This window comes from Triticum urartu, chromosome 2A, assembly GCF_056163025.1.
Source record: "Triticum urartu cultivar PI428250 chromosome 2A, HENAU_Tu73, whole genome shotgun sequence".
Taxonomy (NCBI): Eukaryota; Viridiplantae; Streptophyta; class Magnoliopsida; order Poales; family Poaceae; genus Triticum; species Triticum urartu.
This window is the reverse complement of record NC_141874.1, coordinates 710,453,051-710,525,139: the sequence shown is the minus strand read 5'-3', so window position 1 is coordinate 710,525,139 and position 72,089 is coordinate 710,453,051. Positions and strand designations below refer to the sequence as shown.

The following is a 72,089-nucleotide window of genomic DNA, read 5'->3' as shown; positions in this document are numbered from 1 at the left end:
GAATTGGATACAAGAGATGAACTAGGGTTTTGAGATGAGATGGTGCTGATGAAGATGTTGATGGAGATTGCCCTCTCCCGATGAGAGGAGCGTTGGTGATCATGATGTCGATGATTTCCCCCTCCGGGAGGGAAGTTTCCCTGGCAGAACAACCCCGCCAGAACCCTAGATTGGCTCCGCCAAGGTTCCGTCTCGTGGTGGCGGAGTTTCGTCCGAGAAGATGGCTTATGATTTTTTCCCATCGAAAGAGTCCATATAGCAGAAGATGGTCACCGGAGGCCACTAGGGGGCCCACGAGGTAGGGGGGCGCGCCCCCCACCCTCGTGGGTAGGGGGTGGCCCCTGGTGAAGTTCTTGCGCTCAATGTTTTTTATATATTTGGAAAACATCATCCGTGAAGTTTCAGGACTTTTGGAGCTGTGCAGAATAGGTCTGTAATATTTGCTCCTTTTCCAGCCAGAATCCCAGCTGCAGGCATTCTCCCTCTTTATGTAAACCTTGTAAAATAAGAGAGAATAGGCATAAGTATTGTGACATAATGTGTAATAACAGCCTATAATGCAATAAATATTGATATAAAAGCATGATGCAAAATGGACATATCAGGAGTTCATTAAATAATTTGATTAGATGAACTTAATTATCATGAACATAGTCTAAAAATCTTTGCAATATGTCTTGTAGATCAAATGGCCCACGCTAATGTTGCCCTCAACTTCAACGCATTCCTAGAGAAAACCTAGCTGAAAGACGATGGTAGCAACTACACGGGATGGGTCCGTAACTTGAGGATTATCCTCATAGCTGCCAAGAAAGCATATGTCTTTGAAACACCGCTAGGTGAAGCACCTGTTTTCCTAGCAACTCAAGACGTTATGAACACCTGGCAGTCGCGTAGTGATGATTACTCCCTGGTTCAGTGCGGCATGCTTTACAGCTTAGAACCGGGGCTCCAAAAGCGTTTTGAGCAGCACAGAGCATATGAGATGTTCCAAGAGCTGAAAATGGTTTTCCAAGCTCATGCCTGGGTCGAGAGATATGAAGTCTCCAACAAGTTCTACATTTGTAAGATGGAGGAGAATAGTTCTGTCAGCGAGCACATACTCAAAATGTCTGGGTTGCACAACCGCTTGTCTCAGCTGGGAGTTAATCTCCCGGATGACGTGGTCGTTGACAGAATCCTTCAGTCGCTCCCACCTAGCTACAAGAGCTTTGTGATGAATTTCAATATGCAGGGGATGGAGAAACCATTCCTGAGGTATATTCAATGCTGAAATCAGCGGAGGTGGAGATCAAAAAGGAACATCAAGTGTTGATGGTCAATAAAACCACTAGTTTCAAGAAAGGCAAGGGTAAGAAGAACTTCAAGAAGGACAGAAGGGAGTTGCCACGCCCGGTAAGCCAGTTGCTGGGAAGAATCCAAAGCATGGACCCAAGCCTGAGACTGAGTGCTTTTATTGCAAGGGAAACAATCACTGGAAGCGGAACTGCCCCAAGTACTTAGCGGATAAGAAGGCCGGCAATACCAAAGGTATATATAATATACATGTTATTGATGTGTACCTTAACAACACTCATAGTAGCTCCTGGGTATTTGATACCGGTGCGGTTGCTCATATTTGTAACTCAAAACAGGAGCTGCGGAATAAGCAGAGACTGGTAAAGGACGAGGTGACGGTGCGCGTCGGGAATGGTTCCAAGGTTGATGTGATCGCCGTCGGCACGCTACCTCTACATTTACCTACGGGATTAGTTTTAAACCTCAATAATTGTTATTTAGTGCCAGCTTTGAGCATGAACATTGTATCTGGATCTCGCTTAATGCGAGATGGCTACTCATTTAAATCTGAGAATAATGGTTGTTCTATCTATATGAGAGACATGTTTTATGGTCATGCCCCGCTGGTCAATGGTTTATTCTTATTTAATCTCAAACGTGATGTTACACATATTCACAGTGTGAATGCCAAAAGATGTAAGGTTGATAATGATAGTCCCACATACTTGTGGAACTGCCGCCTTGGTCACATTGGTGTCAAACGCATGAAAAAACTCCATGCAGATGGACTTTTGGAGTCTCTAGATTATGAATCATTTGACACATGCGAACCATGCCTCATGGGCAAAATGACCAATACTCCGTTCTCCAGAACAATGGAGCGAGCAACCAAATTATTGGAAATCATACATACTGATGTGTGCGGTCCAATGAGCGTTGAGGCTCGCGGTGGTTATCATTATGTTCTCACCCTCACTGATAACTTAAGTAGATATGGGTATGTCTACTTAATGAAACACAAGTCTGAGGCCTTTGAAAAGTTCAAGGAATTTCAGAGTGAGGTTGAGAATCAACGTGGCAGGAAAATAAAGTTCTTACGATCAGATCGTGGAGGGGAATATTTGAGTCACGAATTTGGCACGCACTTAAGGAAATTTGGAATTATTTCACAACTCACGCCGCCTGGAACACCTCAGCGTAATGGTGTGTCCGAACGTCGTAATCGCACTCTATTAGATATGGTGTGATCTATGATTTCTCTTACCGACCTACCGCTATCATTTTGGGGTTATGCTTTAGAGACTGCCGCATTCACTTTAAATAGGGCTCCGTCGAAATCCGTTGAGACGACACCGTATGAATTATGGTTTGGGAAGAAACCTAAGCTGTCATTTCTAAAAGTTTGGGGATGAGATGCTTATGTCAAGAAACTTCAACCTGAAAAGCTCGAACCCAAGTCGGAAAGATGTGTCTTCATAGGATACCCTAAGGAAACTATTGGGTATACCTTCTATCTCAGATCCGAAGGCAACATCTTTGTTGCCAAGAATGGATCCTTTCTGGAGAAAGAGTTTCTCTCGAAAGAAGTAAGTGGGAGGAAAGTAGAACTTGATGAAGTACTGCCTCTTGAACAGGAAAGTAGTGCAGCTCAAGAAAATGTTTCTGTGGTGCCTGCACCGACTAGAGAGGAAGTTAATGATGATGATCAAGGAACTTCGGATCAAGTTACTACTGAACTTCATAGGTCCACAAGGACACGTTCCACACTAGAATGGTATGGCAACCCTGTCCTAGAAATAATGTTGTTAGACAACGGTGAACCTTCGAACTATGAAGAAGTGATGGTGAGCCCAGATTCCAACAAATGGCTTGAAGCCATGAAATCCGAGATAGGATCCATGTATGAAAACAAAGTATGGACTTTGACAGACTTGCCCGATGATCGGCAAGCCATAGAAAATAAATGGATCTTTAAGAAGAAGACGGACACAGATGGCAATGTGACCATCTATAAAGCTCGACTTGTCGCTAAGGGTTATCGACAAGTTCAAGGGGTTGACTACGATGAGACCTTCTCACCCATAGCGAAGCTGAAGTCCGTCCGAATCATGTTAGCAATTGCCGCATTCTATGATTATGAGATATGGCAAATGGACGTCAAAACGGCATTCCTTAATGGTTTCCTTGAGGAAGAATTGTATAAGATGCAGCCGGAAGGTTTTGTCGACCCTAAGAATGCTGACAAGGTATGCAAGCTCCAACGCTCAATCTATGGGCTGGTGCAAGCATCTCGGAGTTGGAACATTCGCTTTGATGAGATGATCAAAGCGTTTGGGTTTACGCAGATTTATGGAGAAGCCTATGTTTACAAGAAAGTGAGTGGGAGCTCTGTAGCATTTCTCATATTGTATGTGGATGACATACTATTGATGGGAAATGATATAGAACTCTTGGAAAGCATAAAGGCCTACTTGAATAAGTGTTTTTCAATGAAGGACCTTGGAGAAGCTGCTTATATATTAGGCATCAAGATCTATAGAGATAGATCGACACACCTCATTGGTCTTTCACAAAGCACATACCTTGACAAGATATTGAAGAAGTTCAATATGGATCAGTCCAAGAAGGGGTTCTTGCCTGTATTGCAAGGTGTGAGATTGAGCACGGCTCAATGCCCGATCATGACAGAAGATAGAGAAAAGATGAGTGTCATCCCCTATGCCTCGGCCATAGGGTCTATTATGTATGCCATGTTGTGTACCAGACCTGATGTAAACCTTGCCGTAAGTTTGGTAGGAAGGTACCAAAGTAATCCCAGCATGGAACACTGGACAACGGTCAAGAATATCCCGAAGTACCTGAAAAGGACTAAGGATATGTTTCTCGTTTATGGAGGTGATGAAGAGCTCGTCGTAAAGGGTTACGTCGATGCTAGCTTCGACACAGATCTGGATGAATCCATGTCACAAACCGGATACGTGTATATTTTGAATGGTGGGGCAGTCAGCTGGTGCAGTTGCAAGCAAAGCGTCGTGGCGGGATCTACATGTGAAGCGGAGTACATGGCAGCCTCGGAGGCATCACATGAAGTAATCTGGATGAAGGAGTTCATTACCGACCTAGGAGTTATTCAAAATGCGTCGGGCTCGATGGATCTCCTCTGTGACAACACTGGAGCTATTGCCCTGGCCAAGGAGCCCAGGTTTCACAAGAAGACCAAGCATATCAAGCATCGCTGCAACTCCATTCGTGAAAATGTTCAAGATGGAGACATAGATATTTGTAAAGTGCATACAGACCTGAATGTCGCAGATCCGTTGACTAATCCTCTTCCGCGAGCAAAACATGATCAACACCAGAACTCTATGGGTGTTTGATTCATCACAATGTAACTAGATTATTGACTCTAGTGCAAGTGGGAGACTGTTGGAAATATGCCCTAGAGGCAATAATAAAATGGTTATTATTATATTTCCTTGTTCATGATAATTGTCTATTGTTCATGCTGTAATTGTGTTATCTGGAAATCGTAATACATGTGTGAATACATAGACCACAACATGTCCCTAGTGAGCCTCTAGTTGACTAGCTCGTTGATCAATAGATGGTTACATTATCCTGACCATGGACATTGGATGTCGTTGATAACGGGATCACATCATTAGGAGAATGATGTGATGGACAAGACCCAATCCTAAGCATAGCACAAGATCGTGTAGTTCGTCTGCTAAAGCTTTTCTAATGTCAAGTATCAATTCCTTAGACCATGATTGTGCAACTCCCGGATGCCGTAGGAATACTTTGGGTGTGCCAAACGTCACAAAGTAACTGGGTGGCTATAAAGGCACACTACGGGTATCTCCGAAAGTGTCTGTTGAGTTGGCACGAATCGAGACTGGGATTTGTCACTCCGTGTGACGGAGAGGTATCTCTGGGCCCACTCGATAAGACATCATCATAATGAGCTCAATGTGATCAAGGAGTTGATCACGGGATGATGTGTTATGGAACGAGTAAAGAGACTTGCCGGTAACGAGATTGAACAAGGTATAGGGATACCGACGATCGAATCTCGGGCAAGTATCATACCGGTAGACAAAGGGAATTGTATACGGGATTGATTGAATCCCCGACATCGTGGTTCATCCGATGAGATCACGGTGGAACATGTGGGAACCAACATGGGTATCCAGATCCTGCTGTTGGTTATTGGCCGGAGAGATGTCTCGGTCATGTCTGCATGATTCCCAAACCCATAGGGTCTACACACTTAAGGTTCGGTGATGCTAGAGTTGTTATGGGAAATAGTATGCAGTTACCGAATGTTGTTCGGAGTCCCGGATGAGATCCCGGACGCCACGGGGAGTTCCGGAATGGTCTGGAGGTGAAGATTTATATATGGGAAGTCATCATACGGTCACCGGAAGTGTTTGGGGGTTTATCGGTATTGTACCCGGACCACCGAAGGGGTTCCGGGGGTCCACCGGGAGGGTCCACCTGCCCCGGAGGGCCCTATGGGATGTATGTGGAAGGGAACCAGCCCCTAAGTGGGCTGGGCGCCATCCCCCCTCGGTCCCATGCGCCTAGGGTTGGGGGGGAACCCTAAAGGGGGCGCCCCCTTCGCTTTGGGGGCAAGCCCCCTCCCCTTGGCCGCCGCCCCCTCTAGATCTCATCTAGAGGGGTCGGCCCCTTCCCCCTTCGTCGTATAAATAGAGGGGTGGAGGGAGGGCAGCAGGACCACATCCAAGGTGCAGCCCTCCCCCTCTCCAACACCCCCTCCTCCCCCATTGAGCCTGGCGAAGCCCTGCCGGAGAACTGCAAGCTCCAGCACCACGCCGACGTGCTGCCGGAGCTCTTCCCCAACTTCTCCTTTCCTCTTGCTGGATCAAGAAGGAGGAGACGTCCCCGGGTTGTGCATGTGTTGAACGCGGAGGCGCCGTTGTTCGGCACTTAGATCGGAATCAACCGTGATCTGAATCGCTGCGAGTACGACTCCTTCATCCGCGTTCTTGTAACACTTCCGCATCACGATCTTCAAAGGTATGAAGATGCACTCCCCTCTCTCTCGTTGCTAGTCTCTCCATAGATTGATCTTGGTGATGCGTAGAAAATTTTAATTTCTGCAAGGATCCCCAACAAATATTACTGGCTAAAAATCTCGACTTGTTGCGAAAGGTTTTCGACAAGTTAAAGGAGTTGACTACGATGAGACTCTCTCACCCACAGCGATGCTTAAGTCCGTCCGAATCATGTTAGCAATTGTCGCATTTCATGATTATGAAATTTGGCAAATGGATGTCAAAATTGCATTCCTCAATGGATATCTTAAAGAAGAGTTGTATATGATGCAACCAAAAGGTTTTGTCGATCCAAAAGGTGCTAACAAAGTGTGCAAGCTCCAGCGATCCATTTATGGACTGGTGCAAGCCTCTCGGAGTTGGAATATATGCTTTGATAGTGTAGATGGAAAGAAAGCCATATTTTCCATCTTATTTATATATTCCATTCCAGCCATTGACAGCAACTCACTCTTTTCGAACTGCACTTTGAAAGCCAAACCCAAGAAAGACCATATCAACTACTCTCCAAATAGCAGGATAAATCACGGAATTCAAATGGAAGACAGAAAGAGAAGGCAATTCAAACCTAATGGCCAAACAAATCGATCAAAGCATATGGTTTTATACAGACTTTTGGAGAAGCCTGTATTTACAAGAAAGTGAGTGGGAGCTCTTTAGCATTTTTGATATTATATGTTGATGACATATTGTTGATTGGAAATGATATTGAATTTCTGAATAGCATAAAGGGATACTTGAATAAGAATTTTTCAATGAAAGACCTTGGTGAAGCTACTTATATATTGGGCATCAAGATCTATAGAGATAGATCGAGACGCTTAATTGGACTTTCACAAAGAAAAGATCTTGATAAAGTTTTGAAGAAGTTCCAAATGGATCAAGCAAAGAGAGGGTTCTTGCCTATGTTACAAGCTGTGAAGTTGAGTCAGACTCAATGCCCGACCACTGCAGAAGATAGAGAGAAAATGAAAGTCATTCCCTATGCTTCAGCCATAGGTTATATCATGTATGCAATGTTGTGTACCATACCTGATGTGTGCCTTGCTATTAATTTAGCAGGGAGGTACCAAAGTAATCCAGGAGTGGATCACTGGACAGCGTTCAAGAATATCCTGAAATGCCTGAAAAGGACTAAGGATATGTTTCTCGTTTATGGAGGTAACAAAGAGCTCATCGTAAACGGTTACGTTGATGCAAGCTTTGACACTGATCCGGATGACTCTAAGTCACAAACCGGATACATATTTTTATTAAATGGTGGAGCTGTCAGTTGGTGCAGTTCCAAGCAGAGCATTGTGGCGGGATCTACGTGTGAAGCGGAGTACATAGCTGCTTCAGATGCAACAAATGAAGGAGTCTGGATGAAGGAGTTCATCTATCCGGTCTAGGTGTCATACCTAGTGCATCGGGTCCAATGAAAATCTTTTGTGACAATACTGGTGCAATTGCCTTGGCAAAGGAATCCAGATTTCACAAGAGAACCAAGCACATCAAGAGACGCTTCAATTCCATCTGCGATCAAGTCAAGGAGGGAGACATAGAAATTTGCAAGATACATACAGATCTGAATGTTGCAGACCCGTTGACTAAGCCTCTCTCACGAGCAAAACATGATCAGCACCAAGACTCCATGGGTGTTAGAATCATTACTGTGTAATCTAGATTATTGACTCTAGTGCAAGTGGGAGACTAAAGAAAATATGCCCTAGAGGCAATAATAAAGTTTTTATTTATATTTCCTTATATCATGATAAATGTTTATTATTCATGCTAGAATTGTATTAACCGGAAACTTAGTACATGTGTGAATACATAGACAAACAGATTGTCACTAGTATGCCTCTACTTGACTAGCTCGTTAATCAAAGATGGTTAAGTTTCCTAGCCATAGACATGAGTTGTCATTTGACGAACGGGATCACATCATTAGAGAATGATGTGATTGACTTGACCCATCCGTTAGCTTAGCACTTTGATCGTTTAGTTTATTGCTATTGCTTTCTCCATAACTTATACATGTTCCTATGACTATGAGATTATGCAACTCCTTAACACCGGAGGAACACTTAGTGTGCTATCAAACGTCACAACGTAACTGGGTGATTATAAATATGCTCTACAGGTATCTCCGATGGTGTTTGTTGAGTTGGCATAGATTGAGATTAGATTTTTCACTCCGATTGTCGGAGAGGTATCTCTGGGCCCTCTCGGTAATGCACATCACTATAAGCCTTGAAAGCAATGTGACTAATGAGTTAGTTGCGGGATGAGGCATTACGGATTGAGTAAAGAGACTTGCCGGTAACGAGATTGAACTAGGTATTGAGATACCGACGATCGAATCTCGGGCAAGTAACATACCGATGACAAAGGGAACACCGTATGTTGTTATGTTGTTTGACTGATAAAGATCTTCGTAGAATATGTAGGAACCAATATGAGCATCCAGGTTCCGCTATTGGTTATTGACCGGAAATGAGTCTCGGTCATGTCTACATAGTTCTCGAACGCGTAGGGTCCGCACGCTTAACGTTTGATGACGATCGGTATTATGAGTTTATGTGTTTTGATGTACCGTAGGTAGTTCGGAGTCCCGGATGTGATCACAGACATGACGAGGAGTCTCGAAATGGTCGAGACATAAAGATCGATATATTAGAAGGCTATGTTTGGACATCGGAATGGTTCCGGATGAGTTCGGGCATTTACCGGAGTACCGGGGGGTTACCGGAACCCCCCGAGGAGTCAATGGGCCTTAGTGAGAGAGAGGAGGAGGCGGCCAGGTGGAGGGCGCCCCCCCAAGCCCAATCCGAATTGGGTGGGGGGGGGCGCCCCCCCTTTCCTTCCCTCTCTCTCCCTCTTCCTTCTTCTCCTACTCCAACTAGGGAAGGGGGGGGACCTACTCCTACTGGGAGTAGGACTCCCCCTTGGGCGCGCCATAGAGAGGGTCGGCCCTCCCCTCCTCCCCTCCTTTATATACGGGGGAGGGGGCATCCCATAGACACACAAGTTGACAATTTTCTTAGACGTGTGTGGTGCCCCCTCCACAGATTTCCACCTCGGTCATATCGTTGTAGTGCTTAGGCGAAGCCCTGCATCGGTAACTTAATCATCACCGTCATCACGCCGTCGTGCTGACGAAACTCTCCCTCGGCCTCAGCTGGATCAAGAGTACGAGGGACGTCGCCGAGCTGAAAATGTGCAGATCGCGGAGGTGCCGTGCGTTCGATACTTTATCGGTTGGATCACAAAGATGTTCGACTATATCAACCACGTTTCTTAATGCTTCCGCTTTCGGTCTACGAGGTACGTAGATACACTCTTCCCTCTCGTTGCTATGCATCTCCTAAATAGATCTTGCGTGATCGTAGGAAAGTTTTTGAAATACTGCGTACCCCAACACAACATTCACCTACCCTACAATTGATGAGTGGTGGGATGAGGCCTCCTTTGGTTCATAGGGTCAGAATATCATAGGAATAGGAAAATCATAGGAATTGAGGTGGCATGCATCTCACTTCCTATAGGGAAAGATATGTCACTTGATTCATAGGATAGGATTTTTTTCATTGAGTCTAGGCAAATGTTCTTTTTCCCTTTGAAATGTGAAGGATTGATTCCTATCCTATATAGGAATAGGAATCCATTCCTACAAACCAAAGGGCTCCATAGGAATTTTTCCGACAAAAGTCCTATCCTCTAGAAATCCTACAAGATTCCTCCAAACCAAAGGAGGCCTGAAATTTTGCGTATCAACGATAACCACAAATGAAGGTTTAGTGGGTTCAGTATCTACATCATGTGGAATGCTTGTAAAAGCGAGGAAGCCTCGAATATTCAATGACACAAAATTAACGTAATCGAGGTGGCACACCTGACAGTTGAGGATATCCGATATCATGCAGGGGGAGATGGCCTTTCGGCCAAGAGTTGACGCCCACCACGAAGTGTTGCTAACATGTTTGGCTGGCGGCTGGATGGGGTTCTACGGAAGTTTTGCATGTTTATTAGGTGAGGACATTAGTCTTGATTTGGTTGCTACGGATATGTAGAGATGATTTTGTTTTCAATGGTAAAAAATCCTCTTCAATGCATGTTATCTACCAATGTACGCACAAGTCCGTTTATGGTCTTCTCTGCGAAGACATGATGGACTTTCGGCCAAGAGTGGACACCCACCACAAAGTGTTGCCAACATGTTTGGTTGGTGGCTGGATGAGGTTCCACGCAATTTTTGCGTGTTTATTAGGTGAGAACGTTAGCCTTGATTTGGTTGCTATGGATATGTAGAGATGATTTTGCTTTCAATGGTAAAAATTCCTCTTCAATGTATGTTATCGCACGGCTCCGTTTATGGTCTTTTTCTGTGAAGACATGAACATCAATCGTTGTTTGTGGCGGTGCATATGCGGCTGTACTAGACAACACATGTCTTGTATCTCACATGGGTCGTGGCCTCGTCTTTGGATAGGTCTCCCACCCTCTATACATTTGGCTTAGTCTTGGTCTGCCACGACTTTGCTTGCGGGGCGTGTTTTTGGGTGTGTGCACATTTGAATTTAACCGTGCACATCTTAGTTATGCAGAAATCATATGTGTACGTATTATACATTGTATACTTTTGATTGAATTAATAAAATATGCTCTTTATAAAAAAAAAATCGCAACCATGAGTAGCTAGAATAAGAAGATTATTAAGAGTTCCTTCGTGTCCGTGTTTTAGAACATGTCCACTTTGTAAATATTCTATTTCTTCTTAATGAAAAGGAAACACTCGGGCCAATTGCTTGAAAGAAATATGTTATGCAGAAATATAAATACCTAGCTTTTGCTAATTTTCTTGTATACACTCTCCGTTGATTAACATGTTTAGTTATTCTGGACCATGACTACCATTTCAGACTGAAATTCTGTACTGAACATTCGGATCTTCTCCGTGAGCCAGCTTCATTGGCTCCGTGAAGAATCCACCCCGAACGCTCCATCTCCTGGAAGCCAGCTTCGCGGAGACACGTCCCCGGCCAGTGTATTTTCGTGGAGCACCGGAAGCCCAGCTCCTAGAAAAGCGGAAGGAGAAGTTGAGGCGAATTTACAGGGCATGCCATCCCGAAGTGAGGTTGCGTACCGATTCGATCTACAGAAACCCACCCGAGCTATAGAGCGACAGCAGAAACCACCCGCACGGGCTTTATTCTTGATTCCTGGGCTGCCAGCCCATGCAAATGGGAGCAGCCGCTGCTGCCGAACGCAGCGCCGGCTCCCCGAGAAGCTGGCTTGCGCTGGCTCCACAAAAAGCTGGCCACTTTGGGAAGCAAGCGAACTTCCGAACACGAACGGGCCCTTAATACTACTGGATACTCTTTCCTGAAGAAATATAAGAGCGTTTAGATCACACTTTTAAAGTAACTTCTATGGCTTCTCAACGGAAATGATGGAATGGATTTTTCTCTCTCCCAGTTTTCTCCCTTTGGAAGCATCCCACTATTGACAGTTGATTAATCCTACTCTGGACATTTGATAAATCATTTCTACAGTATCAGATCACGTCTTTGCACTGTAGTTTCTTGCTGCTACGAGGAGTTTTGGGTTCTTGGCGCCAAGTGACTTTTGTTTCAAGTTCAACTGGAATCGACATTATGCCGCAGAAGCAAAATCCATCTCCAATGGAGCATTTTCCATGGTTGTAATGTTATCTTGGTTTTATCTATAAAGCGGCTCCAAAGACTTTTCTCTGACAGCAGCAGGCGGATCCAAAGACTTTTTCTCTGAGAGCAGCAGGTCTGACAACAGTGTGACGAAAAACAAAGCCAAACTTAGGTGCGACCGGGAAGTTTGAGATGAGAGTCGGATGAGAGAGACAATACCATGCCTAGTGTGACTTTTAACATCCTAGATTTATTATTAAGAATGATAAATCACGTGGATCCAAAAATACCCTCCAAACTTGACTTCCTTGAGCGGTGGAAATAGGAGGAAGTGACGTGTTCACAATGTATACAGTACACAGCGAATACGATTTCTGCTTAGACACGTAGCATTCAACTTTTTGATCTGGCTTTCTATTGTTGGGTCGGTTAGGACATCTTCAACCCCTAAATGTACGAACAGTATTTGTCCGCAGACACGTGCGTGCATAGGATATAAGAGCACGCCATTCAACCATATCCTCTAAACGTTCACCCTAAGTCTTGTCTTCTTCATTTCAAATGCAAAATAATATGAGTAAATTAAAGTGCAATGTACTTTGTGTCAAAAAAGAAGCGAATGTTTATAGTTCTTACATGCATCCTATCACAAAAATTTCAATCTGATAATCCATGAAAAAAAGGACATTTTGCACTGCCAGACTGGTTGTCCGTGCCTCCTCGCTCCCTTTTTCAATGACTTCTCCGCATTAGCTGCCTCCTTCTCGGCGCCTCCCATCTCGGCCGTCAAATGCTTCAACATCCTAACACGGACGGCTTGCCCGATCATCGCTGCATCAGGATCCAACTTGTCCATATTCATGGCAACATTTTGGTATGCTCCAAAGCGGCCGCAGAACTCGACCCTCCTCTTTTCGAGCTTGGTCTTCTTTTCTTCAATGTTGATCTTTTTCCTGGATGCCGCCATCCAGATGTTAAATCTCCCCGTTTTCTTTTTCTCCTTCCAGTCATAGTGCTTGACACATGCCTCCTCCTCGCCAAGATGTCCTTGAACCTCTCCGTCATCTTGGCCGCCGCCCCTTCTCGCATCTCCTTCTCCTCCTCACACTTCTTTCCCCGGAACCCCCTTCTAACCTTGTTGGGCGGCTCTTTTGTTGGGTCGGTTGGAGCCTCCGCTTCATCCTCATTGGCGACGATGACAATCCTGATGGAATTGACAATGGATAGTTGTTACTTGGTTTGGCCATTCATCTTCAGCCAACAATGCATGAGGACGAAGCTCTTCTTATACACCTTCAAATACAATGTGCAAGCATGAGAGGGCTAGCAAAAAAGACATTGTCAATAAGGTGCATATCCGGCCAAATGACCAACACATAGAGCATATCCAGCCAACAAGTTGCATATCCGATCAAATGACCAACACATAGAACAACTTACTTTCTCGGCAATTTGCGCACCACTTGACCACCCGACCAATTAGTTGTTTGTAGTGGCCGCAATACTTGCTCACAAACTCTTCGATGATGTACCATTGATGGTTGATTGACTTTGTCCCATGATTTCGGATGACTTCTGTGCTGCAGGGCTTGAAATTCTTGTGCTTGTGGAACCAAGAATGAATATTGGACCAAAATGTTATGCCCTTTTGCTCCGTGCCATGGATCGGATCGATGCTAGTGGACAACCACGCATAGCACAACAATTTGCACGCATAGCACAACAATTTGTCCTCCCTCTTCTCTACCCCTCTTCTTTGGATCGGCCAACAAAACCTCCAGATCAAGGTTCGTCACGTCGGCGTACATGTCCTGCTCTGGCTGATGGGTATACACCTCCGACTGGGATTCATCCACTGGTATGTCCTCGAAGCCGCCTCCGCTTCCATCGTCTCTTTGTCCGCGTCATTAGACGCACTCGCACCCGGTTGAGACAAACCGGTGAAAAGAGAGTGGGCACCCAGTTGATTCACGCCCGCCGCCCGTGACCGGACAAGCTGCAACGATGACGAGTCAACATAATGGAGTGGCGCCGCGTTGAGGTCGACGCAATACATCACATACCCGACGGCGGAGGCCAGGTGTAATGTTGACGACCGAGCTACTTGGAGGCGTAGAAGTAGCGCAACGTGTGCGTGGACAGCGTCGGTGGCGTCCCCCATCCATGCCCAACACCCTTCTTTTTACTGGCTGCCGCCTCCTCTTGCTCTGTTTCCTTCCTTTTGAGGCCGCGGGTTTGCCGTGTCACCGAGTTGATCTTGTAGGCGGTCACCTTGGTGAATCCTTCGCCTCTGGCAGCTCTTCGTATGGGTCCTTGTGGCGGTGAAACGCGAAAAGCATGGAGTTGGGACGGAGGACGCTGGCGATCGGAATGGAGAGGGTGAAGAAAGCGCGGGCTTTGGCGCGAAAACAGTGCGGACCGTTCCAAATGTGTGGACTCTGCCTTGGTTTTGGGTGGGCAAGGGATGTTATAGTCCTATATGGCGGAGGTCCAGACTCCCGCAAAACCCCTTGATTTGCATCTGGTTTGTGAAAAAACAGATGCGTTCGTGAACAAATATAGATCCATGTTGAATAACAAAGTATGCCGTACAACTTGATCCACACACTTATGGACTATTTGAGGGTCCAGGTTGAAGATGCCTTTAACGTTGAACATATGTGAAGTTGGAGAACGCAAAATATCTGCCTGAAAGGAACCACCTAGCGGATTGGTTAACCTTGAGCATACGTGAGGTTGAAGAACACAAAATATCTGTAGTGCGCAATCCCCAATTGCCCATTGTTGGGTTTCATCACCTTAGCTTTCGTAGCACGCCGATGACACGTGACTATCACTACGCTGTTTTCGTACATGTACATGCGATCAAGCCCGTCCAATCAACTTGTGTCGAGGACAAAGAAAACTTTTCAATGCATCTATTTGTCCACCCCTACCCCTACCCCCTAGACACTAACTAAAGTAGGCATGAGTCATTTTCTTTGTACTTACGCCGTTTCAAAATAATTGAAATTCTAGGATTTTTCTAAGTTAAACTTTATTAAAGTCCATTTAAAAAAAATATCACCATAATTTATTTCATTATTAGATTTATTATATATTTGATATTGTATAGTTGTTTACAAATGTTCTATATAGATAAGATCAAAATTAAAAATGATTGACTTAGGAAAATCCTGAACTTAAATTATTTTGGAATGAAGGGAGTAATGTTTATCCCTTGATTGCATATTTGCTCGTGGGCTCTTCTCTGTCGTTGTTTTCAAGTTTTTGCTGGGACCGCTTGCAGTGTGAGATCAATCGAAAGCTGTGGGCATGGTTGAACAGCTTACATTTTCATGCGTGTGGACATCCGTCACTAACTTCGGCCTAGTTAACATGATTGGACCCTCAAAAAAAGTTACCATGTCTGGTTTGGCCTAAGCAACCCTCATTCAGTGCCGTAGTCAGGATTGTGCCAAGCCCCGAGCAAGTCCCAGGTCAAATACTAGCTACAGTGCTAAATAGTGTTCAAACCGCTACAGTAACCAAAGTAATAGTATAGCCTCACGACCCAGGCCATGGCCCTAGCTGCCTTGGGCTTGTCTACTCCCCTGCCCTCACTCACGGCAAGAGGGAAGATATTTTGTATACTGTCGTGAAAGTACCTTCAATAGCGAGCACAACAATCATGGACCTCACACGCACCGTCCATACCGTCCGTCAACCTTTCGGCCCAGAACACCACATATGAGTAATTAAGAGGTGTAGACTAAGATAATAGTAGTAAAAGATACTCCACTTACTCATTCATTTGACCCTTTAAAACACTAGGAGAGCCTTTAAAACAGCCACCCTTTAAAAGAAATTATACCAATATAAAGGGTAGGGAACGAAAACCACACTCTAACAAATTCCCTCTGCTAATCACCCCGTGCTCGTGTACACGGGAGCCGCACCGCCCGCTAGTTTGGCCTGACGGTGAACAAGAGTTCCTCTCTCATTCCTCAACCTGCCAATGTCATCCCACCTCGTCGTGCGCCCCGTCCCACCTCCCGCGAATCCAATGATGAATTGATTGGGACTATCCCATGGAGTCCTAGAGCTCTAGGGGTGTGTTTGGTTGCCTGCATATGGCTCAGCCTGGCCCGTGCGGGAAAGATTGAGCCCGTTTGGTAGCCTGCGTTCACTGTGCAGGCCCAGGGGAAACACCCGAATCGGCAGTAGCTCGCGAGTCTGGCTCAGGCGAGGCAGGGGAGGGTGACGCGCTTCTCCCCTCGTGCGAGCAGGGAGATGGCGCGAGCTCTCCCGCGTCGTCGAAAAATCGACGGGAGGATTACGGCTCATCTCCCGCCGAGTCCACCCCTATTTAGCCCCTCCCCACCGCCCCAACTCCCGCCACCATTCTCCCTCCGTGCGAGCTTTCCCGCCGACGCGCATCGGCACCGACGAGCAGGTAAGCGTCGCATCTTCTTCGGCCGGCGGTCCACGGTGCCGGGGCTCCTTCACCGGTCGGTGTTGATCTTCCACGACCGCCTCCTCGTCCTCGAGCTGCAACCATGGCCTTTGTGAGTTCAATCCCCATTTCTCTCTGTTTCTTCTAGCTAGATCTGAGCTGCAGCTAGGCTTAGACCTAGATGCATGGTTGATTAGTCGTCTGATCTGTGAGCTCATATGGTTGATTGCTATGCTGCGGTTGCAATTTATGGTAGGGCTAGATGTCCAGGCATGTGGTAGGCTAGATTAGTAGTAGAGTTTGAAGTTGAACCTTGTGCTTGTGTTGATTCGTGCTTAGATCTGTGATTTGTAGCTATTGATGGTCCATTTGTAGCAGGTTGTTTGTTGTAGATGTATGATAGCGATGAAGCATGTGCTTGCTATGATAGCGATGAACCATGTACATGTATGCTCCTGCATTCATGGATTGTCCGGTATGTTGTGTGTTATGCTTACTGTCAATGTGTGCTACGATTGTAGGACATGACCACACAGATGCAAGATCTTAGTCAGGCCCTTGTCCCGTCCGACAGCCAGTTTGCTCCATCGTTTGTCGAGGACTCACAACCTATGTCCGAGATGGCACCTGATTTAGAGGTGTTCGCGCCTGATTCCCTCGATGTGCCAGTAGTGCTCGTTGAGCCAACTCCTATTGCTTCTGCTGCTGCACTCAAGGTAGGAGCAGCAAAGGCAAAGAAGGATGGTAGGTCCAACAACATGAAGTGGCAGCAGTTCATGTCCACGTTCGTGCTGAACAAGATGTGTGAGCTCATCTCTAGTGGAGTTAGGACTGACTAGGGCTTCAAGGAGGTGCACTTGAACACCATTGCGAAGCAGGTGTTCGAGTTCTGTGGGCAGGAGGTGTCTGCCACCCAGGTGTACAACCACCTGAGGAAGTGGAGAGGTCGATGGATCCAAGTGTCCAAGCTGAGAGACCTTAGCGGCGCCTCATGGGATGAGAACACTTGCTCCATAGTTCTAGAGGCAGAGCACTACGCCGGCCATGTCGCGGCTAGCTCACAACCCTCTTCCTTTTCATACTATCCACCATTGCCTACTCCTAATTGCAACTAACAACACTTGTGTTTCATTCTTAGGACCACCCAAGGGACGCTGAGTTCCTCAACACACCCATACAGAACTACAGCCATATGCAACACATCTTCTCCTTCGGGCTAGCAACTGGTAAGCATGCCATGGGCTCGGGGAGCCTCTTGGTTCTCCCATGCTAGACTTCCCTGGGACCTCGGACGTCAAGGTCCTTGATGGCCCTGACAAGCCCTTCGCGTGAAGCCCTTCGACAAGCCATTTGACCCCGTCCATGATAGGAAGAGGAAGAGAGGAGGCCTGATGGAGGAGGAGATCAATGTCTTTTGCAGCATGACTGAGGTGGTGAAGGAGGTGGCAACAGCCATCAGGGAGTGCAAGCCCCTCGACGTCCACCCTGACCTGTATGGCGCTGTCATGACCCAGGGTGGCTTCAGCGACGAGGATCTCATGGCAGCTCTCAGCCACCTGCTTGACAACAAGGCCCAGGGTGTTGGGTTCATTGCCATGGCCGACGCTCATAGGGTGTTGTGGCTCCGGAGCTGGCTGGGAAAGCACTACTACTAGAGTTGTGCTGCCTATGAGCGTGCATGATCCCCGACAGCGACGGTGGTGGCGACGACGACGACGATGACGATGACGACGTATATTTTGTGTAGCTAGGGCTCAAAAACTATTTGATGGTCTGTATATTTTGGTGAGATGGTATATACCAACCCCTCATGCTGATGGTGAACTTGCGTGGTAGGGTGACACCCTCTTTTGGATGTGGTGGTAGGTTAACACCAAGGTAGTGCTAGGTAGAACTTGCTATGCCGTATGATCATGCATACTTTACTTCTTCTCTTCCGCTCCATTGTTGTTTGTGTGCTACTTTGCTTGCTGCTTGTGTGCTCCATTGATTTGCTGCTTCAACTCTTCCTCTTGTGCATTGCTAGGGCAAGTGGTATGCCGTGTTCATCGGTAAGGTTCCAGGGGTATATAGTTCATGGGAAGAAGCCAGTGCACAAGTGGCATCGTATAGCAACAGCAGCCATAGAGGGTTCAAGACTAGGCAGGCAGCAGAACAAGCTTACTCCGACTGGCTGCGAAAGCATGGAGGCAGCAGTGTTGATAGTGGCAAGGTTGGAGGTATCAAGGTGGATCGTCAGTTTGGGCTGAAGCTGAAGAACTTCGTCATCTTTGCCCAGTTCATCGCCATTGCTGTGCTATGACGTTGGTGTGCTAGGTGTGGGTAAGCTCACCAACTAGGATACAAGGTTATCACAACATGTTCGTCGTATGCAACCAAATGCCGTGTTCATGTGCCACTTGGGCCAATGCAGGCAACCAAAGAAAGTGCCCTTGCGTATTACCTAATGCAGGGACACTAGATGCAGGCAACCAAACAAGTTACATATGGCATATTAGGACCTGTTTTTGCTCACCCAGGCTAGGTTGGGAAGTATATGCGATGCAGGAACTGTAGCAAACGGCAACCAAACACGTCCTAGGAGAATGAGGCTATCCCCGCTAAAGTGGAGCGGATGAGCTAGTAAATAGTAGATGTTGTGGAGGCCAGAACCGTGACCGATGGCGTCACTCATGAGGAGTGCATGCTCAAAATGGACACATATGTTTCTGCCACCATGGCGGCGGGGGAGGAGCGGATGCTCAAGGCGGTGGAGGATGCTTCCGTCGCTAAGATCGCCGCCGGGGCTGAGAGTGGGGCCCGAAGGAGGGGTGCCGAGGAGTCTGGCATCGTCGTGATGGAGATATCTTCAAACAATGACAATGATCCTTGCTATGTCATGCAGTTGCATTATCTTTAAATTATGTTGTTGGTGTAGTCTCATTTGGACCGTTATTATCATTGTTTATGTTATAAACTAGTGGTTGGTGCGCCACCGTATGGCGCCGTTTAAGACGAAGTTGTGCGCACATTTTCATTTTTAAAAAGGCGGTACTAGGCGCCGGCATGCCGGCCTAATTTTTCGGCCGGACGCGTAGTAACCGTTTGATGCAAACTCCTTTAGCTGTCGGATCATGCCCTTTCCTCCCCACCACATCGTTTACTTTTTTGCTTTTCAACATGAATATCAAGCGGGGGCGCACAGGGGACGCGAGCGACATGACCGGCATCGAAGGTCGCTGGATCTCGGCCGCTCGCCGCCCTCGCTCTCGGGCAACCGCGGTGATCGTTGCGGCCAGCCGCGACCACAGGTTCCTCGTCGAGGGTTGCAGCACCGTCATCTGTGGTTGCAGCAAACCGTGCAGCAAGTCACCGCTCTCGCCGGATGTCCTCGTCGCCGAGCGCAATCGGTCGCTGCCCGCACTTCTCGCTAACTCCACGCCGTATGTCCTTGTCACCGAGCGCTCCCGGTCGCTGCCTGCATTTGTCGCTGACTCCATGCCGGATGTCCTTGTCGCCGAGCGCTGCCGGTCGCTGCCTGCACTTGTCGCTGACTCCATGCATGCAACAACTGTGGCCTGCGGTTGCAGCTCCAGTGGCAACGGCCCCCATCGCTCGCCATCGACGCTCACCACCGACACGCTTGCCATCGTCAAATCGCAATCAAAAAGGTGCTTTGGTTCCAGCAAAATGGAAGAACAGTTGTACTAAGAAAATACGCTGGTTCCAGCAAAAATCCAAGACGATGGTAACAAAAATAATGGATGTTTTTTCCAACAAAAATCAAAATGATGATAACAAAAGAAATTATGCTTGCAAAAAAAAAAATGGTTCCAGCCAAAGTACTTGTCATTTCGTGAAAAACTATGAATCATTGTTACTGGGTCGTATAAAAAAAGCGCCGCTTCCAGCAAAAAAAATTGCTGGTTCCAGCAATGATGTATCGCCGCCGTGGCCGTCGCGGCACGGCTGTCGCCGGTTCCAACATTTGTTTTGCTTGCTTTAACTCCACCGGCTTACGGTTGTAACTCCACTGAACTACGGTTGCAGCTCCGCCGTGCCGGGTAGCAGCATCTCTGCCGGTGTGGTCACCGTTGGAAGTTGTGGCTTCCAGCATCTCACGCCCATGGTTACAACATCTGCGCGCCATGGATCCAGCATCTGCACTCCACGGTTGCATCACCCCCGTCCCCTCGTGTGGGCGCCGTGGAAGCTCGCGCGCGACTCATGGTCGCAGCAACTGCCGGCCCTTGTGAGATGTAGCTGCGAATGGCCCCCGGCGACAACGATGGAGAAGGAGGGGGGAAAGGATACAGACGTGCTGCTGCGCTTGGGACCAACAATAACGTGGTGCGTGTGCTGCGCGTGGGACCAACAATAACGTGGGAACATATGACCAGTAAGAGCATCTCCAACAGGTTGTATGTTAGTCTTGTTGGTAAAATGTTCATGTCATCAACCAACAAGCTATCATACAACTACTCCAATGGGTTGTATGTAAGCTATCCAATAGATGGTGAGAAAATAAATGTGATTGCTCTCTATTTTACCTTGGAGTTTGTGCAAAGGTTGTTGGTTAAGGCTAGTCATAGTGGGAGTAACTTAGCTAGTAACATAACGCACTTCGAAAAAATTCTGCTTATGTGGCAAGTAATTAATGAGAGGTGGTAACATAATATGTTAATGTAACATAACGCTTTCCAAGACAAGATAAGTCTACGAGTTAATAAATGAAGCCATCTATGATACTACTAGTATGTTACTTTGCATTATGAAGGTAATAACTTAGACTAGTGTCATATGCATGACACTAGTCTAAGTTACTCCCCACTATGACCAGCCTAACCTACATATAACTTTGCTCTCTCTTCACATTTAGTACATGCCATATCATCGCTATGTTCTAGTTAGCAAATTTATCAACGTTTATCTTACAACTGTTGAAGATGCCCTAAACAGAGTTGTTGTTTCTACTTGCATGGAGGTGATCATACCCTCATTATTGACTCGGTGTAGTGTACGTGTCCGTCTCCCCAATATAAATAGCTTCAGCTGCTAGACCACCTCCAAGTCCTACAATACTGCAGTCGCTGAAACCTCGTGCGACTCACACTCTCAATATGGCCTTCGGGCAAGAGGCCATAGAACAACTATCTCAGGAGCTCGTCGGAGGGTATAATCTCAACGCGAGGCTCCTGGCATTGCTGCGCCGCAGCCCTCTCGACGGACGTGGACAGGAGAGGGCCGCAGCGATGAGCCAGGAACTCTCCCGGGTGTTCATGGTGTCTCTGTTCATGCTCAGTTCTCGAGAGAACAGCAGACCGGTGGTAGACAGGATGGCATCGCCAGCGGCAACGATCACTGAGGGTAGCATCGATGAGCGGGCTCCGGCGAAGGACATGCGTATCTGGTACGCCACTGATGACTCTTGTCATTTTTCCTGGCTATATGTACTCTTGTGATTTCTTCATTTACCAGATGTGTATTCCTGTGCTGTTGTCTCCATGGAACAATATAGTGGTGGAGAGGTTGCTCCCCCCAGGAAGGGCCGAGAAAACGAGGTTACCAAGAAGGAGATTACAGCCTCGCCTCACAGTGATGGTTACCAATGGAGAAAATACGGACAAAAGAACATTCACAAAAGAAAATTTGCAAGGTGAAGTGCTAAGACTTCCAGCGCTTCTATATATGTGGTACCATTCCTTATTTATGAAAAAGAGGGGCTATAAACTTTCTCTTTAGTCAAACGATACATAGTTTGACCAAGTTTATAGGAAAAACTATCAATAACTACAATCTAAAATTGATATAATATGAAATTTTATTTTAATGACTATCTAATGATATCAAATTTGGTAGCATAGGTCTTAATAATTTTTGCTACAAAATTGGTCAAATTTTACAATATTTGACTTCAGAAAGAAGTTATAGACCCTCTTTTCAGAGATGGGGGAGTATCTAATTAGACTCATATAGTCATCCATAGGTCTACTATAAGATACATCCATAGGTCAAATTTTAGAAGGTGCACACCTTTGATGATGAGTAGCCCAAACCCATGATTTTTATAAAAGGTGTGCACACTTTGAAATAAAAACCGAAGGGATGCTGGATAAATATGTTAGACTACAAAACTGGTTAGTCGAGTCAGGCAAACATTCCATTTAAGAAATTCAACTCCTGGTCAAACTGCACATTTTTGGTAACTTTTAGAAATTCCAGCACCAACTTTGTTCATGGTGTAACTTTCAAAGTTTGAAATTTTGAGAAACTCAATTTTTAGAAGTTAAACCTTTTCAAATATTTGAAATTCAGAAATTTAAGGGAACATTAAAAATTTTAAATTCAAACTTAAAAAATTCATACTTAATAAAATGTTAAAGATCTGGTGGTGCTACCGGAAGGCTTTTTTTTGTTGCGGGGAGTGCTACCCGAAAACTTAAATGAATAGCCATCGCAGGATTTCGCTCCACCCATGGTTGGAACTAGTAATTTGTTGGGTCTACACCAATTTGAATTTTCTTAAATGTCAAAAACTTTTTGTTTACTAGTTCATATAAAATTATCCAACTCTTATAAGACCATCTTTGCTTTGCAAAAAACAGAAATAAAATTATAAAAAACACATGGTCAGATTTTCTACTTTTTGAGGAGTCTCTAACTTGTTTCCTTTCTTCTAGTTGACCATAACTATTTTGTTTACTATTTCCAACATTCTAGTACCAACAATGTATTTATTTGTTTTTGGAATTGGACCAACTATGTATTTCTAGTGTCCACCCCGCCCCCAAGTTCCAAATTAAAAGGTGTATAAATTTCTGAGCTTTGTCGATCAAAATAAATGAATTAAACACAGGTGTATAAATTTGTTCAGAAGTCAACCTTCTTTCACCCCTGATCAAATTTATAGAAAAACTCAACATCTATAATACTTCAAATGTATTACCATTAGATCCACCATGAAATGTATTTTCGTATTTTATTTATTTTTAGTATTATAGATACTGATATTTGATCAAACTTTACAAATTAAAGTTAATAGACAGTAATCTAGACACGAACCTTTGTCTTACCCACAATCCAAAGAGGGCGTTCTGTTTCTGCTCTCGAGCTCAAATGCTCCCTCATAGATAGTAAGATTGAAATGACCGCAGCCTCTCTAACTGTATATGCATGCAGGTCCTACTACAAATGCATGTTTAGCCATGACCGCGGCTGCAGGGCGAAGAAGACGGTGCAACAGCACGATAGTAGCAGCGGCCATCGTCCTATGTTCCAGATCACCTACATGCACGAGCACAAGTGCCAGCAACAAACAGTGCCTCCCGGAGAAGCTACAAGGAGCGGCCACTTCGATCCTCAACCTCAACACGCCGAATTGGATGACGACACCATGGCCTCGTGCCTGGCCATGGTGATCGGAGGAGCTGCGCCTGCAGCTCCGTCGTCCTCGTCCTTGTCGCCGCCGCCCGTCGGAGCGAGCCCGAGTGACCCTGACGGCGGGCGTACGCCGAGCCCGCTGGACGTGAGCACGGGCCTGGACACGGGGATCTCGTGCGGCTTGCCATGTGCTCCCGTGAAGGCTCCATCGTCGTCGTCGTCGTCGTCCTTGCTGCTCGTGGAAGCGATCAGCTCGAGTGATCGCGCGGTGTACTTGCCGGCCGGCGGCGGACTCTCCCCGAGCACGGACGCTATAGCGATGGATGATACTTACTTCCCGTGCAGCCCGCTGTTTTCTCCCGTCGCTGCTCGGTCCATCAGTCGTTCGGACGATGTGCCCATGGCTGTTGCTGGGTTTACAGACACAACGTCAGCGTGGCCACACTACTCGTGAATACGTCGTCCGGCACCGTCATCACTCACCACCATTCAAAAAGCATGTGTACACGTGTGCACACAATGTCACTGACGAACATCTTGCGCACATGGTATTTCGTTATTTTATCTGTTCACTGGCACATGTGGGGATTTCAGTCTTATCAGGCACCCTGGCAAGAGCAATTCGCTGATTAACTTCCCTATGATGCATTGTTGTACGCATGGCGGACCTAGGATTGAAGAAACTAGATGATACTCTACACGTTATTGCGAGAATATTATTCAATATATTGTAAGGAGATTTTGTTGTATGAACATGAATATTTTGAGTAATAATATGATAGAAGGAAAATACACTGGGGTGCCTAAACTTGCGTTGGATAGGTACTTTGCTATCTGAACTTGCAAAATACATGAAATTGGTGCTCGAACTTGACTAAACATGTAAATATGGGAGGAAGCACCGTGTTTACACGCATAACCAAGTTTCATATATTTTACAGCTTTAGGAGCCAAAGTGACCGCCCAGTATAAGTTTAGGCACTCTGGTGTGTTTACCTCATATGATAACAAAAAGTGGAAATACATATGATTTATTGTGTTTGATCATTTTTACAATTGCAAAATATTTATTAAATACAAATAGCATAATAGAGCGGAAATGATCATGCATGTTTGCTATGTTGGTGGATTTGTTACTATATATGATATGCATGGTTGCATGTTAAGGTGGGTCTTTTTCACGCATGTTTCATGTTGCGATGGCACGTTTACATGTTAAGAAAAATAGATTAGTGGCTGGTAGCTGTTTAGATATAAAAGATTAAGGAGGCATCATCAGACACTCTTATCAACCTGCATCATCAGAGCCACCACATGCACTAGATTCGGCCCGCTCGGGCCTGGCTAGCTAGAAACAACCAATTCGAGCGTTCCTCCTAAGCCAGGCCGAGCGCTGTTTTAAGTTCCATGTTGTGCAGGTCCAACAGTGCTCACGGGCAACCAAATGGGCCAAACTGCATCCCCATGGCCTAGCTCGAGAGGATGCAGGCAACCAAACACATCCAACGTCTTCTCCCATCTTTCTTGTGTCATCTATTCCGTGGGATTTTACCTGCCATGGATGGTCTTCTCGAGCTCCTCCAAGCGAACCCCAAGGAGAATAAGGGGCACAACTGCCAGATGGGGGCACAACCACGTTGCCAAAAGCTAGCCACAAGTGCACACACATGAGGTGCTCCAAAGACCAACAACAGAGTGGCTGCTGCATACAAGGGTAGCCGCGCTGCAAGTTGATAAGATAGTGTTGCACTACGAGGCATGTTGCGACGGTGTCTTGTCTGCTTTGACGATGTTGGGACGGTGGCCTGGCTGCTCTGGTGATCATGCGATGGCATGCTTCAATGCATGCTGGGACAGTGTCTCGGCTGCTTTGATGATGTTGCTCCAGCACGCATCGACGGCAGTAGCGATGTTGCGATGGCATCCTAGCTGCTCGACGTGCTTTAATGTCAGCGGCGATGCACAATGGCATGCTTTGATGGTAAATGCAGTGTCGTGATGACGTGATTCGACGGTCAAGGTGATGGGTGTGAGGCATACTGCAATGCCAGCTCAGCTGCTTTGACGATGTTGTGATGACGTACTTTGATGGCAGCGGCGATGCTGCGATGGTGGGCTGGCTGCTCCAACGATGTTGCAACGGCATACTTAAAAGGTCATGACGATGTTGTGATGCATGCTACGGCTATGCCAAGGACGCGACTCCAAGCACTACTAGAGGGGGCTTTTTTGCACATGCGCTTCTTTGGGGAGGACGAGTGGTATGTGTTGTGGAGAGGAGAAGAGGAGAACAAGTGGGTGTGATCAGACACATTGAACAGCAGGGGAGGTGGCTGGTTATTTCTTCTATATATAGCCATTAGCGGCTAGCACTGTTAGAATAATTGTATAGGAGACAGGGGAGGCTGTTTAACTTGTATCTAAACTCTATCTCTTCTTCTCCTTTATCTCCCGTAACGACCTCCTGGTCGATCTCTCTCCTCCTGGTCAATCTCTCTCTCTCGATCTCTCTGTAACTTATGCATCAAGGCTTTGCCTAATAATGCGGCCCGAGACAAAGGGTTCTACGCTTCCCAAATTATTTTACATGGTATCAGAGCCTCTTCCTCATTAGATTGAAAGAGATCGCATCTAGCTACCTTCGCGACCGAGCCATGTCTACCACCTCTGCCGCCATGTCGCCCAGCACCATGGGCGCGATCACCACCACCTCCTCCGCCTCCACCTTTGCCTCCTCATCCACATCCACCAATACTTTCCTCGGATCGCCACCACATGAGAAGCTAACAAGGGGGAACTTCCTGCTATGGAAGGCCATCGTGCTCCCCCAGATCAAGGGTGCCCAGATGAAGCACCACCTCGACGCGACAAGCTCGCCACCGCCGGCCGCTCTCACCATCACCAAGGATGGCAAAGAAGAGCAAGTCGTCAACTTCGCACGCACTCTCTGGTATGCACATCAGCAACAACTTCAAGGGTTCTTGATGGGTTCCTTTTCCCGCGAGATCCTTTCCCAGGTGGCCACGCTCCAGACGCCGGCCAGGTGTGGCGCGCCATCAATGACATGTTCGCTGCCTAGAGCCAAGCGCAGGCGATCAACACCTGCATCGAGCTCACCAACCTTAAAAAAGGTAACATGTCCATGGTAGGGTACCTTGGCAAAATCAAGACCCTCACCGATGAAGTCGCGTGCACTTCTTCGGCGCTCTCCGATCCGGAGATCGTCTCCAAGATCCTTGCTGGACTTATCATGGAGTACAATCTCATCGTCTCCGCTCTTGCTACCCGGGTGGAACCCATCATGGTTCTGGAGCTGCACAGTCAGCTGCTCAGTTTTGATGCCCGCCTCACCCTCCTCCATGGCAGCGATCTCCGGCAATCCTCTACATACTCCACTTCACGGGGTCGCCGCCATGGTCGTGGTCACCAGGGCGCCAACCGTGGCGGTGGCCGCGGACGTGGTGCTTCTTCGGGCGATGGTGCCCGCTCTGGTGGCAACTATGGCCACAACAACGAGAGTGGCGGCCATGGCAACAACAATGGGGGTGGCGGCTTCAACTCCAACAGTGGCCGTCGCAACTCCACATCACGTGGCCGCCCTCGGTGTCAGCTCTGCAAGAAGGCCGGTCATGAGGTTATTGACTGTTGGCATCGGTTTGATGAAAACTTTGTCCTGGATGCTCGTTTGGTTGCAGCTGCTATGCGCAAGCAAGGCGGGGATGGCGTCTGGTATGTTGACTCCGGTGCTATGGACCACGTCACCAATGAGCTAGAGCAACTTGCTCTTCGCGAGACGTATCACGGCAATGACCAGATCCACACCGCCAGCGGTAAAGGTATGGATATTTGTCACATCGGTCAAGGTTCACTTAATTCCCTCATCTTCAACATGATCTAGTTCTTAAGGATGTTCTCCATGTTCCTCAAGCTAATAAAAATCTTGCCTCTATGTCTCGTTTAGCCACCGATAACAACGTTTTCTTTGAAACTCACCCTCGCTATTTTTTCATCAAGGATCGGGCAACGAGGGCACTTCTCTATCACGGTAGATGCATTGGAGGTCTCTACCCCATCTCATTCGGAGCACTTAGATGCAAGCATCATCGAGTCTACTCCGTCATCAAGCCCTCTTTGGCGAGGTGGCATCAAAGATTAGGACATCCCTCATCAGTCATAGTTAGGCAAGTAGTCAATAAAGACAATCTTCCTTTCTCACATAGTTCAAATAATGAGTCTATTTGTGAAGCCTGTCAATGTGCCAAGAGCCATCAGCTTCCTTATCCTAAGTCTACTAGTGTGTCTCATGCTCCCTTAGAACTGATTTTCAGTGATGTATGGGGTCATGCCACAGATTCTTTTGGTCGAAAAAAATATCATGTTAGTTTCATTTATGATTACAACAAGTTTACATGGATTTATTTGCTTAAGTATAAATCTGAAGTCTTCTCCATCTTCCAAGAATTTCAGAAACTTGTTGAGAGACACTTTGATAGGAAAATTATATTAGTCCAAAGTGACTGGGGAGGGGAGTATGAAAAACTTAACTCCTTTTTCTGTAGCATTGGGATTACTCACTATGTGTCTTGCCCTCATGCTCATCAGCAGAATGGCTCTGCTGAACGCAAACACCGTCATATCATTGAAGTTGGTCTCTCCATTTTAGCTCATGCGTCCATGCCCCTCAAGTATTTGGACGAGGCCTTTATCACAGCTACATATCTTATCAATCACCTTCCCAGTCAGGTGATTGGCAACTCCACTCCTTTAGAACAATTGTATCATCACAAGCCAGATTACAATTATCTCAAAAAATTTGGGTGTGCTTGTTATCCCAATTTATGTCCATACAATCATCACAAGCTCGAGTTTCGCTCAACACAATGTGTCTTTATTGGATACAGTAATCTTCATAAAGGATACAAGTGTCTTGAACTATCTACTGGACGCATCTATATCTCTCGTGATGTTATCTTTGATGAGACACTCTTTCCTTTTTCCAAACTTCATCCCAATGCGGGCGCTTTGCTTCGTGCAGAAATGGCACTTCTACCAGACTATGCCACACATCCTGATCACGGGGGTGAATTAACTGATCATGATCATGTGAAAAATCCGAAGAAAATTGTGTTTCTAATGACTTTTGTGCAGATTCCAGTCGTCAATTTATGTGCACACAGGACAAACCAGGCACAGCTCCCGGTGCTGATCATGCTGACGGCGCACGATCCCAGACGGATTCGTGACAGACTGCAGCGCTGGGCGGCGCACGATCCCGCACATATTCGCCCCTGCTGCGCCCCCTGGTGGCCGATAGCGCAGCAGACCGGGTGGGCCGCACCGGTCTAGGCGCGTCACGCCAACCCTCGCCCGCACGCCAGAGACGCCCATCGGGCGAGGCACGCGGGGGGGGGGGGAGCGAGTCTTTGGCCACCACGTCACCTGGGGACCCAACAACCGACCACACCACGACAACGCGGGACCCACCGGATGGTTCCGATTCGCCAGTCGATCCTGGCTGCGCGTCGGACGAGGAGCAGCACCAATCTTCCTCGGATCAGGAGCCCCATCAGCCTGGATCTTCTGTGGACAACGACGAAACAGCCGAATCTTCTGCGTCACAGTCAACTGCAGCTGTTCCTATGGCTCCTTCACCTCCTCATCGACACACAAGGTCTTGGTCAGGTATTGTCAAGGAAAAACAATACAGTGATGGTACAATAAAGTATAATCCAACTAAGCGTGCTTTTCTTGCCACTACTGGTGAAGCTATCAATCTGCATGATGCTCTTGCTAACAAGGATTGGAAGGAAGCAATGGATAATGAATATAATGCACTTATAAAAAAATTAGACTTGGCATTTAGTACCACTGCAACGTGGTGCTAATGTAATTGATTGTAAGTGGGTATACAAGATTAAAAGAAAATCTGATGGAAGTATAGACAGGTACAAGGCAAGGTTGGTTGCAAAGGGTTTTAAGCAGAGGTTTGGAATTGATTATGATGATACCTTTAGCCCCGTTGTTAAAGCAACTACTATTCATCTTGTTTTGTCCATTGCTATTTCCATAGGTTGGAGCTTAAAACAGCTAGATGTTCAGAACGCGTTTCTTCACGGTATTCTTGAGGAAGAAGTGTTCATGCGGCAACCACCAGGTTATGAAAATCACAGCACACCACATTATGTATGTAAGTTGGATAAAGCCTTATATGGTCTAAAGCAGGCTCCAAGAGAATGGTATTCTAGGTTGAGCATGCAGCTACAACATCTTGGGTTTACATCATCCAAGGCAGATACATCCTTGTTCTTTTATAGCAAAGGCAATATCTGATGCGGAGCATCCTATGGACATCACCATGTCAAGAGTTTATTCAGCAAGTGACACGTGCGACATCTACTTCACATACATAAAGGTGAATCCTCTCCTTTACATGTGCTCACTTGACCCCTTCGAGGATGGTATACTACTTGACCCTCCATCGTGCATGCATAGGTATTGTTGGAGCTTCACGGATGATGAGGAGGAGTGCAAGCGCCAAGGATCACCTACACCACCCGCGAGGGAAGCGTAGAAGAGAAGGAAGAAGAAGCCTGGACAAGCTTCTGGAAAGCCCGGAACTTCCAGCCGCTGCCCGGAACTTCCGGCCATCCCGGAGCTTCCGGCCCTGCTACACCGAAGCCGTCCGAGAGTGTGCCAACTCTCTAGATAGCCCGGACCCTGCCCGGACCTTCGCCCGGAACCTCCGGCACCCGGACCTTCCGGTCGTCCCCGAAACTTCCGGCCCTGCCTGCGCGCAGACACTCGGGCTGAAGCCCATGTACCCTTTCGCCCCTCACTTACCCCTTTGTGGACCTAGACTATATATACTCCTCCACCTCCTCCTTTCTAGGGTCAGCGTTGTGATAGCTCATTTGAGAGATAGAGCTACGCTCATCCATATCGGATCTCCTCCGTGCGAGAGACCGCGGCCTCTTCGGAGAAGATCCCTTTGGATTCAAGCCCCCTTTCTAAGGGAAGATCCCCCCGTGGATTCAAGACCTCCTCACAGAGAAGACCGGTTACCTCTTGTATCGTCCATTGTTGACTTTGGATCTTGTATCTCCCTTTGTGTTCATGGATCTAGCGCATGTGTGATCATTCTTGTTGGTTTGAGTGTTCTCTTGTGTTCCCCTCGTGATTTCCCCTCATTTCCCTCCTCGTGTTCTTCGTGTTCATCGCGGGATTCACTCCTTTCGTGAAAGATCGGGCCACTAGGGTTCTACCCTACATCATCTTGGTATCAGAGCCAGGTTGATCACGATTTTGGAGCCTCCCTCTTTGTTTTCTAGCCTTCTTTTGCTTGGTTTCGTCCTAAATTTGAAAATCCCCACAAAAATAGCCTCGGTTTTTTTTTGATTTGTTGGTTTGGATGATGTTTTGTTGATTTTGATCCATGGATTCGTTGTGTCTCAAGTGGATCTAGAATTCCCCATCTTTTCCCCCATTTATATCCATGAAATATCCTCAATTTTGACCCTGAAAATTGAGTTTTTCCGCCCCCATTCTTAGATCTGGAATTTAGGGTTTGTCCCGGAAGAAATTCCACGACCCCCGAAACTTCCGGACTCCCCCGAAACTTCCGTCCTAGCCCCGGAACTTTCGGGCTAAACAGAGAGTTTACCCAAAATCCCCCGGCTTCCCCGAGACTTTTTCCGCGACCCCTGGAACTTCCGGCCACCTCCCTTGTCGTGGAATTGTCACGGCAGATGTCCTAGAGAAAGGACTTAGTCGTGGAGCCATCGCGACGGGTTAGCTTGAAGGGGTTAAAGCGGACACAGGGACGCAAGAGAGTTTATACTAGTTCGGCCCCTTTGATGAAGGTAAAAGCCTACGTCTAGTTGTGATGGAATTGATGGGGTTTCGATGACTAGGGAGCAAACAAGCTTCGCCTATGTCTCGAGTTGTTGTCTGTTGTCCTTGAACCGCCGCCGGGTCGTCCCCTTATATACACGGGTGACGCCCGTCGGTTCACAGAGTCCCAATACCGGCACATAGATGTGTCCGGTTTGGTCTCTACTTATTCCTAACTTACAGTACAAGTTAAATACCAACGCCGGTTTACGGCTACAGGCCTTGAACCGACTATGGGCCTTGAGCCCTCATCTGCCTTCTTGGGCTTTAACATACTTAACTACTGACAAAGTTAACCCGGCCCAGATAGGCCGGTTTACGCCCAGTAGTGATATTCCCAACACCCCTGGAACTTCCGGAGCCCGGAACTTCCGGCCTAACCAGAAACTTTCCCTGAAATTTCAGCATCAACCTCTTTCACCGATTTCATCAAAACTTTTCACTTTAAACTCCGATTTGGGTGTTCTTTGGCTCGTTTTGAAGCTATCGACGTGCCCGAGGACCTCACTTTGGTTTCGCCACCTTTTGACCCCATCATTTTTTTGGATTTTTGGCATCTTTGCCTAGGCCTTCCACCATATCATGCACTACACCATCACCGACTTCTGCAACCTAACCAATTTTGTTCCCCATCGCATTAGTGGTTGCTTGAGGAGTGATTTGAGTCTCCTAAGGTGTCTAGGCTACTTAGGGATGATTGCTTCTTCATCAACCACCACCACCACTTCCGCATAGGCTTACCAACCATACACTTCTTCCACACCGACTTAACCCAATTTTGTTTGTGTTGTGAGTTGTGTCTCCTAAGGTGTTTCGGCTACTTAGGGACCGTGCTTCCAACTCCGACACCGTGTATAGTACACTATCATAACCTCCACTTCCGCATTGCCTACTCACAAAACCCATCGCAACCACGACCACATCCCGATACCACCATTTGACATTTGAGATTTTGAGTTCGCGGTTTTTCTGTTTCCTAAGGTGTTTCGCCTACTTAGGGACGAGTCTCCATCATCTTGGTATCTCCATCAAGATCACCGCCACTCATCATCACCGCGAATGGTAACCTCCATATCATCTATCGTGGTACCCCTCCATTGTATATTCCCTTGCCATTGCATTTATAACCCCTAGCCCATTTTGCGTTACTTGCCTATCGAGACTAGCCATTTGAGTATTGCCGGCAACGTTACTTGTGCACATTAGTGGTCTACACCTTCCATTACATACATACCATACCATATTGGTATCATATCATCTCGTGTGCCTCAAGTTTGTTCCCACATATATACAATTGCTATCTTGGTTTGTGCATTTCGCAAAGTGGCCATACATATAAAAAAAGAATAAGCTTTTAAGCAAAGAAAAAGAGAGAGCAAGAAGCTTGTAAGCAAGTGCCATAGCATCATACCACATTGCATAAGATTGTCATATCCGATCATCTTGGATCATACCACTGGGACATCATATACATAGCATACTTGGGATAGAAGTCGTTCCATTTTGCATCTTATAGGTTGTGCACAAGTGCCGTGTCCGCCTATTGAGCAATCGTGCTAGCGTCTCTCTTGAGTTGTGCAACACGAGCGTTTTCTATGGATTCCACATTTTGTGCTCATCCTTGGTTGCACGACCCCATTTATATATCCGTGTGTGTGTTTCCGTGTGCCATTCATTGCTATTGGTCTACTTGTTACACTTGTGAATTTGTGAATCTATTTCAACATTATTGACTCTTGCTAACATTTTGCACCAAATTTTTGTGCCACTATCCTCACCGAGCTGCACCATAAGCCTTATTTTTGTAGGTGTGAGAAACCGACAAGAATTGGTACCAATTGTGCTATTTCCTTGTCCACATTGGAGTGATCATTGATCCACTTTCAACTTCGGTCAAGGTACATTTGGTATTCGTTCTTCTCTTTTTACCACTCACATTTTTCTCTTGGAGTGATGGAAGGCAAGGCATTTCACCTTCGGTCTACAACAACAACGATGAGTTCGATGCCACGAACAACTCCAACAACGCCAACATGCAAGCTCAAATGGAGGAGATCAAGGCCCTCATCAAGTCCTACAAGCGGTCTTCCTCATCTTCGAGAAGACGCTCCAGAACACATGCCTCCGAGCTACCATCTCCGGCAAGATCACATCGGCATCGACACCATCACCAACAAGGACGTGAAGGTCAAGAGCTCAACACCAACAACCGCTCAATGACTTCACCATCCCCCTTGGCATCTTCACCAAGCGACTTCAAGGCATCTTCACCTACGGACAACGGCATCTTTTCCAACAAGCACCTCAAGACTATTCTCAAGAGAAGCTCCCCAAGCTCAAGTCTGTGACTTCCACAAGCTACTACGACCTCGACACCGACCACGAGATTCCTTTCTATGGAACTCAAGAACCCGAGGAGTATCTCGAGTGGGAGCACCTCATGGACGACTACCTCAAGCTACATCAAGTTCGTCCCGAAGATCAATTGAAGTGCGCCACAAGGAACTTCCACGACTATGCGTACACATGGTGGCTTCACACACCTTCGGAGAGCTACAACATGAGTTGGCCCAAGACGAAGAAAGCTTTGCGGTGAGAGTTCGTGCCTCCAACCTACACGGAACAACTTCTACACCAATTGGAGAACACCATCCAAGGATCCAAGTCCATCGACGAGTACTTCAAGTAGATGAAGATTGCCTTGCGACGAGCCGACGTGGAGGACCCCATTTCGATGAAGTTCCACTTCATGATGGGATTGCACAACGACATCTCCAAGACGATCTTCCTCACGAACTACAAGTCCCTCGACGACAACTACATTGGTGCTCTCAAGGCGGAAGAAGAACTCATGAAGGCCAATGCTTCTCCACCCCAAGCTCACTTCATGATGACCAAGCTCCATGAGAACAAGCATGAGGCTAGTACCACCATGATGTCCAAGCCCGACAAGCTCCAAGACGATGCTCCCAAGTTCGACTTCACCGCCATCCCTCTTTGTGGCATTGATGGTGCCAAGTCTACTTCGACTCTTTGTCAAGATGGTGCAGCGACGACTACAACTACGAAGCCATTTGAGGACCAAGCTTTGAAGGCGAGCGACAAGGTGGCGAGCAAGGATGATGCTTCCATCTTAGGAGGCGAGAGTGATGATGTGCCATCTTCGGCCTTCATCCATTGCGACGGCGATGAGATGGTTGAGCATGGGATTTTCCCTTCGACCACGGCGACATATGATGACTTAAGTGACTTTTGCCACCATATTGAGAGTGAGAGTGACTTCACCACTAGCCCCATATATGATGTGTTACCACAATTCCCATATGAGGAGAGTCACAACCCCCACCACTTGAGTGAGATGAGTGACTCCACCATATGTGAGTTTGAGTGCACCTATTTTGAGGGAGTGAGTGAACCACCACATAGAGAGAGTGAGATAGTTGATAGGTCATGTGAGGCCACTTTCAACACTAACGACTTGACCTCTACTTCTATTGTGTCTTCTCATTTGGTGCTAGGTCCCTTATATGATGACGCGCCGATTCTCGACGACATCGTCCTACCTTTGGACAAGACGATGGCCATGGTGGAATATGATGCACCCCCAACATGGTTCCATCAAGATGATGATATTGACCACCATTTGGTCTTTTCCACCTCACCTACACCACTTGAGTGGAATGAAAACGGTAACATAGGTGACGGTAATGCTCTAGTCCCACTAGTGGACATTCTTGACATTGATTGCTTGCATGATGTTGATCCACCTATTTACATGCTTCATGCTAGTGCGACTTCCTCATGTGATGATTTCTTGCCCATTTATGATGAGTATGATGATGGCCATGTGGAGTCTATTAGTTGTGATGCCATGTTACATAGGATTTCTTGTGATAATTCTCTCGGTCACATCATGTTTGCCCATTCGCTTGACTTGTCATATGCTATGCATGAGATCCATCATATGTCATATTTGCAATCTCATCGTAGTGACTATGCATATGCCATTAAAATGAACCCAATTTGCACATATGGCATATATGACAATCCCATGGTTATTGGCATTTGTTTTTCTTGTGATGATATTGATATGCTCCCTTTGCATTATTTATCTCATATGCCATGCCATGACCACCTAACATTGGATATGCGTTGTTTTGGATGTTGTCCATTTTTTCCATATGATGTTTCCAATATTTCTGATGAGGAGACCCCCATAGTTTCCTCATACATTTTAGGAGATTTTGATTCATCCCATTCATTGCATGATCCCGATACTTGTGTGCACAATATGCTCCACATGAATAAACATGCTATTGATGTGCCATATACTTGTATGCTAAATTTGCATCCCCATCGTGTCATACACAATAACTATTCTTTCATGATCGATGACATGTTCTTATACCATGCATCAAATTTCTTTGAGCGATGCTTATCTTGTGCTAACTTACACGTGCAAATACACATCATGATGGATGATGTGTACATTTACCATGCGCACAATTCCTTTGGTTTGTGTCTCTTTTGTGTAGGTACCCATGAATACTTGTCAACCTCGCAATCCCACGAGTTGACAAAACGAGCTCTAGATAGCAATGATGACTTGGGACCCCATGGATTGTCTTTCCCACCGCTCTCTTCGCGCATTTCTTCTACATGACCCTCACTTGGCTATGGGTTATTGTTCATTACATATTCTATGCCCATCTTGCCATGTTCACTTTGCATGATATACTCATTCTTATGCTTTTGCCATGCATTTGTGACCCATGCTTTGCATTACACATGATGATTGATTCTAATACTTGTATGTGTATTTGCAATCTTGGCGGAGATATCACTTGTTATTGCCATATTTGCTTTGTGCCCCATGCCTATGATTCTACTATGATCTTGCTTTGTGTTCATGCTTGCGATATGTCATGTATTATTATTGCTTCTTGTCATATATCTCCATATGTTGCCTCTCTCATGCTAGATGATTTGCCATGTATTGAGTGCAACTATGCCTTTAGTCTTGCTAATGAGATTGCCCCCATAGCATTCTCGCATATATTTGGAGATTTGGACATATTTTTTGTGAAGCATGCTTGTCTTACCTCCTTGCACCATATACCTAGTGCCATGAATATTGCCACTGTTGCATCATATTATTCACGCACTTGTGCTTCTAATGGTTATGTGCAAGAGAAGAACCATCATGATGGATGATGTGTTTATCTACCATGCGCATATGTTCTTTGTTTTGTTATGTGCATGTGTAGGATACTTGGACCTTGTGTCAACTTCCACGTCATGTGAGTTGACAATCCGAGCTCTTGAGAGCGAACCACCTCCTACCATGACGATTCTACATCGCACTTGCTTGTACTTCGGCATTGTGAAGGACGCACAAGACATGCTTTCAAGGTGATATCCTTCTCTTTTGAGAACCCCCAAACCATGAGACTTGGACCACTTGATTGCACACTTGTTAGAGATCTTGCTTCGACTTGTCATTTTCACCATTCCATGCATCATGATATATATGCCTTGTGTGTTGCATCCAATTCTTGGATTACTTGCTCCTCTCATATGTTTGGTTGCAACAATGTCATCACTTCACATATGCCATGTCCCATTGATTACTACATGCTTGCCTCGATTGCCTCAGACATGATGAACAATTGCTCTTTCCATTGTGTTGAGTGCCACACGATGTTCATTACACCCCATGCACATTATGCTTGGATTGTCTTGCACTTGACCCATGTGTTCAGACACTTCATTTTATTCGGTGTTGTGAATGATTCATATGCCTACCATAGACCTTTCATTGAGCAATTTGTGAATGCTTGCTATGAACTTGAGGTAGATGCTTCTTCTCTTGTTACACATATTTGCATCACTACCTCACATTTACATGCTTGTTTCCATGATGTCCTTCTTTGTGCTCAATTTATGTGCTTACATGCCATGTCACTATCCTTTGTCACACCATATGCTATGCTTGATGACAACACTTGTTCGGTGAATCACCTCTTGAATGCTTGGTTTTGCACTAACGCTAACCGCATTTGTTTTTCCAAGTGTTTGTTCTCCTTGCTCCTTTTGAAGGAATCACGAGACGGTGCGACATTGGAGAGTGCCCATTTAAAGCTTCAAGATGACGAGAACTTGGTGATCGACCACTACTACACGGCGACGCCATCTCTTTCCCATGGTGATTTGGATTTCGATCCGAGGTCGGATCTTTCCCAAGGGGGAGGGGATGATGCGGAGCATCCTATGGACATCACCATGTCAAGAGTTCATTCGGCAAGTGACACGTGCGACATCTACTTCACATACATAAAGGTGAATCCTCTCCTTTACACGTGCTCACTTGACCCCTTCGAGGATGGTATACTACTTGACCCTCCATCGTGCATGCATAGGTATTGTCAGAGCTGCACGGATGAAAAGAAGGAGTGCAAGCGCCAAGGATCACCTACACCATCCGCAAGGGAAGCATGGAAGAGAAGGAAGAAGAAGCCTGGACAAGCTTCTGGAAAGCCCGGAACTTTCGACCGCTGCCCGGAACTTCCGGCCACCGGAACCTCCGGCCATCCCGGAGCTTCCGGCCCTGCTGCACCGAAGCCGTCCGAGAGTGTGCCAACTCTCTAGATAGCCCAGACCCTGCCCGGACCTTCTGTTGGGGAACGTAGTAATTTCAAAAAATTTGCTACGCACACGCAAGATCATGGTGAGGCATAGCAACGAGAGGGGAGAGTGTTGTCCACGTACCCTCGTAGACCGAAAGCGGAAGCGTTAGCACAACGCGGTTGATGTAGTCGTACGTCTTCACGATCCGACCGATCCAAGTACCGAACGTACGGCACCTCTGAGTTCTGCACACGTTCAACTCGATGATGTCCCTCGAACTCCGATCCAGCCGAGTGTTGAGGGAGAGTTTCGTCAGCACGACGGCGTGGTGACGATGATGATGTTCTACCGACGCAGGGCTTCGCCTAAGCACCTGTAACATCCCAAATTTTCAATTTGGAATGTTATACATTAGGTCATCATGCATATCATATTTTATTTTGCTTTTGGTTTTGATCCTAGAAAATCCTAAGCAACTCAAGGACCCATGGAGAGAGTTGGGGATTTCGTTATTTACATATTTGAGTTTCCTCAAATTTTGTAAACAGGATCATTTGATTTTATTTATTTTATCATCAATTATTTCTATTACAAAAATATGAGAGAGGGAATAAAATGACTTTCCCAAAATATAGAAATATTGAGTATTTAATAAAAAAAATCAAATAAGATTTATTTCGGAGTTTTTCGGTATTTTTATTTGAATTTAGGAGAAATGCGCGTTTTTCAAAGTTGTAGTTTGGGCCCAGATAAATGTTCACTTTATCGGGCTTGATTTTTGGAACACGGGAAAATTTATTTCGTGATTTTTGGAGTCCGTTTAGTATTTCTTTTTATTTTTCTTCCGAGCGGATTTATAAAAAAAACGCGGAACCGACTTTGGGCCGTACTCGGCCAGGACACCGCCTGGCCGGGGCCTTTATAATGCGCGCCCGAGGCCCGAGCCGAGCTAGCCCACCCCCGCCGCCCTAACCCTAGCCGCCGCCAGCCGCCGCCGCCGACCCGCCGCCGACTCGCCGGAGCAGCGCGCCGCCCGAGGTTCGCCGCCGCCTCGTTTTCCGTGCCGTTTAAAAAAAATTCTGTTCGCCGTTTTTTTTCCGTCGGATTTTTCGCGGTTATTTTTCTGATCGCGATTTCTGATCCGATTTTCGTTTTAGTATAACTTTTCGCTCGTTTATCGGAATCAGGCGATTCAAGCGCCTGGAGTTTCGTCTCGAAACCCTCTTTCCGAATAATCAACTTAAACAAGTTTTTGCTACTGTAAAATTTGCCTTAGATCCAGATTACTAGAACGAAGTTGTTCTTTCGCCATTTGTTTTCTTTTGCTTCGTTCGATTTGATTCTTTTTGCCAACCAGGGTTCTTAAGTTGAACTTTCTGGTTAGATCTTCTATTTGCGTTTTACCTGTGCATTAGATGAGTACTTATTGTATGCTTGTTTGTTTGTCTGCGATAGAATACCCGGAGTGCGCCGCCTGTTACGTTGAATCTCTAGGTTTCGCGGATCATCAGCAAGGCAAGTAACACTTTGATCATACCTTTTATACAACCCAGTTTTATTGCATTAGATCAATCCTCACACATTGCATGAATATGATCTAATTAAATTGTGGGATGGGAAGTAGATGAGGTAGTACCTATTACCTGTTTATTATCAAACCTTTGGGAGTTACTTCTACGTTTGCTTATTATACCATGCTATGCTAGTAGACGTGGATTGGGTGAGTGAAATCCATGACAGATGTGAGATTGTTAATTAATGGTTTATCTAAGGTGGCAACCTAACACACATCTGGGTGGATTGAGGCACCTGGGTATTCCAGGACTTGCCTGTTTTCTTTTGGACCGCCACCCAGGCTCAAAGGGATCATGATATTATTCATACTAGAAACTTCCGTGTGCAGCCACAAGCCATTATGGGCTCTGGCGTAGTTGACTAAGTTGTGCGAACTCTTACAATGGTAGACTAGCAGATGTAGGGGATGTAGGTGGTACGGTCTACCCGATCGTAAGGTGCTAGCGCATCTGAAAGACTATGTCTCGGTCATCCGTCTTCTCAAACACCATGTAGTGCGAGAAAACAAACGGAGGCGATCGAGTCTTGTGGGGAAAAGTGCGCAAACCTCTACAGAGTGTAATAAACTAATCATGATTAGCCGTGTCCCCGGTTATGGACATCTTGAGTATCTAGTACCTGGATTATCATGTGAATCTCAACATGTTACTCTAAAGTTAATTTTGTTGGGTTTTAATGATGTTACTTTAATTGGGATTGAGAATGCTGTCAACCATTCTCAATGTTTAACAACCACCATGATAGTAATTAAATTTATTCCTTTGAAGTAGGGAAAAATTGGCTTTACGCAAAAACTGTAACCATAGAGCTTTCCACCAGCCAAATATGCATATAGTATAGTTGTTGCATTCCATTACTCTATGTGTTACCTTGCCAGCATATTCCATGTGCTGACCCATTTTCGGGCTGCAACGTTAATGTTGCAGACTTTTCAGACGACGATTAATGAGTTTTTAGGTCGTGGTTCTATACTCAGTGATGCCGTTGGAGTTGATGGACTCACTTACCTTTCAAGCCTTCCGCTGTTATCGTTATTAGATGGCCTTAAGCCACATTTATTGTAATAAGTTCTCTTTTGAGACACTCGATGTAATAAGTGTGTGATTGCTACTCTGCTATAAATCCTTCGAGTACTGTGTGGTGTCAGCATTACTGATCCAGGGATGACACCGGAGCACAGAGATCAGACTGTTTGAGGTCTGGTCGCTATAGAGATGGTATTAGAGCACACGTTGACTGTAGGACACGACCACTAAGCTAAAGACCTAGATCACTACTCACTCTCTTCTCTTCTGACCTCTCATCTTTTCTACTCTTTAGGATGGCGGATGAAAGGAATAAGTTCACACAACCAGATGAAGATACACCCTTTGGACGCCACTTGAAGGAAGTCACTAGATACCTGAACATAGGAGTACCAAGCTTCACGGGAACCTACAACGCCACTTTACCTGAAGAAGAGCGTTGGATGATTCAAGTTCAAGTTCCAGGAAGGACATTCATGCCAGTCACTGAGCCCATAGAGTTTTCTTTTGATGCACCAACTTGGAGTCTAGGAAAGAGTATGGCAGCTCACATCGCCATGGGACGCATTGGAGAAGTCTACCGCAAGGATCTCAAGGATACTATCTACCAGATTTGTGGGCGCCGAGATGAACACTGGGAGATGATCAGCACCAGGAAAGATAGATCAATTGCAGCTTTTATCCAGGAGTTAAACCAGCACATTCGACGACAGGAGAATCAGATGTGCGCCGACATGATAGATCTGAATAAGGCTAAGACTAGAATCAAGGAACTGGAGAAAGAACTCAAGGCTACACGTGAAGATTATGAAGAAGAAATTGAAGTATTGGTGGAGAAGAATGACGATCTGATCAAGAAGATTGGAATATTTATGGGAGGCCCGACACCAGTAGATGAAGACGAAGAACCCAAGGAGATTAGCCCGGAAGACTACATCATCATTGACGGCACCGACTCGGAACAAGATAGTAGCGATGATGATTATGTTGATGAAGTAGGAGCAGATATCATGGAGTCTACAACCGTAGAATATTTCTAGTAGACCACCTCATCAGTAGTAGTAGTCCACCATGTAAATATAGTAGTCCGAGCACCCTTGCGATAGCTAGATCGATTGTATGCCTTTGTTTGATTGAATGAAGTGAATTGTTTGCTTTTGCCTCATGAGCATATGGGTAGTGTTTTCTCTTTAGACCCCCTCTATTCTTATATCTCATCTTTTCTAAACCCTCAGATGCCTCCGAGACGTGACCCCGGATTTGCCTTTCCGCCGGAGATCACCCAGTTGATCCAGCAGCAGAACACCTTGATGCAGTTGCTAGTTCAGAATCAGAATCAGGGAAACAACAACAACAACCCACCACCACCACCTGTTGACCACTTAGCCCGTTTTCTTAGGCTGAATCCGCCGGTGTTTTCCAGTAGCACCGAGCCGATAGTAGCAGATGATTGGCTCCGCAAGATAGCTAGGGAGTTAACCACAGCAGGATGCACAGATGCGGAGAAGGTGAAGTTTGCCACACATCAGTTAGAAGGACCCGCAGCATCCTGGTGGGAGAATTTCACAGCCACCTTCCCAGTCGACACTGTCACATGGGACCAGTTTCAGCAGGCTTTTCGTACTGCCCATGTTTCAGCAGGAGCAATGGCCATGAAGAAGCGTGAGTTTCGTAACTTGCGCCAAGGAGGACGGACAGTTGGCCAGTATGTGGAGGAGTTTAGTAAGCTAGCACGTTATGCCCCAGATGACGTTGCTACGGATGCAGCTAAGCAGGAGAAATTCCTAGAAGGACTGAATGATGAGTTGAGTATGCAGTTGATGGTAGCCACCTTCAACAACTACCAGGAGTTGGTAGATCGTGCTCTTATGACTGAAGGGAAGCAACAGCAAATTGAGAACCGCAAGAGGAAGCATGGACAAGGAAAGTATAATTCAGGAGCTCAGCAGGAGCCACGTTTTACCCCTAGACCGGGAGGACATTTTCAGCATACCCATGGAGTAGGTAGCTCGCATAATCACAATGGCACCAAGAATGGTAATGGGAATGGAGGAAGTAATGGACAGAACCGCAACACCCCATCAACCCCAGCCAAGAAGGACCTAAGCCAAGTCACCTGTTTCAAGTGTTCCAAGACCGGACACTATGCCAATGAATGTCCTGAAGGCCAAAATGGCAATGGAAGTTCTGGGAAGAAGCCGAACCCTTTCAACAGGGGACAAGTGAACCACGTTAATGTGGAGGAGGTTGAAGCTCAGCCCGATGCAGTAATAGGTAAGTTTTCGGTTAAGTCATTTACTGCACTAGTTCATTTTGATACTGGTGCATCGCATTCATACATCTCAAGGGGATTTGTGGATAAGTATAACCTACCAACCCAAGCCCTTAGGTCACCCATGTTAGTAACCTCGCCCGGAGCAGAATATGTGGCTAGTCTATGGTGTGATCGGTTACCATTAAGGATTGGTAACTATGTTTTTCCCTCAGACCTAATAGTATTGGAATCTCAAGGATTGGATGTGATATTAGGCATGGATTGGTTATCAAAGTATAAAGGGAATATTGAGTGTGCTAGTAAGTCAATTTTGCTTACCACACCAGAAGGGAGAAGGATCAAGTATGTATCCCGGCATGTGCCAAAGAGGACCCAAGTAAATTGCCTAACAGGAGTTGTGCAGGAGGAAGTACCAGTGGTAAAGGATTTTCCTAATGTATTTCTCGAAGAGTTGCCAGGCATGCCACCGGATAGAGACATTGAGTTTTTGATTGAGCTTTTGCCAGGCACTGGGCCAATATCGAAGAGACCATATAGGACGCCAGCAAAGGATTTGGTGGAAATTAAGAAGCAGATTAAAGAGTTACTGGATAAGGGATATATTCGCCCAAGTTCTTCGCCTTGGAGATCGCCAGTACTTCTAGTGGAGAAGAAGGATGGATCGTTAAGGATGGTTGTTGATTATCAAGGATTGAACGAAGTAACGATCAAGAACAAGTACCCACTACCAATGATCAACGATCTGTTTGATCGATTGCAAGGAGCTAAAGTGTTTTCCAAGATCGATTTGCGATCAGGATACCACCAGTTGAAGATTCGAGAACAGGATATTCCGAAGACAGCTTTTACCACCAGGTATGGGCTGTATGAGTATACCGTTATGTCATTTGGCCTGACTAACGTGCCTGCCTATTTTATGAACATGATGAACAAAGTGTTTATGGAGTTTTTGGATAAGTTCGTCGTAGTGTTCATTGATGATATCCTGGTTTATTCGAAGAATGAAGAGGAGAATAAGGAGCATTTGCGTTTGGTACTTGGAAAGCTCAGAGAACATCAATTATATGCCAAGTTCAGCAAATGTGAGTTTTGGTTGAAGGAAGTAGGATTCTTCGGACACGTTATATCCGGAGAAGGTATAGCAGTAGATCCCGCTAAAGTTGAAACCGTGACCAAGTGGGAAGCCCCAACAACAGTTCGAGAGATCCGGAGTTTTCTGGGACTCGCAGGATACTACCGGAGATTTATTGAGAATTTATCAAAGATTGCAAAGCCTATGACGGAGTTGCTGAAGAAGGATACTAAGTTCAAATGGATTGAGGAGTGTGAGGCTAGTTTCCAGGAGTTGAAGAAACGTTTGGTGACCTCACCAGTGTTGATTTTGCCAAACCAAACCAAGGATTATGAGGTGTATTGCGACGCTTCACGTCGAGGACTTGGAGCAGTGCTTATGCAGGAAGGGAGAGTTGTTTCGTATGCTTCACGACAACTGAAGCCTCACGAATTGAATTATGCCACGCATGATTTGGAGTTAGCAGCCGTAGTGCATGCATTGAAGACATGGAGACATTTCCTCATTGGAAATCATTGTGAGGTGTACACGGATCATAAGAGTTTGAAGTACATTTTCACACAGAAGGAGTTGAATCTCAGACAAAGGAGATGGTTGGAGCTTATCAAGGATTATGATATGAAATTGCATTATCATCCCGGGAAGGCTAATGTAGTAGCCGATGCATTAAGCCGCAAGAGCCATGTCAATACGTTAATAACGGGAGAAATACCCAAGGAGTTAGCAAAAAATCTTCGTGAACTATGTGTGGAAATAGTTCCGAGAGGCTATGTAGCAGCGTTGGAAATTCAGTCAACTTTGATGGACAGAATCAGGGAAGCTCAGAAAACGGACAAAGAGATTTCCGCTATAAAGGAGAAACTGAGCAGAGGAAAAGCTAAAGGATTTCGTGAGGATGAGCACGACACCCTATGGTTTGAAGACCGTGTTTATGTACCCAACAACCCGGAGATCAGGAAGTTGATTTTGCAAGAGGCACATGATTCACCGTATTCGATTCACCCAAGAAATACCAAGATGTATTTGTATTTGAAGGATATTTTCTGGTGGACCGGAATGAAGAAGGATATTGCGGAGTATGTAGCAGTTTGTGACGTATGTCAGAGAGTAAAGGCAGAGCATCAGAAGCCAGCAGGATTGTTGCAACCATTGCCGATACCCGAATGGAAGTGGGATAAGCTAGGCATGGATTTTATCACGGGATTGCCCAGGACTCGTTCAGGCTATGACTCGATTTGGGTTGTAGTCGATCGATTGACGAAAGTAGCTCATTTCATCCCAGTAAAGACCACTTACACCAGTGCTAAGTTGGCAAAGATATACATGACCAGGATCATATGTCTGCATGGAGTTCCGAGGAGTATCATATGAGATAGAGGAACCCAGTTTACCTCAAAGTTCTGGAAGCAGTTGCATGAGACTTTGGGTACTAGGCTAGAATTTAGTACAGCTTTTCATCCGCAGACAGATGGACAGATCGAGAGAGTCAATCAGATTTTGGAGGATATGCTGAGAGCTTGTGCGCTAGATTATGGATCTAGTTGGGACTATAATTTGCCATATGCAGAGTTCTCTTACAATAATAGCTATCAGACCAGTTTGAAGATGGCCCCTTTCGAAGCTCTGTACGGAAGGAGGTGCAGGACACCGTTGTCATGGGACGAAGTTGGAGACCGCCAGTTGTTTGGGCCAGATCTGATTAAAGAGTCTGAACAGAAGGTGAAGTTGATTCGCGATAGGCTCAAGGTAGCCCAGTCCAGGCAGAAGAGCTACGCAGATTCTAAACACAAGGAGACAGTTTACGAAGTCGGAGACAGAGCTTATCTCCGAGTATCCCCACTTCGAGGGATTAAGCGCTTTGGAGTTAAGGGGAAGTTAGAGCCATGATTTGTAGGGTCATATCGAGTTTTGGAGCGTATGGGAGAAGTTGCTTACAAGTTGGAATTGCCAGAAGGATTGACAGGAGTTCATGATGTGTTCCACGTTTCTCAGTTGAAGAAGTGTCACGCGGAGATGGCTGACATACCTTTGAGAGACACAGTACCATTAGAAGCAATTCAGTTGGATAACAATTTGACCTATGAGGAGAAACCAGTCAAGATTCTCGAGTTTGCCAGCCGAGTCACTCGTAGCAAGGTTATCAAGTTTTGCAAAGTTCAGTGGAGCCACCACACGGAGGATGAAGCCACCTGGGAGCGAGAGGAAGATTTGCTCAAAGACCACCCTCACCTATTTTCTAGCCAACCCGAATCTCGAGGGCGAGATTCATCTTAAGGGCGGTAGGTTTGTAACATCCCAAATTTTCAATTTGGAATGTTATACATTAGGTCATCATGCGTATCATATTTTATTTTGCTTTTGGTTTTGATCCTAGAAAATCCTAAGCAACTCAAGGACCCACGGAGAGAGTTGGGGATTTCGTTATTCACATATTTGAGTGTCCTCAAATTTTGTAAACAGGATCATTTGATTTTATTTATTTTATCATCAATTATTTATATTACAAAAATATGAGAGAGGGAATAAAATGACTTTCCCAAAATATAGAAATATTGAGGATTTAATAAAAAAAATCAAATAAGATTTATTTTGGAGTTTTTCGGTATTTTTATTTGAATTTAGGAAAAATGCGCGTTTTTCAAAGTTGTAGTTTGGGCCCAGATAAATGTTCACTTTATCAGGCTTGATTTTAGGAACCCGGGAAAATTTATTTCGTGATTTTTGGAGTCCGTTTAGTATTTCTTTTTATTTTTCTTCCGACCGGATTTATAAAAAAAACGCGGAACCGACTTTGGGCTGTACTCGGCCAGGACACCGCCTGGCCGGGGCCTTTATAATGCGCGCCCAAGGCCCGAGGCGAGCCAGCCCACCCCCGCCGCCCTAACCCTAGCTGCCGCCAACCGCCGCCGCCGCCGCCAGCCGCCGCCGCCGACCCGCCGCCAGCCGCCGCCGCCGACCCGCCGCCGACTCGCCGGAGCAGCGCGCCGCCCGAGGTTCACCGCCGCCTTGTTTTCCGTGCCGTTTAAAAAAAAATCTGTTCGTCATTTTTTTTCGTCGGATTTTTCACGGTTATTTTTCTGATCGCGATTTCTGATCCGATTTTCGTTTTAGTATAACTTTTCGCTCGTTTATCGGAATCAGGCGATTCAAGCGCCTGGAGTTTCGTCTCGAAACCCTCTTTCCGAATAATCAACTTAAACAAGTTTTTGCTACTGTAAAATTTGTCTTAGATCCAGATTACTAGAACGAAGTTGTTTCTTTCGCCGTTTGTTTTCTTTTGCTTCGTTCGATTTGATTCTTTTTGCCAACCAGGGTTCTTAAGTTGAACTTTCTGGTTAGATCTTCTATTTGCGTTTTACCTGTGCATTAGATGAGTACTTATTGTATGCTTGTTTGTTTGTCTGCGATAGAATACCCGGAGTGCGCCGCCTGTTACGTTGAATCTCTAGGTTTCGCGGATCATCAACAAGGCAAGTAACACTTTGATCATACCTTTTTCTACAACCCAGTTTTATTGCATTAGATCAATCCTCACACATTGCATGAATAGGATCTAATTAAATTGTGGGATGGGAAGTAGATGAGGTAGTACCTATTACCTGTTTATTATCAAACCTTTGGGAGTTACTTCTACGTTTGCTTATTATACCATGCTATGCTAGTAGACATGGATTTGGTGAGTGAAATCCATGACAGATGTGAGATTGTTAATTATTGGTTTATCTAAGGTGGCAACCTAACACACATCTGGGTGGATTGAGGCACCTGGGTATTCCAGGACTTGCCTGTTTTCTTTTGGACCGCCACCCAGGCTCAAAGGGATCATGAGATTATTCATACTAGAAACTTCTGTGTGCAGCCACAAGCCATTATGGGCTCTGGCATAGTTGACTAAGTTGTGCGAACTCTTACAATGGTAGACTAGCAGATGTAGGGGATGTAGGTGGTACGATCTACCCGATCGTAAGGTGCTAGCGCATTTGAAAGACTATGTCTCGGTCATCCGTCTTCTCAAACACCATGTAGTGCGAGAAAACAAACGGAGGCGATCGAGTCTTGTGGGAAAAAGTGCGCAAACCTCTGCAGAGTGTAATAAACTAATCATGATTAGCCGTGTCCCCGGTTATGGACATCTTGAGTATCTAGTACCTGGATTATCATGTGAATCTCAACATGTTACTCTAAATTTAATTTTGTTGGGTTTTAATGATGTTACTTTAATTGGGATTGAGAATGCTATCAACCATTCTCAATGTTTAACAACCACCATGATAGTAATTAAATTTATTCCTTTGAAGTAGGGAAAATTTGGCTTTACGCAAAAACTGTAACCATAGAGCTTTCCACCAGCCAAATATGCATATAGTATAGTTGTTGCATTCCATTACTCTCTATGTGTTACCTTGCCAGCATATTCCATGTGCTGACCCGTTTTCGGGCTGCAACGTTAATGTTGCAGACTTTTCAGACGATGATTAAGGAGTTTTTAGGTCGTGGTTCTATACTCAGTGATGCCGTTGGAGTTGATGGACTCACTTACCTTTCAAGCCTTCCGCTGTTATCGTTATTAGATGGCCTTAAGCCATATTTATTGTAATAAGTTCTCTTTTGAGACACTCGATGTAATAAGTGTGTGATTGCTACTCTGCTATAAATCCTTCGAGAATTGTGTGGTGTCAGCATTACTGATCCAGGGATGACACCGGAGCACAGAGATCAGACTGTTTGAGGTCTGGTCGCTACAGCACCGCTACGATATGATCGAGGTGGATTATGGTGGAGGGGGGCACCGCACACGGCTAAGAGATCAAGAGATCAATTGTTGTCTTTGGGGTGCCCCCTGCCCCCGTATATAAAGGAGTGGAGGAGGGGGAGGGCCGTCCCTCTCTATGGCGCGCCCTAGGGGAGCCCTACTCCCACCGGGAGTAGGATTCCCCCTTTCCTTGTAGAACTAGGAGCCCTTCCAAGTAGTAGGAGTAGGAGGGAAGGAAAGGGAAGGGAAAAGGAGAAGGAAGGAAGGGGGCGCCCCCTCCCTAGTCCAATTCGGACCAGCCCATGGGGAGGGGTGCGGCCACCCTTTGGGGCCTTTCTCTCCTTTCCCGTATGGCCCATTAAGGCCCAATACGAATTCTCGTAACTTCCCGATACTCCAGAAAATACCCGAATCACTCGGAACCTTTCCGATGTCCGAATATAGTCGTCCAATATATCGATCTTTACGTCTTGACCATTTCGAGACTCCTCGTCATGTCCCCGATCTCATCCGGGACTCCGAACTCCTTCGGTACATCAAAACAAATAAACTCATAATATAACCGTCATCGAACTTTAAGCGTGCGGACCCTATGGGTTCGAGAACTATGTAGACATGACCGAGACACGTCTCCAGTCAATAACCAATAGGGGAACCTTGATGCTCATATTGGCTCCTACATATTCTATGAAGATCTTTATCGGTCAAACCGCATAACAACATACGTTGTTCCCTTTGTCATCGGTATGTTACTTGCCTGAGATTCGATCGTCGGTATCTCAATACCTAGTTCAATCTCGTTACCGGCAAGTCTATTTACTCGTTCTGTAACACATCATCCCGCAACTAACTCATTGGTTGCAATGCTTGCAAGGCTTATAGTGATGTGCATTACCGAGTGGGACCAGAGATACCTCTTCGACAATCAGAGTGACAAATCCTAATCTCGAAATACGCCAACCCAACAAGTACCTTCGGAGACACCTGTAGAGCACCTTTATAATCACCCAGTTACGTTGTGACGTTTGGTAGCACACAAAGTGTTCCTCCGGTAAACGGGAGTTGCATAATCTCATAGTCATAGGAACATGTATAAGTCATGAAGAAAGTAATAGCAACAAACTAAACGATCAAGTGCTATCCTAACGGAATGGGTCAAGTCAATCACATCATTCTTTAATAATGTGATCCCGTTAATCAAATGACAACTCATGTCTATGGCTAGGAAACTTAACCATCTTTGATTCAACGAGCTAGTCAAGTAGAGGCATACTAGTGACATACTGTTTGTCTATGTATTCACACATGTATTATGTTTCCGGTTAATACAATTCTAGAATGAATAATAAACATTTATCATGATATAAGGAAATAAATAATAACTGTATTATTGCCTCTAGGGCATATTTCCTTCAGTCTCCCACTTGCACTAGAGTCAATAATCTAGTTCACATCGCCATGTGATTTAACATCAATAGTTCACATCACCATGTGATTAACACCCATAGTTCACATCGTCATGTGACCAACACCCAAAGGGTTTACTAGAGTCAATAATCTAGTTCACATCGCTATGTGATTAACACCCAAAGAGTACTAAGGTGTGATCATGTTTTGCTTGTGAGAGAAGTTTAGTCAACGGGTCTGCCATATTCAGATCCGTACGTATTTTGCATATTTCTATGTCAACAATGCTCTGCACGGAGCTACTCTAGCTAATTGCTCCCACTTTCAATATGTATCCAGATTGAGACTTAGAGTCATCTGGATTAGTGTCAAAACATGCATCGACGTAACCCTTTATGACGAACCTTTTCTCACCTCCATAATCGAGAAACATATCCTTATTCCACTAAGAATAATTTTAACCAATGTCTAGTGATCTACTCCTGGATCACTATTGTACTCTCAGGGCAGGGTATACAATAGGTCTGGTACACAACATGGCATACTTTATAGAACCTATGGCTGAGGCATAGGGAATGACCTTCATTCTCTCTCTATCTTCTGTCGTGGTCGGGTTTTGAGTCTTACTCAACTTCACACCTTGTAACACAGGCAAGAACTCCTTCTTTGACTGTTCCATTTTGAACTACTTCAAAATCTTGTCAAGGTATGTACTCATTGAAAAACTTATCAAGCATCTTGATCTATCTCTATAGATCTTGATGCTCAATATGTAAGCAGCTTCACCGAGGTCTTTCTTTGAAAAACTCCTTTCAAACATTCCCTTATGCTTTGCAGAATAATTCTACATTATCTCCGATCAACAATATGTCATTCACATATACTTATCAGGAATACTGTAGTGCTCCCACTCACTTTCTTGTAAATACAGGCTTCACCGCAAGTCTGTATAAAACTATATGCTTTGATCAACTTATCAAAGCGTATATTCCAACTCCGAGATGCTTGCACCAGTCCATAGATGGATCGCTGGAGCTTGCATATTTTGTTAGCACCTTTAGGATTGACAAAACTTTCTTGTTGCATCATATACAACTCTTCATTAATAAATCCATTAAGGAATGTAGTTTTGTTTATCCATTTGCCAGATTTCATAAAATGTGGCAATTGCTAACATGATTCGGACAGACTTAAGCATAGATACGAGTGAGAAACTCTCATCATATTCAACACCTTGAACTTGTCGAAAACCTTTTGTGACAATTCTAGCTTTGTAGATAGTAACACTACTATCAGCGTCCGTCTTCCTCTTGAAGATCCATTTAATCTCAGTGGCTCGCCAATCAATGGGCAAGTCAATCAAAGTCCATACTTTGTTCTCATACATGGATCTCATCTCAGATTTCATGGCCTTAAGCCATTTCGCGGAATCTGGGCTCATCATCGCTTCCTCATAGTTAGTAGGCTCGTCATGGTCAAGTAACATGACCTCTAGAATAGGATTACCGTACCACTCTGGTGCGGATATCACTCTGGTTTACCTACGAGGTTTCGGTAGTAACTTGATCTGAAGTTACATGATCATCATCATTAGCTTCCTCACTAATTGGTGTAGTAGTCACAGGAACAGATTTCTGTGATGAACTACTTTCCAATAAGGGATCAGGTACAGTTACCTCATCAAGTTCTTCTTTCCTCCCACTCACTTCTTTCGAGAGAAACTCCTTCTCTAGAAAGGATCCATTCTCAGCAACGAATATCTTGCCTTCGGATCTGTGATAGAAGGTGTACCCAACCTTTTCTTTTGGGTATCCTATGAAGATTTACTTCTGCGATTTGGGTTCGAGCTTATCATGTTGAAACTTTTTCACATAAGCATCGCAGTCCCAAACTTTAAGAAACGACAACTTAGGTTTCTCGCCAAACCACAGTTCATACGGTGTCGTCTCAACGGATTTAGATGGTGCCCTATTTAACGTGAATGTAGCTATCTCTAATGCATAACCCCAAAATGATAGTGGTAGATCGGTAAGAGACATCATTGATCGCACTATATCTAATAAAGTACGGTTATGACGTTCAGACACACCATTACACTGTGGTGTTCCAGGTGGCGTGAGTAGTGAAACTATTTCACAATGTTTTAACTGAAGGCCAAACTCGTAACTCAAATATTTTACTTCTGCGATCATATCGTAGAAACTTTTATTTTTGTTACGATGATTCTCCACTTCACTCCGAAATTCTTTGAACTTTTCAAATGTTTCAGACTTGTGTTTCATCAAGTAGATATACTCATATCTGCTCAAATCATCTGTGAAGATCAGAAAATAATGATACCTGCTGCGAGCCTCAATATTCATCGGAGCACATACATCAGTATGTATGATTTTGAATGAATCTTTTGCTTGCTCCATTGTTCCGGAGAACGAAGTCTTAGTCATCTTGCCCATGAGGCATGGTTCGCAAGCATCAACTGATTCATAATCAAGTGATTCCAAAAGCCCATCAGCATGGATTCTCTTCATGCGCTTTACACCAATATGACCTAAACGGCATTGCCACAAATAAGTTGCACTATCTCTCCCTAATAATAAAGCACGGATTGAGTCTCCGGGTTCAGCGTCGCGACGTTTTTATAAAAAAGTCCCTGGTGTTTTAGGTATCCAACCCGCAGTCCCCCTAATAAGTCAATAGAACCGGTACGGTACTGGCGAGGGAAAAGAAAAAAAAAATTGCACGATGACCTTGCCTTCCATCTCCACCCCCAGCGCATCTCCACGCTGTCGCACGCTGCCGGCCCCGCCATGCGCCGTCGCAGCCGGCCCCCGACACGCCGCCGCGCACCGCCAACGCCCCTCCGCTGTGCGCCTTCCCCACCCCTGCGGCTTTCCACCACCGGCGACACTTGATGCCGGAGCCGCACCTTCCCCCAATCCTCCTCTCTCGTCGCGACCCGACGCCGTCGTCCATCACCATCAGCCCAGCCCCCACGTGTTCCTTTTCCAGTGACGCTACTCACCCTCCCTCCTCTCTTAGCCGACGTCCAGTGCTCCGGCGATGGCAAAAGACAGTCCCAAACCGTTTGCCTCGCCTCTCAATCACAGGTGAGCCGACGAGAGCTGGTTGCTCTCCTCCCCGGCGCTCTTCTTCACCTGGCCGGAGCACCTACTCCTTCCATCACGCACAGATTGACGGAGTAGTTCGATGGTCGTTGCCCAGACTGCGTGCAGTTCAGTGCTGCTCTGCCCCCATCGACTTCAACCACCAACCTGCTAGGTGCACGCCATGTGTTTGCTAAAAAAGACTCAGTGCACTGCAGCACCATTTTTTCTTTGTTTCACGGCCATTTGTAGGTAGCTCATTCTTGTTATACATGTTTGAATATAGTCCATGCTGATATGTGTAGTGGTGTGCTCTTTTATTTATTTATTTTCAAGGAAAAGAGTTGTTAGTTAATGCGCCAGCCATAGAACTGAACAAGTAAAATGAATATACAGCCACAATTACCTGCTCTCTAGCAATAATACTTTGTGGTTTGCAGAGTTGACTTGAACTGTTGTCTAAAAGCCATGTTTTGATTTTTTTTTTCTATTTAATTTGATAGAGAAGAGATGGCTATTGATGAAGCCGAGCTTGAGCCTCTAGAATTTGGCGAGAAAATGCACACTCAATAGGAATTACAACCACAAATGAAGAAAAAATGTTTTTATAGTGCCTCTTTCGAAGCATCAAACTTAACTGTATTGAAGATGCTAATTACATCATTTTGACTGTTGTTATAGAAACTGGAGATGTTAGTTCAAATTAGAAAACACAATTCCGAGAGCCAATCTGTCATACTTGAGAATGATGTACTCTATGCTTGCCCCCTCTCACTGAAACATACACAACTAAACTTTTGCTCAGTGCTTATGAGCAGAAGAAGCAATGCGTAATGCTTGTCTCGACTTTGTTGTCAATGCAGTTGCAGAGGCAGTTGGGGAGTGCTGATTTCGATACCAGTGCGTCAATATTCACTTCGGAGCAGATCCAAGGGATTGTTGAGAAATACTCCAGTTGACATATTTGAAGAGGTGAGAGATTTAAGTCGCATCCAGTCTCGTCCCTCTACTATAGCCGATGGTTGTATTCTGCCCATACACGAAGCATAATTGCCATCCAGCTTTACTTCATGTAATCTACATTGGCAGTGGCACCTGTTGAAACCATCCGCCTGGCTCCCGCGGCGAACATCGCCGCCACCCCGCTATCGATTCCCACCCAAGCGGCTGGCCTCCTTGCAGTGGTGGTCTTCACCCTCTTTCATCACCATGAAGCATATCGTCATTGTGGCGCTGTCTGGCACTGACGAGAAGGATGACTCGCGTCGAGACAGCCAAGGTGAGTACCCACTATATGCATCTCTCGGCTTTGTGTTCATCGAGATTGGCTTCTGACACGACTGTCCAGGTTGGGTGGTCTACTGGCCAGGCTCGTTGGGATGGTGACTGGCAAGATGGATAGGAATACAGACGTGTCCTTCACCCTCGACAATGACACTAGCTACATCAATTTCATCAGATGGTGAGAGTGTCTCGTCGAATTGCACACTTTCTAATTTAGTTTTAGCTATCTTAGGGGTACAATTTTATACTTTTGTGCTCTCGGTGCCACTGCTGGATGTTGACATGGTTGTGGGATTTGTCAAAAAATAAATTAGGTTGGCTGTTACAGCAATGCAAGCACCAAACAGGACTTAGTAACGGGAAATATGCAAGTTCTTAATCATCTCTGGTTTGATAAAATAACTATTTGAGAGAGAGATATTACTGTAAAATTCTTAAAATTTGCAGCAGTGGATTTTGCAGCTTTGGATTTTCCTCTTGATTTTTCAAATTGATGTGGCTGTAGAAACTTGAGGCTGAATTTATTAATTGGTGTGGATGCAACATGGATTGTGCATTTATTTTACAAATTCATTCAAAGCTCGATTGGTAGGTTTGCTTACTTGTTTTTACTGCTTGGGTTGTTACATCTCAGAAGAAGTTCAGAAGAAATTCAGTGTGACATATTTTCTATCATGCACAAATGTGTGATAGATTTAGGAGAACCAATGTAGAGAAACATTAAGCCTTAAGGTCAACTCATAAACATCGGTTGAGTTCTTGGTTAATTGTGTGAAGATGATTAACGGAGAACTACAAAAGGAAGATCCCAAGGGAAAAGGGAAAGAAATCGTTGCAGGCATATTTCTGCAATCTGTAATCCTTTGCTAAACAAAAGAGAATCTCCAATGCTAATCCTTGTAGAAGCCTCCTGATAAAGGTACGACTAAGGTGAATATTGATGCATGTTTTATCCCTAATACTGGGGTTGCTACAGCAGTTATTATTGCCCGAAATCTGTGCAGTATAATTATTTTATCTGCTACATGTATATTGAATATCTGAAACAGCATAGGAAGCTGAAGTTGCAGCTTTCTTGGAGGGTTTAATGCAGCCTCTCCCAATGCTGTTGAAATATTGTAGTTATCAATTCTGTCAACTCTAACTATCAGGATCTGTCGACCTCATGTATGACCTTTGCTGAGTCCAGGATGATTAAGAGTATGTGTGAGTCGTGTGTGTGCTTCAAAGTTGAGAGAAGTAGCAATTTGTGTAGCCCATGATCTTGTTTCCTCGCTAGAGTGTTAGGTATTTCTGAAACCTGGGTGGTTAGTATGGTGTATATGCAAATGACTTTGTTAAGTAATCCAGTATTTATATATAAGCATAGGTTCTGTCAAAAAAAGTATTGGTAGGAACTTACAACCATTAACACACATTATCTATTGTGTCCAGTTAAAAATACTCAAAGGAGTATGTCCAGATTTAGAAGTTGTTTTACTGTGCACATTATTAAATGGTATTTGATGTGTCAACTGTAATTAGGGAGTTGAGAAACTACTTTTATTGCCATTCATGGCTAAGCAACTAGCAATAGATTTAATTTGTGAGAACAGCACACTACTTCGTATATTTAAGCTCTTTTCATATTTGAGCTTACAACCATGAAGATTGAACACCATCACTTAGTCACTTGAACTTGCTTGAAATTCTAACCCTGAACATAACCCGACAGCAACGATATGCAGGTCACATATTCACTTTATTAAAGGGTCATTTTTTGGACAAGTATGCCTTCTATGTATTGTTTCAAATTTACTTTCTAATGGTGCAACCAACATAGAGTTGGGGTGATCAAAGAGGCACAAAAGAACCAAGATGACCATGTGGGCAGAAATGAACTAGACGATAACTGGAAAATAGTGGAAAGAGGAAGCAGATGCTGATAGTGATTAGACGGTCAAAACCTGCATGCACTCAACACTCATTGTGATAAGTGTCCCAAAATAGTTTTGCGCCAGCTATTTGCAAGTCAACTGAATTTTTGGGGGGTGCAAGTCGATTTGGAAGGAAGCCGTGCCGAGCTCGAGGCCAAAGACGGCAACGACGAGGCCGAGCTATGACGGGGACAAGGAGAGGAAGCAGGTGTGGGTGCCGGAAAATGTGAGTTAAGGGTGAGATAATGTGCCTAGGTTTAATTGGGAAACGAGAAAGTTATTGTAATGACGAATCTTGGTAGCATCACTAACTATAGAGAGAATTCCTTATTTGACACTACCTTAAAATGTGGTTCCCTATTTGGCCCTGAAGAAAATTTTCTTCCTTGTTTGACACATGCACTAATTTTTTCCCAATATGACACTCTAGTGCATTTTGTTCACTAACGGTGTTAAAGACAGATGTGAAAAATACCTTTTTACCCCTGGTGCAGAAAGTGAGCAAAAATCTGTACATTACAATATATACACTTATGTTACATATTTGGTCATGTTAAATGACCAATTGAGACCCCATAACTTGGACAATGATCTGATTTCGATCCAAAAAATTGTCTTCTCATTTTAATTCAAAAAATGAAAATTTGGCAAAACCTCCCTTGTAATTTGATCCCATATCTCACACAATTCACATATATATGTACATATATACACACAATATGCATCACAACATGAACAACAACCAGAAGCAGCCATGTTCACACATACATCACATTTAGGTTCACATTCACCACATACATCAGTACTAGTTGGCATGCATCACATACTGTTTCACACATGAGGTCAGGTCCACAAGTACATCACATGAGCAGCACAAAAGGACAACCAAAAGTAACCATGACATTAAGGAAAACATGAGAATCACAAATTGAGCCGCCTTTTGCTTCTTGTGCTCATTGAAGGGCTTGCAGAGTTAAATTTTTTGCTTCTTGTGCACATTGCTGGGCTGTCTTGTGGCACCATAGGAATATTTTCAGTGCACTCCTTACTCTTGCCCCTAACCTTCACAGGAACATTTGTTTCATCGCCGTGCATAGGAAACTCGATGGAAATTGGCTCCGGCTGTTTTGAGCCGGTTCTTGATCTGCACTTAGGCATGTAAGGCAACAGTAGTTTTTAGCAATTGAAAACAAAAAAATATTCATAACATGTCAACTAAAAAGAGAAACAATACCTCTTGTATCGAACCGATTCAGATTTCCCCACTTTTCCCTTTTTGTTTGTATTCTTCAAGCTTTTGCTATGGTGAGAAGAAAGCAATAAGAATACAGAACAAGTTTTAATTTAACTAAATCTCAAAATCTGAACTAGTTGTAATCACCTTTTTGATGCTCCAGCACTAGAGTTAGCATGTTTCGCCTTATCAAAGAGGTCATCCAAGTTCAAGGACTTGTGGTGCTTAATCCAATTGTTAAAGCTCCCAGCCAGGTTGTTGGTTACATAGTCTACCTTGCATATAGTTGAGAATTGACTCCTAGACCACAACCTATTGTGCCACTTCCTTATATATGCAGTTGCAGCTGGCTTTGTTGTCTCCATAGCAACCCAATGTTTGTTAAATAAATATGGGTTCCATGAGTAAGCAGCAGTCCAAAGGTGGTCATCAAACACCTTCCCATGGAACTTCTTCTTGAAGTTGGTCACCAAGTGAAACATGCATTCCCTATGTTCCGCCTCTGGGAACACTTCTTTCACCCCTGTCATTACTGCTTGACCAGCATCTGTGCATATGGCCAACCCATTTGGTGATCCTATGGCCTGTCTTAGCAATTGCATGAACCAAATCCAATTCTCGTTAGTTTCAGAATCAAAGACTCCAAAACTAACCGGATACATCCAATTATGGCCATCAACGGCGGTAGCACTAGCCAGCTGCCCCTTGAACCTGCCCGTCAAGAATGTGCTATCTATTGCCAAATATGGTCTGCAGCCACTAAGGAACCCCTCTATGCAAGGTTTCATAGCAACAAAAATTCTTCTAAACCTGATTTTACCATTTATTGTGTGATGATCAATCTAGACTATGCTACAGGTGCAACAACTTTCAACTTGTGCCTTAAACCTATACAAATTGTCAAAGCTGATATCCCAATCACCATATAGTTGCTTCAAGGCTAGCAACTTACCCATATATACTCTCTTGTAGTTGATTTTGACCTTGTGGTGTTCTTTAAGCTTCTTTCGCAATTCCTTTGCTCCTAGAGTTGCATCTTCAATGAGCCAGTCCTTCACCTTCTCACATATCCAGTACTTAGTTGCATTCTTCACCTTCTTTTTCCTTCTTGCACTAGAGCAATCATGACCAAAAGGGTGTTTTTTCACCTACAAAAGAAGAATATAATTAGTTAGCTAAAAACTCTCAAACAATCATGCAAGAAATGTTTACAAATGAGCAAAGTTAGACAGTTACCACTACGGTACACAAATCATCCATTGTAGAAGCATGTATCCTCCATGGACAATTATCTTCATCTCTTCTTTTACAATAGCCCCTGAACCTACATGGTGCACTCTTCTCTGTGTTATACTCAAATTCATGTTTGATAGCATGCTGAGAAAGGGCAAACTTAAACTCCTTCATATTGGGATATATGAAACCTTCAGTCATAGGAGGGTCATCCTTATCATACTCTATATTTGGGGCATGATTTACCTCATGCAACTCCTCATCCTCCTCTACTCCAGTATCGTCCTCGCTCTCATCCTTACTCTCATCCTCACTCCCATCCTCACTCTCATCCTTCTCCTCATCCTCACTCTCACCATCAGCAACATAGTCTTGGTCCTTTACTTTATCAGGAAAAAGAACCATATTTAGAGCTTTAGGTTCTTCCTTCAAATACATATTCTCTTCATCAATCCCAACATGTTCATTCTCCGGTATTGGGTTGCGAAGATAACTATCATCATCTTGGTCTACGTTGTTCTTAGGTTGGATATGCACATCACTATAATACTCAATGATAGGCTCATATGGTTCAGAGGGTTCCCAATATACAATGAACATCTGCACCATCTTTGACTTAGCATGTTTCTCAAACATATACATCAACTCTTGGTCTGATTTTATTTCTGGAAACGTTTTCAGAACTTCATCATAGTAGTGAACATGCGCAACTTCCAAATAACGTGGCTGGTACTGCACTATAATTGATTCAACCAAATCTTCATAATTTGTCAAGTCGGAATCAATAACCTTCTCGAAATAAAAGCACATGGGCTCTTTTCTAGCTTTTTTTGGGTTGCCAAGCAATCTAATTTTCAGTACATAACAAGAATTTGGATCCATCCTTTACATAAAAGAGAAACTTATGCATGAGCATTGCTACTGGATATGGGTCAACCTGCTCCTCCTTCTAATCCTGCATTTGAAGAGAAATTGTGGAAGGAACTCACCCTTCTAAGTCTGCAGCCGCACCGTGGCCCAAGCCTGCATCCACGCCCAACCTTGCAGCATCGCCATGGCCTGCACCGCCCACAACATCGCCATGGCCTGCGCCCGCAGCTGAGCTCATCGGCAAGTGCTGCATAGTCGCGCCATGGCCGCCAGCAGCGGACGTCACCGACGAGCCATCCCTAGCCCCGCCTTGGCCGCCGTCCGCCGTGCCTGGGTCGCCGTCCGCCGCGGTGCTTCCTCCGGCGCCCGCAGCCGTGCTTGATCCTCCGCCCACAACCACCCCTTGAGCCATGGCCCCTCAGCTCACGCCGCCACTGCCGCTGTACGAGCCTGCAACCTGCTGTCGCCGCCGCTAGGGTTGGGGGTGGGGAATCGAAGAAATAGAGAGACGAGAGGATGGCCAGATCGGGATCGGGCTTGTGGGCTAGCGACTCTGGTCAAAACTCCTTGTGGTCTAGCTACTAACACGGGGGTATTTTGGTCCATCCAAAAACAATTTAACGGAACGGTGTAACAAAACGGATGGCGATGTCACGTAAGGAAGAAAATTTATACTACATGTCAAATAGGGAAAAAAAGTTCTTCAGGGTCAAATAAGGAACCACATTTTAAGGTAGTGTCAAATAAGGAATTCTCTCCTAACTATATCACTCTGCATATGTGTTGTTCTCCGGTTGCGATGATAACATCACCCCGTATGAACACCGGACCCAAATCGCAAGACAATGCCATGTTGAAAAATAGGCTTGCGAAGATTCGGCTCAGGAATTCCCGAGGTACTTCTATCTTATCATATTATTTCTCACACTTGGGCGTTGTGTTTTCCCGTTGCAACGGAACGGATCGACTCCGTGGGTTCACCGTCACAATACGTTTCTTACCGTGAATTTACGCTTTTAGTTTTTTTTACCTATATTATTTTCTATATCCGAGGTGGTACTAATCTTACAGTTCGTTTCCTACGTTTGATCATCAAACGATCGTCTGATTCCACCCATCGATCGCTCGACATGGGACTTCATAGGTCGTGTGCTTGGTTTCCACGGATCAATTGCTAGGTATGGGCCGACCCATTTAATTAGGAGCCAGCGCTGATCGTTATGTGTTTTTTCTGCCTGTAGCTACGTTGCTGGACCTGGCCCGCAAGTCATGTTTCCAGTTCTCGCGCAAGCACCCCCCCGAAAAGGATGATAACCTACGGTGTTGTGTGCTAAGTCGGTAGCCAAGAGGGAAAGCATACTGATGTGATGATGCGTGGATATTTTTGTTTGAATAGTTCCACCTCCGACAATTTAAACCAATTCTCACCAATTCATACGTTCTCAAGTTGTCTGAAACATCAACCTATATAGCTGGCGGCTAGCTAGGTGCTGGGATACGAGATTAGCATAATATAAACGTTGCCTTGAGAGAATATGGAAGCAGCCAGTGTAGCGGCCAAAAGCTAGAATTAAAATCTTGATGACAAGCAGCGGCTTGACTCTTGATGACAAGCAAAGAGCTGGGCATGTATGTATGATGGTGGTGACAAGTAGTGCCCAAAGCCGTGGTGATCATGGCGGACGGCAGCGGCTTGCCGTGATGAGATGCAACGAAGAAGTAAAACCCATAGTACAAGCAGGAACAAGTACGTATTGCATTCTCTTTACTAGCTATGAGAAAAAGTGTAATGCTTAAATCTCTTAAGTAATAGAGCGCCCCTTTTCGAAAAAAGCTATGAGAAAAGGTAAACATCTACTTATCCGAGATTTCCGTCCAACTAGTTTTTCTGTAACAAGATTTTCGTTCAACTTAAATCTTCTGTATTTTATCTTTACAATCTTTCTGGCACCTTTTGTTTCAACTTGACCTACAACACATGGGCATGTGATTTATTTCCTCCCGTTGCAACGCACGGGCCCTTTTGCTAGTCATTATTAACTTTGTATCTTTTGGTTTCAATATTATGAAAATGTGTATCACCACGATCGAGATCCAACAAACCATTTTCATTGGGTGTATGACCATAGAAGGTTTTATTCATGTAAACAGAACAACAATTATTCTCTAACTTACATGAATAACCGTATCGCAATAAACATGAGCCAATCATATCCATGCTCAACGCAAACACTAAATAACATTTATTTTAGGTTTAAAACTAATCCCGAAAGTATAGGGAGTGTGCGATGATGATCATATCAATCTTGGAACCATTTCCAATACACATCGTCACTTTACCCTTAACTAGTCTCTGTTCATTCTACAACTCCCGTTTCGAGTTATTATTCTTAGCAGCTGAACTAGTATCAAATACTGAGGGGTTGCTATAAACACTAGTAAAGTACACATCAATAACATGTATATCAAATATACCTATGTTCACTTTGCCATCCTTCTTATCCGCTAATTACTTGGGGTAGTTCCGCATCCAGTGACCAGTCCCTTTGCAGTAGAAGCACTCAGTTTCAGGCTTAGGTCCAGACTTGGGTTTTTCACTTGAGCAGCAACTTGCTTTCCGTTCTTCTTGAAGTTCCCTTTTTTTCTTTGTCCCTTTACTTGAAACTAGTGGTTTTGTTTACCATCAACACTTGATGCTTTTCTTGATTTCTACCTTCGCCGATTTCAGCATCACGAAGAGCTTGGGAATCATTTCCGTTATCCCTTGCATATTATAGTTCATCACGAAGTTCTACTAACTTGGTGATGGTGACTAGATCATTCTGTCAATCACTATCTTATCTGGAAGATTAACTCCCACTTGATTCAAGCGATTGTAGTACCCAGACAATCTGAGCACATGCTCACTGCTTGAGCTATTCTCCTCCATCTTTTTAGCTATAGAACTTGTTGGAGACTTCATGTCTCTCAACTCGGGTATTTGCTTGAAATATTAACTTCAACTCCTGCAACATCTCATATGTTCCATGACATTCAAAACGTATTTGAAGTCCCGATTCTAAGCTGTTAAGCATGGTGCACTAAACTATCAAGTAGTCATCATATTGAGCTAGCCAAACGTTCATAACGTCTGCATCTCCTCCTGCAATAGGTCTGTCACCTAGCAGTGCATCAAAGACATAATTCTTCTGTGCAGCAATGAGGATAATCCTCATATCACGGATCCAATCCGCATCATTGCTACTAACATTTTTCAACATAGTTTTTCTCTAGGAACACAATAAACTAGGAGCAATATCGCGAGCTATTGATCTACAACATAGATATGCTAATACTACCAGGACTAAGTTCATGATAAATTAAAGTTCAATTAATCATATTACTTAAGAACTCCCACTTAGACAGACATCCCTCTAATCTTCTAAGTGATCACGTGATCCATATCAACTAAACCATGTCCGATCATCACGTGAGATGGAGTAGTTTCAATGGTGAACATCACTATGTTGATCATATCTACTATATGATTCACGCTCGACCTTTCGGTATCCGTGTTCCGAGGCCATATCTGTTATATGCTAGGCTCGTCAAGTTTAACCTGAGTATTCCGCGTGTGCAACTGTTTTGCACCCGTTGTATTTGAACGTAGAGCCTATCACACCCGATCATCACGTGGTGTCTCAGCACGAAGAACTTTCGCAACGATGCATACTCAGGGAGAACACTTGTACCTTGATAATTAGTGAGAGATCATCTTATAAAGCTACCGTCGAACTAAGCAAAATAAGATGTATAAAAGATAAACATCACATGCAATCAAAATATGTGACATGATATGGCCATCATCATCTTGTGTTTTTGATCTCCATCTCCAAAGCATTGTCATGATCTCCATCGTCACCGGCATGACACCATGATCTCCATCATCTTGATCTATATCAATGTGTCGTCACATGGTTGTCTCGCCAACAATTGCTCTTGCAACTATTGCTATCGCATAGCGATAAAGTAAAGCAATTATTTGGCGCTTGCATCTTATGCAATAGAGAGATAAGCATAAGGCTTTTTCCTGTTGCCGATAACTTCAACAAAGCATGATCATCTCATACAACAACTTATATCTCATCACGTCTTGACCATATCACATCACACCATGCCCTGCAAAAACAAGTTAGACGTCCTCTACTTTGTTGTTGCAAGTTTTACGTGGCTGCTACGGGCTGAGCAAGAACCGTTCTTACCTACACATCAAAACCACAACGATAGTTTGTCAAGTTGGTGCTGTTTTAACCTTTGCAAGGACCAGACGTAGCCACACTCGGTTCAACTAAAGTTTGAGAAACTGACACCCGCTAGTCACCTGTGTGCATAGCACGGCGGTAAAACCAGTCTCGCGTAAGCGTACGCGTAATGTTGGTCCGGGCCACTTCATCCAACAATACCGCCGAACGAAAGTATGACATGCTGGTAAACAGTATGACTTATATCGCCCACAACTCACTTGTGTTCTACTCGTGCACAACATCAACACATAAAACCTAGGCTCGGATGCCACTGCTAGGGAACGTAGTAATTTCAAAAAATTCCTATGCACACGCAAGATCATGGTGATGCATAGCAACGAGAGGAGAGAGTGTTGTCCACGTACCCTCGTAGACCTAAAGCGGAAATGTTAGCACAACGCGGTTGATGTAGTCGTACGTCTTCACGATCCGACCGATCCAAGTACCGAACATACGACACCTCGAGTTCTGCACACGTTCAACTCGATGACGTCCCTCGAACACCGATCCAGCCGAGTGTTGAGGGAGAGTTTCGTCAGCATGACGGCGTGGTGACAATGATGATGTTATACCGACGCAGGGCTTCGCCTAAGCACCGCTATGATATGATCGAGGTGGATTATGGTGGAGGGGGGCACCGCACACGGCTAAGAGATCAAGAGATCAATTGTTGTCTCTTTGGGGTGCCCCCTGCCCCCGTATATAAAGGAGTGGAGGAGGGGGAGGGCCGGCCCTCTCTATGGCGCGCCCTAGGGGAGTCCTACTCCCACCGGGAGTAGGATTCCCCCTTTCCTACTAAAACTAGGAGCCCTTCCAAGTAGTAGGAGTAGGAGGGAAGGAAAGGGAAGGGAAAAGGAGAAGGAAGGAAGGGGGCGCCCCCTCCCTAGTCCAATTCGGACCAGCCCATGGGGAGGGGTGCGGCCACCCTTTGAGGCGTTTCTCTCCTTTCCCGTATGGCCCATTAAGGCCCAATACGAATTCCCGTAACTTCCCGGTACTCCCGAAAATACCCGAATCACTCGGAACCTTTCCGATGTCCGAATATAGTCGTCCAATATATCGATCTTTACGTCTCGACCATTTCGAGACTCCTCGTCATGTCCCCGATCTCATCCGGGAGTCCGAACTCCTTCGGTACATCAAAACACATAAACTCATAATATAACCGTCATCGAACTTTAAGCGTGCGACCCTACGGGTTCGAGAACTATGTAGACATGACCAAGACACGTCTCCAGTCAATAACCAATAGCGGAACCTGGATGCTCATATTGGCTCCTACATATTCTACGAAGATCTTTATCGGTCAAACCGCATAACAACATACGTTGTTCCCTTTGTCATCGGTATGTTACTTGCCCGAGATTCGATCGTCGGTATCTCAATACCTAGTTCAATCTCATTACCGGCAAGTCTCTTTACTCGTTCCGTAACACATCATCCCGCAACTAACTCATTGTTTGCAATGCTTGCAAGGCTTATAGTGATGTGCATTACCGAGTGGGCCCAGAGATACCTCTTCGACAATCGGAGTGACAAATCCTAATCTCGAAATACGCCAACCCAACAAGTACCTTCGGAGACACCTGTAGAGCACCTTTATAATCACCCATTTACGTTGTGACGTTTGGTAGCACACAAAGTGTTCCTCCGGTAAACGGGAGTTGCATAATCTCATAGTCATAGGAACATGTATAAGTCATGAAGAAAGCAATAGCAACAAACTAAATGATCAAGTGTTGTGATAACGGAATGGGTCAAGTCAATCACATCATTCTCTAATGATGTGATCCCGTTAATCCAATGACAACTCATGTCTATGGCTAGGAAACTTAACCATCTTTGATTGAACGAGCTAGTCAAGTAGAGGCATACTGGTGACATACTGTTTGTCTATGTATTCACACATGTATTATGTTTCCGGTTAATACAATTCTAGCATGAATAATAAACATTTATCATGATATAAGGAAATAAATAGTAACTTTATTATTGCCTCTAGGGCATATTTCCTTCAGTCTCCCACTTGCACTAGAGTCAATAATCTAGTTCACATCGCCATGTGATTTAACATCAATAGTTCACATCACCATGTGATTAACACCCATAGTTCACATCGTCATGTGACCAACACCCAAAGGGTTTACTAGAGTCAATAATCTAGTTCACATCGCTATGTGATTAACACCCAAAGAGTACTAAGGTGTGATCATGTTTTGCTTGTGAGAGAAGTTTAGTCAACGGGTCTGCCATATTCAGATCCGTATGTATTTTGCAAATTTTTATGTCAACAATGCTCTGCACGGAGCTACTCTAGATAATTGCTCCCACTTTCAATATGTATCCAGATTGAGACTTAGAGTCGTCTGGATCAGTGTCAAAACATGCATCGACGTAACCCTTTATGATGAACCTTTTCTCACCTCCATAATCGAGAAACATATCCTTATTCCACTAAGAATAATTTTAACCAATGTGTAGTGATCTACTCCTGGATCACTATTGTACTCTCAGGGCAGGGTATACAATAGGTCTGGTACACAACATGGCATACTTTATAGAACCTATGGCTGAGGCATAGGGAATGAATTTCATTCTCTCTCTATCTTCTGTCGTGGTCGGGTTTTGAGTCTTACTCAACTTCACACCTTGTAACACAGGCAATAACTCCTTCTTTGACTGTTCCATTTTGAACTACTTCAAAATCTTGTCAAGGTATGTACTCATTGAAAAACTTATCAAGCGTCTTGATCTATCTCTATAGATCTTGATGCTCAATATGTAAGCAGCTTCACCGAGGTCTTTCTTTGAAAAACTGCTTTCAAACATTCCCTTATGCTTTGCAGAATAATTCTACATTATCTCCGATCAACAATATGTCATTCACATATACTTATCAGGAATGCTGTAGTGCTCCCACTCACTTTCTTGTAAATACAGGCTTCACCGCAAGTCTGTATAAAACTATATGCTTTGATCAACTTATCAAAGCGTATATTCCAACTCCGAGATGCTTGCACGAGTCCATAGATGGATCGCTGGAGCTTGCATATTTTGTTAGCACCTTTAGGATTGACAAAACTTTCTTGTTGCATCATATACAACTCTTATTTAATAAATCCATTAAGGAATGTAGTTTTGTTTATCCATTTGCCAGATTTCATAAAATGTGGCAATTTCTAACATGATTCGGACAGACTTAAGCATAGATACGAGTGAGAAACTCTCATCGTAGTCAACACCTTGAACTTGTCGAAAACCTTTTGCGACAATTCTAGCTTTGTAGATAGTAACACTACTATCAGCGTCCGTCTTCCTCTTGAAGATCCATTTAATCTCAGTGGCTCGCCGATCAATGGGCAAGTCAATCAAAGTCCATACTTTGTTATCATACATGGATCTCATCTCAGATTTCATGGCCTTAAGCCATTTCGCGGAATCTGGGCTCATCATCGCTTCCTCATAGTTAGTAGGCTCGTCATGGTCAAGTAACATGACCTCCAGAACAGGATTACCGTACCACTCTCGTGCGGATATCACTCTGGTTTACCTACGAGGTTTCGGTAGTAACTTGATCTGAAGTTACATGATTATCATTAGCTTCCTCACTAATTGGTGTAGTAGTCACAGGAACAGATTTCTGTGATGAACTACTTTCCAATAAGGGAGCAGGTACAGTTACCTCATCAAGTTCTACTTTCCTCCCACTCACTTCTTTCGAGAGAAACTCCTTCTCTAGAAAGGATCCATTCTCAGCAACGAATATCTTGCCTTCGGATCTGTGATAGAAGGTGTACCCAACCGTTCCTTTTGGGTATCCTATGAAGATTTACTTCTGCGATTTGGGTTCGAGCTTATCATGTTGAAACTTTTTCACATAAGCATCGCAGTCCCAAACTTTAAGAAACGACAGCTTAGGTTTCTCGCCAAACCACAGTTCATACGGTGTCGTCTCAACGGATTTAGATGGTGCCCTATTTAACGTGAATGTAGCTGTCTCTAATGCATAACCCCAAAATGATAGTGGTAGATCGGTAAGAGACATCATAGATCGCACTATATCTAATAAAGTATGGTTATGACGTTCGGACACACCATTACACTATGGTGTTCCAGGTGGCGTGAGTAGTGAAACTATTTCACATTGTTTTAACTGAGACCAAACTCGTAACTCAAATATTTTACTTCTACGATCATATCATAGAAACTTTTATTTTTGTTACGATGATTCTCCACTTCACTCCGAAATTCTTTGAACTTTTCAAATGTTTCAGACTTGTGTTTTATCAAGTAGATATACTCATATCTGCTCAAATCATCTGTGAAGATCAGAAAATAATGATACCTGCTGCGAGCCTCAATATTCATCGGACCACATACATCAGTATGTATGATTTTCAACGAATCTTTTGCTCGCTCCATTGTTCCGGAGAACGGAGTCTTAGTCATCTTGCCCATGAGGCATGGTTCGCAAGCATCAAATGATTCATAATCAAGTGATTCCAAAAGCCCATCAACATGGATTTTCTTCATGCGCTTTACACCAATATGACCTAAACGGCATTGGCACAAATAAGTTGCACTATCTCTCCCTAATAATAAAGCACGGATTGAGTCTCCGGGTTCAGCGTCGCGACGCTTTTATAAAAAGTCCCTGGTGTTTTAGGTATCCAACCGGCAGTCCCCCTAATAAGTCAATAGAACCGGTACAGTACTGGCGAGAGAAAAGAAAAAAAATCTGCACGATGACCTTGCCTTCCAAATCCACCCCAGCGCATCTCCACGCTGTCGCACGCCGCCGGCCCCCGCCATGCGCCGTCGCAGCCGGCCCCCGACACGCCGCCGCGCACCGCCAACGCCCCTCGGATGTGCTCCTTCCCCACCCCTGCGGCTTTCGACCACCAGCGACACTTGATCCCGGAGCCGCACCTTCCCCCAATCCTCCTCTCTCGCCGCGACCCGACGCCGTCGTCCACCACCATCAGCCCAGCCCCTGCGTGTTCCTTTTCCAGTGACGCTACTCACCCTCCCCCCTCTCTTAGCCGACGTCCAATGCTCCAGCGACGGCCAAAGATAGTTCCAAACTATTTGCCTCGCCTCTCAATCACAGGTGAGCTGACGAGAGCTGGTTGCTCTCCTCCCCGGCGCTCTTCTTCACCTGGCCGGAGCACCTACTCCTTCCATCACGCACAGATTGACGGAGCAGTTTGATGGTTGTTGCTCAGGTTGCGTGTAGTTCAGTGCTGCTCTGCCCCCATCGACTTCAACCACCAACCCGCTAGGTGCACGCCATGTGTTTGCTAAAAAGACTCAGTGCACTGCAGCACCATTTTTTCTTTGTTTCACGGCCATTTGTAGGTAGCTCATTCTTGTTATACATGTTTGAATATAGTCCACGCTGATATGTGTAGTGGTGTGCTCTTTTATTTATTTATTTTCAAGGAAAAGAGTTGTTAGTTAATGCGCCAGCCATAGAACTAAACAAGTAAAATGAATATACAGCCACAATTACCTACTCTCTAGCAATAATACTTGGTGGTTTGCAGAGTTGACTTGAACTGTTGTCTAAAAGCCATGTTCTGAATTTTTTCTATTTAATTTGATAGAGAAGAGATGGCTATTGATGAAGCCGAGCTTGAGCCTCTAGAATTTGGCGAGAAAATGCACACTCAATAGGAATTACAACCACAGATGAAGAAAAAATGTTTTTATAGTGCCTCTTTCGAAGCATCAAACTTAACTGTATTGAAGATGCTAATTACATCATTTTGATTACTGTTACAGAAACTGGAGATGTTAGTTCAAATTAGAAAACACAATTCGGAGAGCCAATCTGTCATACTTGAGAATGATGTACTCTATGCTTGCCCCCTCTCACTGAAACATACACAACTAAACTTTTGCTCAGTGCTTATGAGCAGAAGAAGCAATGCGTAATGCTTATCTCGACTTTGTTGTCAATGCAGTTGCAGAGGCAGTTGGAGAGTGCTGATTTCGATACCAGTGCGTCAACCTTCACTTCGGAGCAGATCCAAGGGATCGTTGAGAAATACTCTAGTTGACATATTTGAAGAGGTGAGAGATTTATGTCGCATCCAGTCTCCTCCCTCTACTATAGCCGATGGTTGTATTCTTCCCATACACGAAGCATAATTGCCATCCAGATTTACTTCATGTAATCTGCACTTTACTCACTGAAAGACTACAAGTGTTCTAATTACATTGGCAGTGGCACCTGTTGAAACCATCCGCCTGGCTCCCGCGGCGAACATCGCCGCCACCCCGCTATCGATTCCCACCCAAGCGGCTGGCATCCTTGCGGTGGTGGTCTTCACCCTCTTTCATCACCATGAAGCAGATCGTCGTTGTGGCGCTGTCCGGCACTGACGAGAAGGATGACTCGCGTCAAGACAGCCAAGGTGAGTGCCCACTATATGCATCTCTCGGCTTTGTGCTCATCGAGGTGGCTTCTGACACGACTGTCCAGGTTGGGTGGTCTACTGGCTAGGCTCGTTGGGATGGTGACTGGCAAGATGGATAGGAATACAGACGTGTCCTTCACCCTCGACAATGACACTAGCTACATCAATTTCATCAGATGGTGAGAGTTATTCATCGAATTGCACACTTTCTAATTTAGTTTCAGCTATCTTAGGGGTACAATTTTATACTTTTGTGCTCTCGGTGCCACTGCTGGATGTTGACATGGTTGTGGGATTTGTCTAAAAATAAATTAGGTTGGCTGTTACAGCAATGCAAGCACCAAACATGACTTAGTAACGGGAAATATGCAAGGTCTAAATCATCTCTGGTTTGATAAAATAACTATTGAGAGAAAGATATTACTGTAAAATTCTTAAAATTTGTGGCAGTGGATTTTGCAGCTTCGGATTTTCCTCTCGATTTTTCAAATTGATGTGGCTGTAGAAACTTGAGGCTGAATTTATTAATTGGTGTGCATGCAACATGGATAGTGCATTTATTTTACAAATTCATTCAAAGCTCGATTGGTAGGTTTTCTTACTTGTTTTTACTGCTTGTGTTGTTACATCTCAGAAGAAGTTCAGAAGAAATTCAGTGTGACATATTTTCTATCATGCACAAATGTGTGATAGATTTAGGACAACCAATGTACAGAAACATTAAGCCTTAAGGTGAACTCATAAACATCGATTGAGTTCTTGGTTAATTGTGTGAAGATGATTAACGGAGAACTACAAAAGGATGATCCCAAGGGAAAAGGGAAAGAAATCGTTGCAGGCATATTTCTGCAATCTGTAATCCTTTGCTAAACAAGACAAAATCTCCAATGCTAATCCTTGTAGAAGCCTCCTGATAAAGGTACGACTAAGGTGAATATTGATGCATCTTTTATCCCTAATATTGGGGTTGCTACATCAGTTATTATTTCCTGAAATCTGTGCAATATAATTATTTTATCTGCTACGTGTATATTGAATATCTGAAACATCATAGGAAGCTAAAGTTGCAGCTTTCTTGGAGGGTTTAATGCAGCCTCTCCCAATGCTATCGAAATATTGTAGTTATCAATTCTGTCAACTCAAACTATCAGGATCTGTCGACCTCATGTATGACCTTTGCTGAGTCTAGGATGATTAAGAGTATGTGTGAGTCGTGTGTGTGCTTCAAAGTTGAGAGAAGTAGCAATTTGTGTAGCCCATGATCTTGTTTCCTCGCTAGAGTGTTAGGTATTTCTGAAACCTGGGTGGTTAGTATGGTGTA

At 44.8% G+C, this 72,089-nt stretch overlaps 2 protein-coding genes across 2 annotated transcripts; one reads left to right on the top strand and one right to left on the bottom strand.

Moving 5' to 3' along the window:
- Nucleotides 1-21,538: 21,538 nt before the first annotated feature.
- On the top strand, nucleotides 21,539-24,252 carry LOC125538059 (uncharacterized). The gene is made up of 3 exons (XM_048701363.1): nucleotides 21,539-21,828; nucleotides 21,937-22,074; nucleotides 23,598-24,252. The coding sequence occupies exons 1-3, from the start codon at nucleotides 21,539-21,541 to the stop codon at nucleotides 24,250-24,252; spliced, it is 1,083 nt and encodes a 360-aa protein (XP_048557320.1).
- A 33,231-nt stretch (nucleotides 24,253-57,483) lies between these two features.
- On the bottom strand, nucleotides 57,484-60,600 carry LOC147987028 (uncharacterized). The gene is made up of 5 exons (XM_087540226.1): nucleotides 60,183-60,600; nucleotides 59,197-60,076; nucleotides 58,108-59,108; nucleotides 57,961-58,026; nucleotides 57,484-57,870 (listed from the first exon to the last, which is right to left on the bottom strand). The coding sequence occupies exons 1-3, from the start codon at nucleotides 60,473-60,475 to the stop codon at nucleotides 58,803-58,805; spliced, it is 1,479 nt and encodes a 492-aa protein (XP_087396352.1). The 5' UTR covers nucleotides 60,476-60,600; the 3' UTR covers nucleotides 57,484-57,870; nucleotides 57,961-58,026; nucleotides 58,108-58,802.
- Nucleotides 60,601-72,089: the final 11,489 nt, after the last annotated feature.

Excerpts from the sequence above, each read along its gene's own strand:
- LOC125538059 (XM_048701363.1), top strand. The coding sequence starts at position 21,539 with ATGGCCTTCGGGCAAGAGGCCATAGAACAACTATCTCAGGAGCTCGTC. Across the intron at positions 21,829-21,936 it reads GCGAAGGACATGCGTATCTG|TGGTGGAGAGGTTGCTCCCC; the intron begins GTACGCCACTGA and ends GGAACAATATAG. Across the intron at positions 22,075-23,597 it reads CACAAAAGAAAATTTGCAAG|GTCCTACTACAAATGCATGT; the intron begins GTGAAGTGCTAA and ends ATATGCATGCAG.
- LOC147987028 (XM_087540226.1), bottom strand. The coding sequence starts at position 60,475 with ATGGCTCAAGGGGTGGTTGTGGGCGGAGGATCAAGCACGGCTGCGGGC. Across the intron at positions 60,077-60,182 it reads GCGGCTGCAGACTTAGAAGG|GATGGATCCAAATTCTTGTT; the intron begins GTGAGTTCCTTC and ends TTTTATGTAAAG. Across the intron at positions 59,109-59,196 it reads ATGATTTGTGTACCGTAGTG|GTGAAAAAACACCCTTTTGG; the intron begins GTAACTGTCTAA and ends CTTCTTTTGTAG.